Raw genomic sequence first — 72,089 nt, forward strand, 5'->3', positions numbered from 1 at the left:
TAATGCATTCTAACAGAGGTGTCGCTCACTAAACCACTTCCTGAATGTCTGTAATTTATTTGTGGTACTTTCAAGACAAATGGGAACTCTGGAATGGGGTGTTAAAAGAGGTCAAATCATGACGTCGGGGATCTCCAGGTCGGAAAATTGGGGCTCTAGAAAGATGCCCGATATTTGGACTTGGAATTTCGAGTTAGATGACGGTTCAAAACGATTTTTCCCAGTCGGCGCTCGTTTTTTTTTCTCGAGTTCGCAGTTATCTTGAATGCACTGGTCGGAGATTTCCGAGTTCTCTGTTGTTTTGAACGCGGCATTACTGCAGGAGGCCAGGGGTTGGCTGGTCTGTGTAGTTTGTTCGTCGCCCTCAGCAAAACTACGTCTTCCCCTTCTCAGTGAGAGACTCCTCCCCCGCCCTCATCGACCCCTCTCCTCTGCTACCCGTATGTGTATTATGTGCTCCAAGTGGTTCCTCTGAGAGACATCCCCACTCCTCTGCCTGTAACTGCAGAGGGATTAGGCTCCCTCGGTACCAAGGTCCAATGCAGCACAGCCAACAGGCCTCGGCCCCAGCCAGGGAAGGTCTGGAGTTACTGATTCAGTCTGAGCCCAGTTGAACCAATACAAATAGTGTGTTGCTGCTCTGCCTGAGGTAAGTTGGCACCATTTTATGTTACTCTAGAAATGCTGTAGAATCCAGGGTCCCATTTGGCAGAGTCAGACAGTCCAGTGGTTAGTTTAGTGCCAGTGTATAATGTCAATTAGTATATGTCCGGTGAACATTCTACAAGAGAACACAGAAGGGAGGATGTTGCAGTGTAGAGTACATACAGTATCTCAGGCCATGTTGGACTGAAACAGACAGGGAGGGTGCAGCAGGAAATTAGTCATATGATAGTTTAGCACTGACTGGCTAATCTGCAGGAGAACAGCAGAAACATGACTGACACTGTCAATGGACTCCACATAGCGCTGCTTCTGAAAATATAAGAATGCTGTTCTGCCGAACAATGTTCAGTATGGAAGAACAGCAGTTATAATCGTATTGCTTTATAACACAAACAAAATGATAATCTCCATTGGTTCATGAGTTGCTGTGTTATGATCCAGATTCAAAATTAAGGACCATAAAGTGCACATTATTATATATGTTGGTTTATGGCAAACTGACTGTCTGTATTCCCCTCAGTTGGCCCTCATGCACATAAATGATATTTCCCCCCTTTATTTCTGTAAATTTCATATTTCAAATATCCACAAATTCATACCCCTTGTAATGTTGGTTTTGTACGAATGATAATTGCTGTTGGCATTCCTATTGTGTAGCACTTTGACTACTCTCCTTTCTTATCGCAGAACAAATATTGGTGTGTCCAGGATCTCCTTGGGCCGAAGTCATCTTACACTATGTATTCCCCTCAGAGTTTACATCGCTGGGGCATCACTCATAGTGAGAGCATGGAGCGACTTGCATACAGTCAAGGTAAACAAAAGCAGATAACCTATATTTTCTTCTCAATCACATGGTGGTTGGTACAAGACAATTGGCTACAACACAATTATTTTAGAGACACTGGAATCCTACTGAAAGGCTATATTGAATTATTTAAACTATCAATTTCAGATGATTAACTTCACAGGGACATGCATCACGTTTATCTACTGACTTAATTTTTTAATTCATGAGTAAGATTATACATTTCTGTTAACTTGTTGACAAGAAATATACATGGCTGATCATCACTTCCATTTTCTGTAAACACTGTACAGAGCTAGGCTAGTAAAAATATATATTTGACAAACATTTAATTAATCCTATTTAACATTTTACTCAATTTAAAGAATTGATACATGTATATGTATAATCAACTGTAGTTCTTCCAGCCAGCGGTAGAGGGTAGCAGAATCCCAAGTATGACACTCCATTACGTAGTGCTTTTGTTTTGTGAGCGTTTTTGACACCACCCTACGGACTTGAGGGATTCAGCTTCAGTAGGGTGTAAACAAATCTCTACTCTACGCCGAATAAGGGATCATTTGTTATTGATGACTGTGAAAGCGGTCTTCACTCGTAGAATGTAGATGAAATGTGCTCAACATTAAAGGGTTGGCATTGGATCATTTAGCAATGTTATCCCAAACATTTGTGCAACAATGGTCGCCAGGTGAATTGTCCATAACCGTATGATATTTCGACGATGGCGACACCTGCAGAGCAAGACCTTGCATTAGCTGAAGCAGAAAGCAACAAGGAAAAGTCTCAAGTATTTGGAATCCTTAGGTTACAGGAAGAAAAATCGGCCGGTGAAAAAGCTAGCACCACGTCCACGGCCATGATGGCAGGGGATGGGAGATGGCAGGCGCCCATATTTGCCCTAGCCAGGAAAGCATCGGAGACCTTTTCAGGAAGCAGCAGTCATGTTCTGGCAAAGGTAGCAGAACCCACATCTTTTGTAAACGAATGGAGTGTCCCAGGTAATTTGGAGTAATGTGTTCATGTTGTTTTAGATTTTTGCATAAATCAACAAAGCTGTCATGTCATCGGGTGCCTGCTCCCATGTTACATAATCAAATGCATATGTCGGTCATTGTTGATTTAGTGCAACATACAATCAATTTAGCAGCGTGCATATCTTTTTCCGCTTGCGCATCAGAATCAAGTCATATTCATTCATTGACAATTTGGAAAAGGGTGTAATTGCGGCACGCAATCCGGGGCGTTCCTGCATGTGGGCATTCCTGTATCTGCAGGAACCCCTCTTTATACTTCTATTGGCAAATGTTTACGCCAGGACGCTGTACACAGGCGGGAGACTGAGCTGCTCCTGTACAGTACTGTAGATGCCGGTAATGCACCAAAACGCTGCTTTCCTGCAGGTCTGTTAACGACTGCGAAGCTAGCTAGTTAGCACTACGGTACACAATAAGTGAAAGTCCAATGGGATGCTAGTGTGTGTGTGTGTGTGTGTGTGTGTGTGTGTGTGTGTGTGTGTGTGTGTGTGTGTGTGTGTGTGTGTGTGTGTGTGGGGGGGGGGGGGGGTTCTGGTACAATAGTGTGTGATAGCGGACCGCAATATTGTTAAATTGTGATAACACCAGAAGGTTAATGTGGTTTTTCTACTGACCAATAGCTGGTTCGAAACCACACCGCGCCCTATGAACAAAAGACATTGAAATGACTTATTTTCAAGGTCTCGTGCTCGCTGGTCGGGCTCATAGCGTGATCCAGATGTGATGCTTGCTGCGGTTACTATGGGTGATGCAGGCAAGCTGCATCTCTTATGAAGTTGGAATTACTGGGCCTGTAATGCAAGGATAGAACTCTCACACATGAAGTGGTGCGACAGAATGACAGCCTACTGACTACTCTGATCTGAAACAGAATAGCAACATGCTCAATGCCATTTGCCCAATTTACATTTTAGTCATTTAGCAGAGCTCTTATCCAGAGCGACATACATTTTCATACTTTTTTTTGGTACTAGTCCCCGTGAGAATCAACCCACAACACAGGCGTTGCAAGCGCCATGCTCTACCATGTGTCTGAATATTTGCATAAATGTTATCCTATTGTCAGTGGCTCTGTCAACATGGGGAGAGTGCAGATTGATTGGGGACAGGTTATTGTGCAGGGGTCTTTAATCTTATCTTGCCCAGGGACCCCCTCCCAGGCAAACCGGTGACCCAAGGACTCTCATCATACATTAGCAAAACAATTAATTCACATGTCTTATCATGTGAATGATAATGGCAAGGAGAAGGACTCAATATTTGAAAGTAGATAGTTTTTTTATTATTTTGACCACCCCACATTATAATTGGAAGAGGAAGTGTAAATTCTAACAGACCTTTCTAGCTAATAGGCTAACTGCAAACACAGTTTCACTAAGAGCAACTGGTTAAACAAAGGTTAGCCATGTGTTGGCAAAAATGTTATGTCCAATTCCAGAAAGCTTACCAGCAGCCAGCGGCACTTGTCGCAATGGTAGCCTGTTTGCGGGTGCTGTCAGATACTCCAGTGAGTATAATTTGCTCAATATTAGGAGTTGAAAAATAAAGCTGACATCATTAGAAAGATATTCTACTGTTGGTATGTTAATAAAAATACAAGTATTCTATTGTTGCGAGCGATATTCATAAAAACATCGGGGGGGGGGGATACTGCATACCCCTGTTATAGAGCACTAGTCCATCACTGAGGCCTAGACTCTGAAACTGTAGGCCTGCTGCCATATCTTGCTGGCCTTTCAAAAACGTAGAAGATACTGCCCAAAGCATGGGTGGCGCAGCGGTCTAAGGCACTGCATCTCAGTGCAAGAGGCGTCACTACAGTCCCTGGTTCGAATCCAGGCTGTATCACATCCAGCCGTGATTGGTCCCATAGCGCGGTGCAATTGGCCCAGCGTCGTCCAGGTTTGGCCGGGGTAGGCCGTCATTGTAAATAAGGATTTGTTCTTAACTAACTTGCCTAGTTTAATAAAATTGAAAAAATCCATAGAATTACATATTAGAACTCATATTAGAAACATAAGAAGTAATTTAATAGGATCTCTGCATATTTCCAGCTAGAGACCAGTGCAAAACTGTTTCTGATCAATGTTTTGTGACATAGTATAGGTAGTTTGAATTGACCACTCTCTATTGTGGGTCTGTTCCCTTCCCTCTCTAGCTCTGCGGGACCCTATGTCGATGGAGAGAACTAACCTGCTGAACATGGCCAAGCTCAGCATCAAAGGCCTGATCGAGTCGGCCCTCAGTTTTGGACGCACCCTGGACTCCGACTACCCTCCACTCCAGCAGTTCTTTGTTGTCATGGAGCACTGCCTCAAACATGGCCTCAAAGGTATTCAGTCACTCATCGTTACCATGGTGCAGAACTAGTTGAATCCTATTCATAATGGTGACAGTATCAGCTTATGGACATGTTTTCATTGCATAATAATTTATGTTCATTACATAAGGAATACATACAGCTAGCTACACACACACATACATACTCACACACAGCTAGCTACACACACACTCACACACACACACACAAACGACATGCATACATACATACATAATCACACATAGCTAGCTACACACACATAATCACACATAACTAGCTACACACACACAGCTAGCTACACACACACATAATCACACATAACTAGCTACACACACACAGCTAGCTACACACACACACAACGGGCTAGCTACACACAATCACACGCAGCTAGCTACACACAATCACACACAGCTAGCTACACACACAGCTAGCTACACACACAGCTAGCTACATACATACATACATACATACATACATACATACATACATACATACATACATACATACATAATACACACACACACACAATCACACATAGCTAACTACACACAATCACACACACCTAGCTACACACACAGCTAGCTACATACATACATACATACATACATACATACATACATACATACATACATACATACATACATACATACATACATACATACATACATACATACATACATAATAACACACGCACACACAATCACACATAACTAGCTACACACACAAACACACACACACACACGGCTTGCTACACACACACAGCTAGCTACACACACACATAATCACACACACACAATGGGCTAGCTACACACACATAATCACACACACACACTGGGCTAGCTACACACACACACACACACACACACACACACACACACACACACACACACACACACACACACACACACACACACACACACACACACACACACACACACACACACACACACACACACACAGCTAGCTACATACATACATACATACATACACACAAGCACACATAGCTAACTACACACAATCACACACAGCTAGCTACACACACAGCTAGCTACATACATACATACATAACACACGCACACACGCACACACATAACTAGCTACACACAAACAAACACGGCTTGCTACACACACACAGCTAGCTACACACACACATAATCACACACACACACAATGGGCTAGCTACACACACAATCACACACACATAATCACACACACACACTGGGCTAGCTACACACACACACACACAGCTAGCTACACACATACATACATACATACATACATACATACACACACACACACACACACACACACACACACACACACACACAATCACACATTGCTAACTACACACAATCACACACAGCTAGCTACACACACAGCTAGCTACACACACAGCTAGCTACACACACAGCTAGCTACATACATACATGCATAATAACACATGCACACACAATCACACATAACTAGCTACACACAAAAACACACACACACGGCTTGCTACACACACAGCTAGCTACACACACACACAATGGGCTAGCTACACACACATAATCACACACACACACACACACACACACACACACACACACACACACACACACAGCTAGCTACATACATACATACATACATACATACATACATACATACATAATAACACACACACACACACAATCACACATAGCTAACTACACACAATCACACACAGCTAGCTACACACACAGCTAGCTACATACATACATACATACATACATACATACATACATGCATACATAATAACACACGCACACACAATCACACATAACTAGCTACACACACAAACACACACACACACGGCTTGCTACACACACACAGCTAGCTACACACACACATAATCACACACACACAATGGGCTAGCTACACACACACATAATCACACACACACACTGGGCTAGCTACACACACACACACACACACACACACACACACACACACCACACACACACACACACACACACACACACCACACACACACAGCTAGCTACACACACTACATACATACATACATACATACATACATACATACATACATACATACATACATACACACACACAATCACACATAGCTAACTACACACAATCACACACAGCTAGCTACACACACAGCTAGCTACATACATACATGCATAATAACACATGCACACACAATCACACATAACTAGCTACACACACAAACACACACGGCTTGCTACACACACACGGCTAGCTACACACACACATAATCACACACACACAATGGGCTAGCTACACACACACATAATCACACACACACACTGGGCTAGCTACACACACACACACACACACACACACACACACACACACACACACACACACACACACACACACACACACACACACAGCTAGCTACACACATACATACATACATACATACATACATACATACATACATACATACATACACACACACAATCACACATAGCTAACTACACACAATCACACACAGCTAGCTACACACACAGCTAGCTACACACACAGCTAGCTACATACATACATGCATAATAACACATGCACACACAATCACACATAACTAGCTACGCACAAAAACACACACACACAGCTTGCTACACACACACACAGCTAGCTACACACACACATAATCACACACACACAATGGGCTAGCTACACACACATAATCACACACACACACACACACTGGGCTAGCTACACACACACACACACACACACACACACACACACACACACACACACACACACACACACACACACACACACACACACACACACACAGCTAGCTACACACAATCACACACAGCTAGCTACACACACAGCTAGCTACATACATACATGCATAATAACACATGCACACACAATCACACATAACTAGCTACGCACAAAAACACACACACACACAGCTTGCTACACACACACACAGCTAGCTACACACACACATAATCACACACACACAATGGGCTAGCTACACACACATAATCACACACACACACACACACTGGGCTAGCTACCACCACCCACCACCCACCACACACACACACACCACACACACACACACACACACACACACACACACACACACACACAGCTAGCTACACACAATCACACACAGCTAGCTACACACACAGCTAGCTACATACATACATACATACACACACACTCACACACACACACACACACACACACACACACACACACACACACACACACACACACACACACACACACACACACACACAATCACACATAGCTAACTACACACACAGCTAGCTACACACACACACATACATACATATATATATATATATATAAAATCACACACACACACACACACAATCACACATAACTAACTACACACAAACACACACGGCTAGCTACACACACACACATAATCACACGTAATCCCACACAGCTAGCTACACACACACATAATCACACACAACTAGCTACACACACACACACACACACAATCACACACAGCTAGCTACACACACAGCTAGCTGCACACACACATACATACATAATCACACACACACACACACACACACCACACACACACACACACACACACACACACACACACACACACATATACATGCATAATCACACACACACATTATCACACACAGCTAGCTACACACACACACCACCCACCACACACATTCATTCATACATAATCACACACACATACTCACACGCAGCTAACAACTGCATAATCCCCAATGCCAGCCCTTGGCGGGACATGCTGGATATACAAATATGCAATCTCCCCTTTCACATACATTATTTGATAGTTAAAGGTTGCAAAGACACAATTTCTCGACAGTGTTGTGTAACATTACCCATGGCATAAGGATCAATGTTTGTTTTTGCAATCCTAGTGAAGAAGTCCTTTCTTGGATACAACAAGTCACTGTGGGGTCCTCTGGAGATGGTGGAGAAGTTGTGTCCTGAGGCAGGAGAGATTGCAGCCAGCGTCAGGGACCTACCAGGACTAAAGTACACACACACACACACACTTTTTGATTAAGGGCTTGATTCAATCTGCTTCAATGAAGTTCAGCGCTATAGCGCATTTGAAATGTAAAGGTCATTTCCGATTGAACTGACAGATGCAGCATTTACTGTGAATGCAGTTGCCGCTGACGCGGAACTCTGAATTTAAATGTCAATTGTGCTACAATGCTGATCTTCAGCTCTACGGATTGAATTGAGCCCTAAAAAGCCTTTATTCTCTTGCCATTTCGTTGGAAATAGTTAACATGACAAACAAAGGTCAAAGCATTTCGGCATGGTGTCAGCCATCTTTATACCTGATGAAGGCTGACACCATGCCGCAACGCGTTGGCCTTTGTTTGACATGTTTTTGTAAGCCCCACAATACATTTTTAACTACATGTTTTACCTATTTGAGTGCACCAGCACTTTGTCTTTTCTCAGACATTTCTGTTTTATGACCTTTATTCAGATCAAATCAATATGTATTTGTCACATGCGCTGATCACAACAGGTGTAGACCTTACCGTGAAATGCTTACTTAAAAGCCCTTAACCAACAATGCAGTTTTCAGAAAAGAGTTAAGAAAATATTTACTAAATAAACGAAAGGAAAAAATAAAAGTAACACAATGACGAGGCTATATACAGGGGTACCGGTACTGAGTCAGTGTGCGGGGGTACAAGTTAGTCCAGGTCATTTGTACATGTAGGTGGGGGTAAAGTGACTATGCATAGATAATAAACAGATGTTGGTTTTGTTTACATTTGTAGGCCATAAAAGCCACTACTGTTCACTGCAAGCTGAAAGTGTACTAAAAGTGGACTCCTCTGTTTACTGATATAATAAAGAGAACATTTGAGTCAGAACAGGGTGGTGTCAATGTATTGTTGTACTTTCACATTGTTTTCTGTTCAGTTGTGGGGGTTTTTATGACTGAAACTCTGGAGCAGCAGAATTGTACCTCGGATTGCAAAGGGAACACCATAGAAATAAAGGAGAAGACATATATTTTATAACCTTGGAAAGCAAGCAGATACATTTTCCTCTGAGTGTGCTATAAAGTTGATGACACAGCCGTGCTGTTGAACATGGAAACAACTTGCATGTCGATCACAAATCATGCATGCCACATCTAATATCCACACACATAGATGCAGTGTTTGGATATTTTAATGACACAGCCCCATGGGCCTCTTCACTTGGAATGTAAATAGGGATATCATATATGACTATGGATTGTTGGACTAATAGTTGCAGTTTGTGCTCTGTTGTTGTAGGACTCCACTGGGCAGAGCTCGGGCCTGGCTGCGTCTGGCCCTGATGCAGAAGAGGCTGGCTGATTACCTCCGCCTTCTGATCACCAGAAAGGACCTGCTGAGGTACTGGAAGTACCCCCAGTCTCAATTCACTCACACTGTTTTTCTCACACACTGTTTCTCCTCCAATCAAACCCCTTGGGCCGGCAGACAAGGGAGGCTCCTCAGTGGGGGTCCACCATCTGCCTCTCAGCAGGCTAGACGCTAATACCTTCAGATGGGTAAAGGAGGTGTCAAAGATATACTGTTAGAATAAACAGTAATTATATTTGTCTTCACAATTTAATGTGAAATATGTTTCTTTCTGTGTACCCACAGTGATTTCTATGACAACTCTGCTGTGATGGTAGAGGAGGAGGGTGCTGTCATCGTTGGCCTGCTGGTGGGACTCAATGTGATCGATGCCAACCTGTGTGTCAAGGGCGAGGACCTGGATACACAGGTGAGTCAACACCCCTCACTTCAGTCATTGTTAAAAAATTCCCCATTGACAGCCTTTAAATTAGGCAAGTGAGAGGACACTGTTATTCAGGGTCCTACTTGCTGACACAGGATTGGGGTTCCTTTCACCTCATGGAGATTACTCGTCTCATCCCAACAAACTAGTATCTGGAAGAACTGTCACAGTGCAAACATTGTGCAAACTGTTCAGCTGTGCTTCTAATCTGCTCAGATTGTAGTAGTGGACATTTTATAGTCTAATTATCTCAGCCCAACTTGAAAAGGAATATACTGGTCAGTCTATGCAGACATTTCTAATTAATGGTGTATGTGACATTTAACATTTCTTAGGTTGGGGTCATTGACTTCTCAATGTACTTGAAAAATGACATTGATGACTACAGAAGTGGAGAAAGGTAAAGTACATACTCTTGTTACTTTAATGCAGTGGTATTCAAACATTTTCAACGGGGACTTCATTTTTCCCATGCAGAATGTCTGGGGACCCTGCCCCAAATCTAAAGACACAACCTTAAAATGTGTGTGTGTATATCTCTCTCTCTCGATCACTGATTTAATGAGATGGAATATACCCATTAAAAAATTATTTGTCTTGGATAAGCTGAGAAGGATAATAGTATGCTTGAAACGTTTGAACATAAATGTTGACTAATTTACAGATTTTCTCTTCCATGATTTGTTTTCCCAATAGAAATGGTCAAATAGCAGCCATCCTAGACCAGAAGAACTATGTTGAAGAATTAAATAGGCAGCTTAAGTAAGTATTTTTCTCTTTCTTTACCATACTGTATCATTGTTTAAAAAAAATGTTGGTGTGATAATTGCTCAACCATGTGTTTCAGCTGTTATTTAGGCCAAGTCATTGGCACTGGTTATGCAAGTACAGATGTCTCTTCTGTTGTATTGTCTTACGTTCATTGCACAACCTGAACCACTACAGAACTCAAGCTCACTAGTTCAACGGCAGGAAATTGAATTGTAAAAGACAATGAAAGGACTACTCGGGTTCTTTTGTCAGGACTTTTAAGTCTGATTGAACATGCAGTAGACTCATTTGAAGCAGTGTGTTTCTTCAAATGTCTGTTGGGAGAGACTAAATATGAAATGGCACTAAATTAGCACTTGTTTCTGTGACACAGTTCTTCAGTACACGGCTTACAAGGGAGGGTCGATAACTTGGAGAAATCAAACTCTAAACTCATTGAGGAGGTATGGCATTCTCTCTTATTAGTACTGTACTAACATTCTAAAGCATTTACCATTTTATACATCTGATTTGGTGTTCATTTGAACCTCTTTTCATTGTAGCTGGCGATTGCAAAAAATAACATCATCAAACTGCAAGAGGAGAACCATCAGCTTAGGAATGAGAACACTATTATTCTCATAAAAGCTCAGCAGCAACTTGAGGTTTGCCTTTTACAATGTCCTGCTCTCTGTCTTGGTCAGTCAGACTTCAACATGTTCTTCATTTGTTGTGTTTGTGGTCTAAGGACATGTGGGTCTGGTCTAATCCACTAATGTCTCCTCTTGTGTCACTGTCAGGTGACCCAGGTTGACGTGGATGTGGAGCTGGACACCTATAAGCAGTCGAGGCAGGGCCTTGACGAGATGTACAACGAGGCCAGGAGACAGCTCAGAGAGGAGTGTCAACTACGCCAGGTCAGTTGTCATCCAGTTGTTTCCCCTTGATACTTTTTCTAAGGGGGCACCGGCTGAGGGAAGAACTACAGTAGAAAGTGGAGCCTGCCTCACCTATACAATAGAGGCAACACTGCCAACGTAAGCCAACTCAGAATTCTGAAATGGTCATCTTTGCTTGCAAGGTGCAGTCAGTAGCATTGTCTGTGTAAGGAGAGTCAGTGGTTTACAGTTAAGCAGGACTTGGGGTGACTGACAGCTGCTGTCCTTGTGCCCTACTGTAGGATGTGGAAAATGAGTTGGTGGTACAGGTGAGCATGAAGCAGGAGATGGATCTGGCCATGAAACTGTTGGAGAAGGACATTCACGAAAAACAGGACACACTGATCGGCCTGCGCCACCAGCTGGACGAAGTCAAGGCCATCAATGTGGAAATGTACACAAAAATGCAGGTACTGTGGAGCTTTTTGTATGGCACATTTTGCTGGTGCTTTTGTGAATATAGTAGGCTATATTGTTTGTTACAGTGCCTTCAGAAAGTATTCATACCCCTTGACTTATTCCCCATAATGAAAACGTTAACATGTTTTTAGAAATGTTAGCACATTTATTGAAAATTAAATACAGAAATATCTCATTTACATAAGTATTCACACCCCTGAGTCAATACTTTTATAGAAGCACCTTTGGCAGTGATTACGTCTGTGAGTCTATCTGGGTAAGTCTCGGTAAGAGATTTCCACACCTGGATTGTGCAACATTTGCCCATTTATTCTTTTCATAATTCTTCAAGCTCTGTCTAATTAGTTGTTTATCATAGCTAGACAACCATTTTCAGGTCTTGCCATAGATTTTCAAGTAGATTTAAGTCAAAACTGTAACTCGGCCAAAATTCATTGTCTTCATGGTAAGCAACTCCGGGGTAGATTTGGCCTTAGGTTATTGTCCTGCTGAAAGGTGAATTCATCTCCCAGTGTGCTGGAAAGCTGAACCAGGTTTTCCTCTAGAATTCTGCCTGTGCTTAACTCCATTCTGTTTAATTTTTTATCCTGGAAAAACTCCCCAGTCCTTAACGGTTTCAAGCATACCCATAACATGATGCAGCCACCACTATGGTTGAAAATATGGTAAAATCCCTGAGTGGATTCCTTCCTATCCGGCAACTGAGCTAGGAAGGACGCATGTATATTTGTAGTGATTGGGTGTATTGATACACCATACAAAGTGTAATTAACAACTTCACCATGCTCAAAGGGATATTCAATGTCTGCTTTTTGATTTTTACCCATTTACTAATAGGTGACTCAAGCAATATTGACTCGAGACATTTCAGCTTTTCATTTTTAATAATGTTTTTGAAATAGATTACAAATTAAAAACATATTCAACTTTGACATGGGTTATTGTGTGTAAGCCAGTGACAGATCTCAATTTAATACATTTTAAATTCAGGCTGTAACACAAAAAAATTGGGAAAATGTCAAGGGGTGTGAATACTTTCTGAAGGCAGGTTATCTTGCAGTGACTATACTGATCTGAGGGCTTTCTTTTGTTGTCAACCAGACTTCTGATGATGGCATGAAACAGAAGAACGACATGATCACTCGTTTGGAGGAGAAGACCAATCAAATCACAGCAACCATGAAACAACTGGAGCAAAGGTAAGGGTGTTGACTTAAAGATCCTCTTAAATCATTTGCAATTAATATTTAAGGCCCGGTTTCCCGGATTAAGCCTAGCCCTGAACTAAAAAGTGCTTTCAGTGGAGATGAAATGCTTAATCTGTGTGCAGGAAACTGGGCCATAATGTGGCATGCAAAGTATTTCCTCTTTTTGCATGTAGGTGTATTTTTATAAATATATGTTTCACCTTATCAATCATTTGGAGCATTGATTTGGCTGTAGTCTGGTTGTGTTGTGATGCGACCATAGCTTCGTCACGTCTCAGTCAACACGGACCATCCTTCCCTTTGTCTTCCTTTGGTTTTCCATCTTCTTTGTGACATCTTTATGAGAATGCTTTGCTTAACAATTTCTTAAGGTTTTTGGTAAAATGGAGGTTCACTGATATTGACATCCTCTTTCCCTTTTTGCTTTCCTTCTTGCCTTTATTGCTTCCATCTTTTACCCTCATACTTTTCATTTCTTCATCGATACACCTCTTTCTATCATCCTGTACCCCCCACCCCCCCCATCATACCTACTTGATCTCAATAGTGATAAAGATTTGCTGAGCCAGACACGCACACTCGCCATGTCATTTGTAAAATGTGCCAGCACAGACACTGAGAACCAATACAAGCTTGTTAAAGACATCTCTTTCTGAGCTTTTAAACACAACCACTAACTCTCAGCAAACACTAGGCAGGGGATTTGTTCATATGCAGTATCGTAAAGTAACAGTTCATTGGTTTTTGTATCAGTCTAATGTTAAGATACGCTTCTTTCACAAAAGGAAGTTTTGTAGTGCATCCCATTATTGTGGCACTGTAATAACTAATACACTCAAACATATCTGTAAGAGCAAATACTATACTCATTATAGCCAATAAAAAGTATAACAATTGTTTATCACATGAAACAATAAAGTTAAATGTTTTGAAATTGTGGTCGTGGAATGATGAAATCATTGGCAGCACCATTACGTTTGTCTTTGAGTGTAGTGAACACACCATCTTTAGCCCCATGAGTGTGTTCATGGAAATGTTAAACTGGCCTGCCACTGCCTGGCCATCTTCCCTCCAAAGGGGCCTGCCTGCCTGTAGGTGTTCGGTCTTCCCTTTTTCTTCTGCCAGTTTGTCCCATTGCATCCCAACCCCCTGTACCCCCTTTTCTTTGTGATTGGAGCCTCAGTTTTACCCAGTTGGTTTGAATTACACCAGATTACAAGAGGCAGAGCGGGACCGCTGGACTGCAGAAGATGGAGCTCGCAAATTCAAGCACGACTTTGCCAACAAAGCCGACAGCCTCCAAAAGCAGATAGCCCAGAAAGAGAAACAAATGTAAGTGCACATACATACTGTATATTTACAGTAGCTCTTAGCACTTATTCCTATATACAATACATATATTGTTTGTCTCTGCACCAAAATGAAGATTAAAGGATAGTAATCCAGGATTTTGTTCCTGTTGTAGGCAGCAGCTGGAGACAGACCTAAAGATTGAGAAGGAGTGGCGGCAAACCTTACAGAACGACCTGGAGAGGGAACGAGACATCGTCGCCCAGCTCAGTGCTGAAGCCCAGCAAATAAATGGACTTAAAAAGGTTTGAGGGTTCCTCGTGGGGTTTATTGTGGCATTAAGAAGTATTATGTTCAACATAGTTTCTGTTGTGTCACAGGTGTAGAGTATATTTATACACATGGTGGATTGATGTATTTGACATGTTTTTGTCCAGGAGTTCCACAGGCTGCAGGATGAGAACAGCCAGCTGAAGGGGATTTGTGAAGAACAGGAGCAGGCCCTGGAGGAGCTAGGCTGCAAACTTAGCGAGTACTTGTCTATTTTAAACTCATTTGATGTACGTTTTTATCTAACACTGTCTCTTTCAAATAGGAATGCGGCCTCTTACCCACATCAATTACAGCAATCTCAACGTACCTTTTAAGATAAAAGTGGAAAGGCTGTAACATAAGCAACATTATTTTATGTTGTGGAGGGGCTATAATCACATACATGATCCCCTTTCATTCCTCCTGGCCTTTAGTTAGTGCTCTTACTGTTTTAAAGTTCCGTTAAGGATTTTTTTAATGAATAATATGAGACCTGAATTCAGTTAACTGATGCCTGGCTTTTCTTAATCCAGATCAAAACTTAAAATTGAAGACATAAAAGAGGCAAATAAAGCTCTTCAGGTAAGTGTCTTGAGTTCTACATCATTGTTCAAATGAAAGTTCAATCCACTCAGTACATTTTCTGACGAAAACAACTTAATTGAAATGTCTGAATTAATTTTACTTTTAGATTGTGTGTATTGTATTGCTAGATATTGCTGCACTGTTTGAGCGAGAAACATGAGTATTTCACTGCACCTGTGATAACATCTGCAAAACTTTTATTTAATTTGAACTGAACTACCAACAAGCATGTTGAAATTTGCCAGTGCTGTTCCATGAGTGCCATATCTAACAAATATTCCAGGGAGGGCAGGTCTGGCTGAAGGACAAAGATGCTACCCACTGTAAACTTTGTGAGAAGGAGTTCTCCATCTCTAGGAGAAAGGTTAGGATGAACTCATTACATTTTTCATGTGGAATTAATTGGGACAATGCTGATCCAGCAATCAAACCAAAAAATGTGACATTAACAAGAATGGCAACTATGCAAACCATAACCCACCTTCTCCTTGGGGTGTACTTCTTGCCTAGATAAGCTGAGGTGTTTTCCATGTCTCATTTCTCTAGCACCACTGTAGAAACTGTGGTGAGATCTTCTGCAATGCCTGCTCTGACAACGAGCTGCCCCTCCCTGCCTCGCCAAAACCAGTGAGGGTCTGTGATACGTGCCACGCCCTTCTCCTCCAACGCTGCTCCTCCAATGCCACGTGAGATGCCCCCCTTCAGGTCCAGCCGCAGCTTTAACTCAATCCCCCACCTCCCCGCAGCTCAGACTACCAGGAAACCTCTGAGCTCGTGTGACTGTTATCAGGTGTCAAGTGTGTACATTCTACAAGGTATATCGCTTTGTGTAGCATGAGATTTGAGATGTTATATCTGTGACACTAAGGTTCTTGTGATAAATGTCAACATTCCCTTACAATAGATAACCATTTGGGCAGCTGAGCATATCATTCCAAATCTGCAGTAAGAATATCTTGATGAGACAATTTTAAAGTATGTTTCTCTGTGTGATACAGTGGCTGAGCCTGATGTGATAAGGACTGGAGTCATATTTTTGTTTTGAGTCATGTTATTTCACTTGAACAGTCTTAAAGGACGAGTACATCTTTTTTTTTTACCAAATCTCTTTTTTATTTACATTTGTGTGCTTTCTCATTCCCATTATGGTGAGAACCTGGGAATGCTTGAGCACGGAAAGTATCACTCGAGTTTAACAAAATGGAATAACATTGCGGATAAAGTTTGTAATGACACGTGTGTACAACATCTAAAGAAATGCATCACTATACTGAGTGTTGTCGTTTCTAAAAAAAAAAATATGTTTTTGGAGCCGTTTTATCTGTGCCCCTACAACTGTAGAAAGAGCATGAGGAAGTATCTTGCTGGTAGGGTTTCTCAAAACCAAGTGAAATCGCAAAAGAAGTGGCTGGACACTTCTATAGCATGCTATTTACAAAAAAAGAGATTTGGTTAAACAAAGTGAACTTCTCCTTTAACTGATGTAATTCACATGTGCCTCTAATAAGCCAAAATACTAAATGAGTACCTTTCACAGATTTGTTTCTGCATGGTAGAATGCAGGCACATTTCAGAAGTATGTTTACCAAAAGCACTAATGTTTCCGATACTGCTTTGTGATGAAGAAGCAGAAACTACATGAAACAGCGCAGCAAATGTATGTTGTACTTTTTGATTAAGTAGGCCTAATAAATTATTACCTTAAGTATTCAAATACTGTAGCTAGCTAACAATTAAGCTTGTAAACATGCCAATCTTGTATTTCTTTTCAGAGAGAAATTTTTCTGCACATTTTATTCAAATTTGTCAGGCAAGTTAAAAAACTTGGATCACAAAGTGGCAAGGAATTTGAGATGCACTAATTCATGTAACCACTTATACACTTGCTGGATTTTGTTTTGTATTCAATCAGCAAAACAATGTTTACAATATAATTTTCCAAAACTGGAATTAACTTTATTACAAATGGATGTGCTACATCTCACATAGATGATCAAAACATGCTGTGTGCAGTATGTTTTCAATAGAAGCCAGTTACTTTGCAAAGCATTAATTCATGTTGCCAATCATGTCATTTTGACTATGAAAATTAAAGTGATTGAACGGGATTTTAAGCATTTACAAATATGTAACATATTGTACGAATTACAATTCGTAACATATACGAATTGCAGGATTTTTATTTTCATATTTTTGCAGGACATAAAATATGAAATGGATGTAGTATACAATAGCAGACATTAATAAAGATGGCGTCCCCCATCTACTTACAGAACCCTCAAAGTATTCATACCCATTTTAGTCATTTAGCAGACGCTCTTATCCAGAGAGATTTACAGTAGCGAATGCAAACATTTTCATATTTGTTCATACTGGTCCCCTGTGGGAATCGAACCCACAACCCTGGCATTGCAAGTGCCATGCTCTACCAACAGACACACGGGACTTATTCCACATTTTGTTAAAGCCTCAATTAAAAATGGGCTAAATAGATTTAGATTTTGTGAAAGCATGTAAAAAAATATTTGCACATTTATTGAAAATGAAATACAGAAATCTAATTTACATAAGTATTCACAAACCTGAGTTAATACTTTGTAGAAACACCTTTGGTGGCAATTACAGCTTTGAGTAGTCTTGGGTGTCTATCAGCTTTGCACATCTGGATTTGGGGATTTTCTCCCATTCTTCCTTGCAGATTTAAGTTTGACATGTTTTCAATGGGATTCAAGACAGAGCTTTGGCTCGGCCACTCAAGGACTTTCACATTTTTCTGAAGCCATTCCAGTATTGCTTTGAATGTATGCTTGGGGTCATTGTCATGTTGGAATGTAAATCTTCACCCCAGTCTGCTCTCTGAAGCAGGTTGTGCATATTTGCCAACCATTTTCCCCTCTATCCTTACCAGACTCCCAGTCCATGCTGCTGAACAGCATACCAATAGCATGATGCTGCCACTATGCTTCACGGTAGGGAGGGTGTTAAGACGGATGATGAGCTCTCTTTTTTTTTCAGACAGCGCTTTGCATTCAGGCCAAGGAGTTACATTTGTCTCATCAGACCAATCTTTTGCCTTATGCTATCTTTTACGTGCCTTTTTGCAAACTCCAGGTATGCGGACGTGTGCCTTTTTCTCAGGAGTGGCTTCGGTCTGGTCACGCTCCCATAAAGCCCAGATTGGTGAAGTGCTGTAGAGACTGTTGCCCTTCTGGCAGGTTCCCATCTCAGCCAAGGAACTCTGTAGTTCTGTCAGTGGTGATTAAGTTCTTGGTCACCTCCTTGACCAAGGTCCTTCCTTCCCGGTTGCTCAGTTTGGTCGGACGCCCAGCTCTAGGCAGAGTCTGGGTAGTTCCATATTTTTTCCCCCCATTTCCCAATGGAGACCACTGTGCTTTTGGAAACTTTCAACACTCAAATTGTGTTCTACCCCTCCCCAGATATGCCTCATCACAATTCTATTTCAGAGATCTACAGACAGTTCTTTGGAATTCATGGCATAGTCTCTGCTCTGAAATGCACTGTCAACTGTGGGACCTTAGACAGGTGTGTCCAATCAATTGAATTGGCCACAGGTGGACTCCAATCAAGTTGTTGCGACATCCATGATCAGTTCAACTATTTGAAGTGCATCTTGTGAAGGCTTCATAAGCACTGCATAAATGGGTCACAAATCTAACTGTATTTCATGCTTCATAAGATTAATAAATGTGAACATAAATAGATTTAATGTTGCATAACTGTGACAATCTTAATAGAGCATGATATACAGTTATAAATTATTTGAGATGCATGTATGTAGTGCTTATGAAACGAAAAGATGCACTTCAAATAAAGCGGGACTGGATGATCAAAGGAAATTTAACAAACCTGAGCTCAATTTGGAGTGTAATAGCAAAGCTGTGTGAATACTTCACAGTACCAGTCAAAAGTTTGGACACATACCTACTCATTCCATGGCTTTTATTTGTACTATTTTCTACATTGTAGAATAATACTGAAGACCAAACTATGAAAAAACACATATGTAACCAAAAAAGTGTTAAACAAATCAAAAAATATATTTCATGAGATTCTTCAAAGTAGACACCCTTTGCCTTAACGACAGCTTTGCACAATTTTGGCATGCTCTCAACAAGCTTCATGAGGTAGTCACCTGGAATGCATTTCAATTAACAGGCGTGCGAAACTTGCTCTCATGAGGACCGCCGCAGGAAAGGAAGACCCAGTTACCTCTGCTGCAGAGAATAAGTTCATTAGTTACCAGCGTCAGAAATTGCAGCCCAATTTGATGTTACTTGATGTGTCAAGTAACAGACATCTCAACATCAACTGTTCAGAGGAGACTGTGTGAATCAGGCCTTCATGGTCGAATTGCTGAAAAGAAACCACTACTAAAGGACACCAGTAAGAAGAGACTTGCTTGGGCCAAGAAATGAGCAATGGACATGAGACCGGTGGAAATCAGTCCTTTGGTCGGATGAGCCCAAATTGGAGATTTCTGGTTCTAACCGCCGTGTCTTTGTGAGATGCAGAGTAGGTGAACGGATGATTTCTGCATGTGTGATTCCCACTATGAAGCGTGGAGGTGTGATGGTAATTTGTTGGTGACATTGTCAGTGATTTATTTAGAATTCAAGGCACACTTAACCAGCATGGCTACCACAGCATTCTGCAACAATACGCCATCCCATCTGGTTTGCGCTTAGTGTCCCGGGACTATCATTTGTTTTTCAACAGGACAATGACGCAACACACCTCCAGGCTGTGAAAGGGCTATTTGACCAAGGAGAGTGACGGAGCACTGCATCAGATGACCTGGCCTCAAACAATCCCCCGACCTCAACCCAATTGAATGGTTGGGGATCAGTTGGACCGCAGAGTGAAGGAAAAGCAGTCAATAAGTGCTCAGCATGTGGGAATTCCTTCAAGACTGTTGGAAAAGCATTCCAGGTGAAGCTCGTTGAGAGAATGCCAAGAGTGGCTACTTTGAAGAATCTAAAATATATTTTGATTTGTTAAACACTTTTGGTTATTTAATAGTTTTGATGTCTTAACTATTATTCTACAAAGTAGTAAAAAAAAGAAAAACCTTTGAATGAGGTGGTGTGTCCAAACTTCTGACTGGTACTGTATGTAAATTAGATTTCTGCAAAAAAATGTAAATGTGCAAACATTTCTACAAACATATTCACTTTGCCATTATGTGGTAGATGGGTGAGAAATGTAAGTCATTTTGAATTCAGGCTGTACCACAAAGGAAAAGTTTCTGAAGGCACTGTACCACAAATGCCTCATTTGCTAAGTTCGCTGTATTATACAGTGCTCTCCATTACTCTGTCTGTATGATCATTAGCACAGTAAACTTTATCCCAATTCTAGCTCCAAGACAGATGCAATTTGAAAAAACCTAGAGTGCTGATTTATTGGCACACTGAACCATGTTGGGCACCATAGTTTAAAAACTGTGGGTAGTGCTAGAGGTCATCACTAGTTACCACAGCAACTAAATCAAACCCACAATTCATCTTAAAATATGATTCTAAGCCTAACCTTAAATGAAGACCAAAAAGCTAATGTTCATGAATTTTTACAATATAGTCATAATTTGCTATATATGAATACTCCATGCAACATTTTCTGGGGACCCGTTTTGGCTCGTGAGCACTACTTTCAAAACTACTGGCTAGAATTATAAAAAACCTCTGTTGCATTACTAAATTAGTTATAATTCAAATTATTTAGATATTATCGATAGAGGACACAGCTTGTAAATTCTAGGTAGTTTTTCCATGAACATACCACCATTCCAGGTCAGTCACCTGAATAGGGCCTGCCACATACACATCTTGAGCCTGGATCAATGTTTGTAAAAAGACTAAGGCAGGGAGAGCGCTGTCTAAGTCTTCTCTTACACTTTGGACTCTTTCTCTAAACCCCCTCCCTCCCGCTGCACTTTGACCCGTGCTAGCAATGACTTTCAAGTCTGAGGGCTAAATTCAATCAGATGGTGTCAGAGGTGGTACTGTGTTAGAGCTGTCAAATCCACATGCGGCTCCTTGCGTTACCGTACCACAGACAATGCGATTGGATGCAACGAAACCACCCGACTTTATAATCCCGCAGCTGCGCTAGAAGTTCATGCAGCCTTGTTAAATTCAAACACTCGAATTAGACTGAGGCATGTTTTCACATTCATTTGGATGGGGGGGGATTTATAGCCTAACATCAATGGTTTGACATTTTAGTCATTTCTATCATCGATAGAGCCTACACTTCTATCACCGTTTAACTTCTAACATGGTTGGGTTGAGGGAATTGTTTGGCACGAGCAGCTGTTCACCGATTTGTCAGCTCATACCGCAGTTACACATCCAAACCCGCCACAAAATCTGCTATGCAGATGTCGGCAAACACAGGTTAATGCTCGATCTGATTGAATCAAGCCGTAAAGCGTAGAAAAATGCAGACAGAAGTGGGGAAATTAGCTAACAATGGTAGTAATGAACTAAAATATGCATTATTGCTAATGGTCTTGAAATGATCTTAAACTGAGACACAGAATTAAATATAAAATGTATTAAGTAAAATGTACAATAGTTGGTTAGCCTATGCAACTGCTCAAATATATACTTTTTATTCCACTCTTTGAGACTGGAAAATATTTTAAGTAGGTACTTTTTCTGAACATGTGAAAACATTCAAATACAAAACAAATCTTCAAGACTTGAACGTTTGGTTTAGAATGGTGATTACTCCCGTTTAGAACATCCCCCTCAGTCCACTCCGTCTCAAGCCCATGCCTCCTGAGTTACCATAGAAACCGCCGCCGCGGCCTAAAACCAACCAGGAAATAAATCCAGAAATGGCATTAAACATTGATTCAACCATTGTTGTCTGAGTGTTTTCTGAAATACAGGCAGATGAGAGAAGAAACTTACCCATTTCAGATGCTCCACTAGCAGTCGAGTTTAAGAAGAGCTCAATGTATCGATGTTCTGCAGAACAAAAATAAATAAATCCCCTTCAAAAAAAATGTTATATTTTATGGTTCATTTTGAGAGTGGGGTAATCATAACAGGGTAAAACAAAGTAGGGATACACGTACGCATGTGATTCTTGTCCTTCGACATAGCTGAAACAGCATCTTCATGAGACCTAAACTCAACATCGGCCTCGCCTGTGGATTTTCCATTTGGTCCAAAGTCGATATGAACTCGCACAGGAGTCAATGGGGAGAAGAACTAAACCAAAAAGGCACACACATACACACCAAAGAGTAAGGGGCTGCTCTGACCCCCATGATTGTATACATTCAAGTTACATAATTGGACTGTGAATATTTACTTTAAAATGTGTTGGCATCATTGGAAAGAGAAATGGGAGTGATTATGGGTACTAGAGAAATGTGATTCTTACATTGGCTATGTCTCCCTCAGTGGCACGGAAAGGCAGGCCCCTCATGTGTACAAAATGGCCACTGTGGAAGCCGCTGTGGGAGCTGCTGTGGGAGTTATGATCACCTGCACCACCATAGCCATGGCCACCTATAGCTGCAAGCCAAGCACAAAATACATTTTCCTGAGAAGGAAACGCAGGCACACCCTCAGTGTGACATTAAAAAGGAAAGAGCATCTCTTACCTCTTCCTCTATCGCCCCTTATTCGGTCATCAAACATGCCATTGCCAAAACAGTAATTACTGAAGCCATTGTAGTTGTCAAATCCGCCATAGCCTACGTGAACAGACACAGAGAATAGGGAATCAATGATCATCTTTTCAGACCATTGGCCATCCTCAATCCAGTCCATTCTCAAACACTAAATTGACTTCGCTAACCAAAACTATTGCACATACCCCCACTGTAGCCTCCTCCACGCATTTGGTCCAAAAGAGCACCCCCTCGTCCTGGACCAGGGAAGAACCCACCTCGCTCCATTATGGGCCTGTCGTAGGGACTGGGTCTCTGCCCCATCATCCTTCTGGGGAGCTCATAGTAAGCCCGGATCTCATTCCGGCTGCTCTTAAAGATTTCTATGTACCTGAATGGGTTTAAATGCAGGTGGGGTTATGACAAGAACACTACATGGGACAATAGCCATATGGAGAACATCAGCAGACAAGACATTGTGCATGATTTCATATGGGCAACTTTATCTAAGCCAAATAGTTGGGGTCAAACAGATAGCTTTATTGTACATCTAGAGGGGCAAGGAATAATACAATTTATTAATTTTAGCAATAGCAGTAACAATATGGCACAGCTTTCACATACACTGCTAATATTGCAGCAGGTTTTTACTTTGCACTTTCATCATGATGCAGTATTAGAAGGCACTCTGACATAAATAGCCTAGTTCCCACAATTCAGCTATTAACAGCTCTATGGTGGTACTGTCATACAATATCTATTGTACTGTCAAGGCTCTCAATTGTGCAGCACTGATCTTAATTCCCTTTTCCCCCATTGCACTGCTTGACAAATAAATTCAATGGAAGACAATGCCCAGATTAAGCATGGTAACTGTCCAAGTAACAAAACCAAAAAAAGTATTCAAAGTGTGATTTATGAATGATCATACCATCTTTAACTTATAGGAAAGATGCATGACCCCCCGCCCCATATTAGTCATAAAATTAATACCCAGCCCAGACTTTCCGTCCCCACCTGTGCCCTATTCTTTCCTTGTGTTTCCCCAGTGCCTTTTCTGCTATCTCCTTTGAGGCAAACTGCACGAAGGCTTCCCCTGTGCTCCTCCCCTGGTAGTCCATCGGCAATGTTATCCCATTTGGCACGATTTTCAACCCTTTAACCCAAGGACAAATAACCCCACAAGGGGAGACATGTTAAAAGCTGCAACATTCCCATATGTACAAAAGAAAAACCCATTCCGCTTTTATTTGACTATTTCAATGTGATATCTCTTAGTATTAGACACACCAAAAGACCCAAGAACATACTGCTGAACTTTATTCATGAACACATTGACTTCATGTTATTCAAAGAACAGTAACATCAGAGCAGCATCATGCCATCCAGAAGATGTGGTGACTTTGAATGTGGTTTTATAAACAGATATTTGTACATTTGTGTGCATGTATGTTATTGAACAATAAGAGATTGAATATCATGCTATACTAAGTCACCACATTCTTATAAAGCCAAATACGGATTTAATTATGTTTAATTGTATTTGCTTGTCATGCACTTACTTGAAAACTGAACTCTAATCCAGCAATAGGCCTGTTTTTGCATTCATAGTTTAAGTAAAGTAATCCTATGTATGTACCTGCAAAGAACTGCACTATCTCCTCCTTACTGCAGCCAAAAGGAAGTCCCCGGAGACGTATCATACACCCGCTGCAGCTGTCGTAGTCAGTAGGGCCGCTGCGTTTCAACACCCAGTCCATCTCGCTACGGTTTGACTTGAAAACTACAAGACCGGACAGGAACGGCAAGGATTGACATTAAGGTCTGAAAGGTACTCGGTCACTGGGCAAGTTTTGGGGCTTTTTTGGTTGCCCGTCATGGGTATTTTTTGGTTGCCGAAGACTATGATCACTTGCCCGAAAGTATAAAATTATCCATTTTCACAAACACACTGGGGAGGAATCAGAAAGACCAGACTACTGAAATACTTTGTATTTTGGTTATCATCAGTAAAAAATATTAATAAATCACCTGCCCAATGGGGCAAACTCTGAGCAGGCTCAACTTGTGCAACTGCTCAGGTCACTTGTCCCGGACAACCCTTAATGTCAATCCTTGAGCGGGCAACGTCAGTCATAATATACTGAATCACAACTAGCTGACTGATTGATAAGTCTAAATGTGACGACAGACAGATTAGAGATCTGTCAGACAAAATACCTTCAATATAGCGATGACCCATGTGTTTCCTATCCTTTGCTATGGCTTTTTTAAAATCCTCTGCTGATTTCAGCTCCACGAAAGCTTCTCCACTGGGCCTTCCTTCTTTGGAAAACGTGAAGCACACTCCATTCACTTTCCCGACGATGTTACAATCTGCAAGCGATACACAAGATTAACTTCATTGGTGCCTTCTTCATTGACCAGCCAGGTGCAAACAAACGATAAAGTGACTATTGAATGCCACCACTTTCAGTTTTATGAACGTGGCCTACTCACCAGAGAAGAACCCTGCCACCTCTTCCTGGGTGCAGGACCAAGGCAAGCCCCGAATTCTCACCACATACCCATCATCATTCACAGACATAGTCTCTTCCTCTGGACCATGGTTAAAAAGGGCAATACAAGTCCTCATTAACGTTAGCAATACTGTGCATAAAACTTACAACCTCACTAAAGTACTAGCTAGGCCTACATGTGGAATTACATTTCCTAGTAATTAACATGAGCTAGCTAACGTTAATTGTTAACTAGTTAAACCAGCTAATGTTAGTTGTTTGCCTCAAGGTCGATTGCATCTTCTTCGGACTTTGGCGAACCTCGCAATTATTGACTAGTTTATCTTAACTAGTTACAAGGTTACCGGTCTTTTTTTGACTATACAAGTCTTGATATTTAACGTTAGCTAGAATGAAATCAGAGAGATTACTTTCTCACTCAAGCACTGCTAATTGGGTTCTGTCATTATAGATGTCCTCGATAGTTGACTGACTGTGGCTAAAACACCAATTTCCATAAACTATCCAGATGGATAATGGTATGTTTTCGAGAATACATTATTAGCTATCTAGCTAGCCAGTCTTGTTCCGGAGTAGACGCTAAATAACGTTAGCTAGCTAGCCAACTCTTGCTAAGCTAGCTAGCTAGGACATCGCAACGGTCAAATGGTCTAGGTCAGAAAACAAAACTGTCCATCCAGTTCCGAAAATATATCCATTCCAACGCGAATAAAAAAAACATTATATATTTCAATAGGAAGCCACAAAAATGTTGGGAATAAAATGATAAAACGCGTCTTACAATTTATTTTCCCCGGTCTCAGTTCTTCTCAGGTGACAGGGAGTTCCGCAGCAGGTATTGTCGCGAGAACATAAAATCTCTTCTGCCAACAGCCGCCCTCTACTAGTTTCTAAACGCAGTGGCGCAACATCGCGAGACTTCTAGGAACGCTTACCAAATTTACAAAACGTTCTTAATTGTAATTTTTAACTATACACGTAAGAAGAAAGTTAAGCAAAGCTACTATTACTCAAAAAGGTTATTGGACATTTTCTTGCGCTATTTCGTATGTTTCTCCTTAAACTAAAAATTAAGAAGAAATTAGATTATTGAAAATACAATTCTTAATTCCAAGAAAGCTAAACCCTTGTCTTAAACAGGGTAGTGAGAGAAAAAGCTCCTGAAAGCCATTGAACATGTTTAATTCAAACAAACTTTATCTGAAAGTTTAACTATTGATTATTTTACACGCAAGAACATGTTTTAGAACAATAATCTCAGTAAGAAGTACGCTAACATGATTGCCATTTCTAGATTTGTAAGTCGCTCTGGATAAGAGCGTCTGCTAAATAACTGAAATGTTAAATGTAGATAAATAGCTAGCCAAAACGGTTGCCCAGCAACAACCACATAAGATTTGTAAGAAGATATTTGAGAAGTTTCTAAGAAAATCATTCAATATTAAGATACTGTTGAGGAATTGCACTTACGACCTATTTTATGAACTTGTTTTTTTTCTTAAACTTCTTAAGTTTTTGCGTAAGAAGTGTTTTGTGAATCTAGGCCGGGTTTTGGGGTTTGAGAAGTCAATAAGAGAAGTGAAAAATAATTAATTAGTTGTCAATTTTCTCTAAATCTAAAGGCACAACCTAGATTCGAGCCAATGTCTTAAGTAGTTGAACATGTTAAAGTGACAAACTGCCAAGTTTTCATTTTCGTCAAAAACAACTCTGTATGGAAGGAGTGACTTTGATTTGATGATTTGTTCATGCACGTGACGACCGTTGGACCCGATGACGTTTTTCAACGAATGTTATTTATTTTATTTTTTTATAAACAAAATCAATACAAAAAGTACATGAGGGAACACAAGTATATAGAAAGAATATAGAAAGGACAATTGGCCTGGGGGGTACAATATCACATTACACAAGGACCTTAAGGGACATACACACACTTAGAATTCTAACAGCTTTTTTGTTGGTAGAATGTTTGTCTTAACATTTAGTTCACTTTATTTTGTAAGGTAAGAAAATGTTTTTTTTTTGTAAATTTACATTTGTGAATATGACATTTGGCCAAAAGAATAATGAAATGAATTACCTAAAATTGTTTCATATTGGCACTCCCCAGTAGGCACAGTTCTCCATAGGAATTAATGGGATTCTACAGTATTTCAATAAAAATGTTTGAAAGACAAATTTACATGTATTTAGGTATATGTTTGTTGTAATGGGGACAGTACTTTTCATGTTTTATTTTTAGGTTTATCTCACAATATGTAAAATTATGCATTAAGGTATCTGTAATAGAATACATGTGGCAAAAATTAATGTAGACATTAATAAATGCATTTCTATAGCCTCCAAAATATATATTTTTTACAGCGGTGAAGGAGTGCCAAGATGGAGGCATGGTGGCTTTAACACAGTGCCACCTATCTGTCATCTAGTGTATATATAAATAATTGACTGCAAAGGCTGTTGAAGAATGGTGCACACATGGTTTTGGGGAAATGTGTCTTTCAGTACAAACCGTCACATAACCTAGCAAATGTGGAATCAAACTGAACGCACCCCTGTTTTAGGTGGGTTCCTCTCCTTGTGATTTTGAAAAAAAGAAGAAAAATGAACCAAGGGCAGATGCGTACCGAGAGATAGCTACACCTGTCCATTTCTATGAAATCAATGAAAGACCGTATTCGTCTGCACTGCCTGAAAAGACAGACAAGAGCAATATTTCAAGGTGGGCATATTCTATGGGGAGATTGTCTAGCCAAGCCAGCACTAGCAAGTCAGTGCAGATGAAGGAAAGGAGAAAAGGAGAGGAAGCAATGGACTTTAGACTTTTGGGATGACACACCCACTGGTTAAAGTCCATTTGGAGGCATGCACCTGTTAAACTTCTGCACTTCTCACTGGGAAATCAGCATAGGCCACTCTAATAAGTAATGGAGATTCCAGTATTCATTGTTGATGCATTTACCAATGTACCTTTCAAAGGAAATCCTGCAGCAGTTTGTCCCCTTTTACATGCAAGTATACTTTTTTTTATACATAATTACATCTTATTACATATTATCATGTATTGCTGAATAATCAACATTAGTATTTGCTTTAAGTTATCTAACCAGTAATCATGCAAAAAAAATACTGTTGACTGTTCTCAACCAAGCAGGAATTGCAGGATGATATGTACCAGAAAATTGCTGCTGAGATGAACCTGTCAGAGACTGCCTTCATCATAAGGCTAAATTCAAAAGATGACTTCAGCTCAGGTATCTTTTTCAAGACATTCTAAAATAGAGTTGAAACTGTATTCTATTTCTGTGCAGAAGTTTTCCAAATCTGCCATCTGGTGGTACTCTATTTTATTGCAATGATCCAAGAGGGGGTGATTGATGCCAATGAGAATGAGAGTAATGGAATATATGGGGCTCAGGAAAGAAAAGGTAAATCAACTCATCACAACATCCTAAGATTACTGACATGGGAACTTGTATGTATTTTGGTATGTGTTGTATTGAAGGAGCACGCTTCCGCTTGCGTTGGTTCAGCCCCACCACTGAGGTTCCTCTGTGTGGACATGCCACCCTCGCTTCAGCTGCTGTACTGTTTTACAAAAAAAGTAAGAATGACAGTCACATAATACAGTATCTCACATGTAAGCAAGTGAATGGCAACTAGTACAAACATATAGTGCAATTCAATTGTTTCTATCCCACAATCCCCTTCCTAAAGAAAATGTCAACGCAACAGTGGTATTTGAGACTTTGAGTGGAGAGCTGTATGTGCAACAACAGGGGGAATCTATAGTGATGGATTTCCCTCTGAACAAACCTACTCCGCTGGTAGGTGATGAAATCAATGTGGTACATTCATGTTCAACATATTATATATACACTGTACACATAAGTATTGCATAAAAGCCTTTGCAAATGAATGTAACTTCAGAATTGAAACTTCATATCCACAGGATCTCAATGAATTTAAAGACATAGTTAATGTAAGTGCATCATCCTTCTTACCACGGTTTCTATAATTTATGGTGAAGAATTAAGCTCATGTCCATCAGTCTGAATATGTATGTGCAGGCTGCTGTGGGAGACCAGCCAGTTCAAGAAGTGTGCCTCTGTGGCACCACCAAAAAGCTAATGGTGCGCCTTGCTGACACTTGTGACAGGTAATTATTATTTATTTAAACACTTTACTTTATACATTATCACTAGTGCTGGGAAACAGGATAGAATGGCAAACTTCACTTGAAAGGGATTGAAAAAGTGACTGTTTGGTTTTAGGTCAGTGCTCACATCCCTGCAGCCAGACCCAGCAGTTCTTCTCCATGTAAACACTGGCGGAAGGGTTAGGGGTCTGATTGTCACCATGATTGGAGCCCCTGGCTGTCAGCCTGGCTATGACTTCTACTCCAGAAACTTCTCCCCCTGGTTTGGGATTCCTGAGGACCCTGTGACTGGTAAGTACAGCAGACATTGGCAAGTCTTATTCTGTAGTCTTTTAGAAAGTTTAATTTTGTTTGTTTTTACATCATTGCAGGCTCTGCACATACTGTCCTTGCAGGCTACTGGTCTGAGAAACTGGGCAAGAAAAAGATGCTGGGTGGGTAACAGTGGAGGCTGCTAAGGGGAGGACGGCTCATGAACCGCACAAATGGTCTGGAACCGCACAAATGGAATGGCATCAAACACATGGAAACCATGTGATTGATGTATTCGATACCATTCCACTTACTCTGCTCCAGCCATTACCACAAGCCCGTTCTCCCCAATTAAGGTGCCACCAACCTTCTGTGGTGGGTAATGTAAACAGCATTGCAACATGGAGTTCAAATTCCATTGCACAGAACCCAATCAATTTACAGATATTGATGGACAGGCACATCTTGAGTAAAATAAAATCCAATAAATAAATGTAAACATCATTCAAAGAACTACCACTAACACACTGCATTCTCCTCCTGTGTGACAGCCTATCAGTGCTCCAGTCGTGGTGGGGAGTTGGAGCTGGAGCTACGGGATGATGGCAGACTGAATATCGCTGGCCAGGCTGTAACCGTCCTGCAAGGAATTCTAACTGTGTAGAGGCTATACTGTTCACTTCGACCTAGCCAAATAATCTGTAGACCTAGCTGTGGCTACAGATTATTTGAGTTTGAGATTATTCCATTGTATCAAGTTGTTAGTCATTTACAGTTGTCATTTAACAGATGCTCTTATCCAGAGCGATTTACAGGTTTGGGTTAAGTGCCTTGCCAAGGGCACAGGCAGATTTTTCACCAAGTTGGCTCGGGATTCAAACTAGCGACTTTTCGGTTACTGGCCCAACGGTCTTTAACCGCTAGTCTACCTACCGCTCTAGTGAACATTCAGCATACAATCCTCACAATTTGTATTTGGACAGTAAAGCTTAACTTAAAATTTAGGCTCTATAGTCCAGCATTTTGGATTTGAGATCAAGTTTTGAATAGGTGGTGAGAATACAGAATGTCACTTAATGTGAGGGTATTTTCATACATATTGGTTGCAACACTATATACACTGAGAGCATTGCCATTCTTAAAATTACTTATTTTGGTGTTTAGGCTTTTGTTCATGTTTCATCTAAACTCTGGCACTGCAACATAAGCATGATGAAGTGTATTGCTGGTTAGGGTAAGTTTCTGAAAACCCTGTGAAATCGTAAAAAAAGAACGTGTCTGGACTCCAAAATGCAGATTTGGTTCCAATAAAGAAAACGTCTCCTTTAACAAGACAAAAGCCCTTCATGAATCGTGTCCCCCCCATTTTAAGAAGTCAGAATTAGAATTTTTGCTTCATTTTCCAAATACATATGGTGAGGACTATTTCAACAGTCTGGAATTTTACTGACAGGGACACAAGGGAAGCAAAAATGTACAACACTTAAAATGATTTATTCACATAGAAATTTTCTAAATTAACGTCAATATAACAAGTAAAAGCTTGACAATCAGCACTGGCTCACAAACATGACTAATTATCAATCTTAATCTAACGGAGGTCTGTGAGGCAATGTCTGAGTAATTGCTACATAGCAGATTTACAGTGTAAATGGTGCCTGTACTTCAACTTTCGAATGATCACCTTCTGTTGTAATAAAAAGCATTAAAACAATAACACCGCAAACATAGCTGCCATGGATTCTTGTTAAAACAATTTAAAAAAAAATATAGCATACTATCAACTATTTCAAGTAATTTTTCAAGCAATCAATATTGAGGAATCGATACATTGCTTGATAAGTCTAAAGGCTGATTTCCAGATGGTGAGTGGAGGAAAGGCACTGTTCTACCTCAGATGTCCTGTCACAGGTGCATGGTGGGTAATACCTCATGGGCTGCTGGAGGGAGCTGGAAGACGTGGGCCAGTTAAGACAAACACCCTGAGTGGATTCAACAGTAATCATTATAAACAACTTAACACACATTGTTTAAACCTGTAAAACACTGATGTCTATACAACATATTATAGCACCTCCACAGCATCCATTCACCACTGTATTTCTCTCAACCATGGTTAAGAACATACTGGGCAGTGTAAAGGATATCATGCTCTCCTGTGTGAGGTGGTTGAGGAGTTTTTCCAGGGGGGCGTAGCGGCGCAGGGTGGGGGCCGAGCCCACCATGAGGAGCTTGTGTTTAGCTCTCGTGATGGCCACGTTCAGCCTCCTCCAGTCCTTCAGCAGCTCACCCAGCTGGCAACAGACCAGGTCTCACACAGATCAAAAATGTCATGACGCATACAATATGTCCAATTTATATACAAATAACTAATGTTGAAATTTGCAGAAAATCTGTTTTAACTATCCATCCAAAATGGAAGTACTTTGACCAAGGTCAAGATCTCAAGAGATATGGTCGGTTTAAGGTCCACTCACATTGCCTTCTGGGTGACTCCTGACAAAGGAAACGATGATGACGCTCTTGTCGCGGCCTTGGTACTTGTCCACAGTGTTGACCTCCACACTGCTGAAGGCTGGCCCGGCTAGTAGGCCTGAGATGGCCTTCAGTTGTTGTCTGTAGGGAGCAATGACCCCGATGTCACTGGCCCTGCACCCAGCCTAGTATAACACGAGGGTATAATTAAGCAATAAGCCCAGAGAGGGTGTGGTATATGGCCAATGTACCACGGCTAAGGGCTGTTCTTATCCACCACGTAACACAGAGTGCTAGGACACAGCCCTTACCGTGGTATATTGGCCATATATATCACAAATCCGAGGTGCCTTACTGCTATTATAAATTGGATACCAAAGTAATTAGAGCGGTAAAAATAAATGTTTGGTCATACCCATGGTATACGGTCTAATATAACATGGCTTTCAGCCAATCAGCATTCAGGGCTCGAACCACCCAGTTTATAACAGGTCAGTTAGTGTAGTACTACTTCTACATGTATCAATGCAGAGCAATCACAAAACAGAGCACTGAGTGACATTTTGAACCAAAGGGGTGGGGGGAACAAAGACAGTTCTGCTGTTCTAACACAGTACATACAATCTCTGTCATTGCTGTGAGTCCAAATAAATCAGATGAATTAATTGAAATTTGTGCGTTTCATTTGACTTTTATTGAAGCTCCCACCTTCAATAGCAGACTGACTATGCCGTGCACCAGAGCAGCTTCTGTCTGGTTGCTGATTCCCCCCTGGTCAACCGTCTCCAGGGCTGGAACCTGTCAGTCAGAGCAGCAGTGAGGTACTCATAAAGAAGAGGCATGCATATACAGGTCGAATAACATACAAAGGTCCAACAACACAGTTGCACACATATACACACGTCAAACAAGCCACACTTAAATGCTTATTTAGGTTTGTGGCATCATGTAAAATATAGTAATCACAATAAAGAGTATTGTAAGAATAATATTGGCGCAAGAGACTGACCTGGGTGGTGTCCAGGAAGCAGACAGGGTTGAGAGGCTCCAGAGCTGCCTGGACCCAAGCCAGGTCCTCCGGCCGGCCCAGACTCAGCTCCAGCTCCCTCTGGACAGAGCCCTGGGAGGGCAGGGTCAGCATGGCACTGGCCGTCCTCTCTGAGCCACACTCCAGCCTCCCTCCGTACATCAGAGTGTTACTTAGGGACATGATTTTACTGTGGAAGCCACCACGAAATGAGTGTATAAACGTTGGGTGTGACGAAAGGAAACAGTAACCATTGAGAAAAATAGATAAACAATAGAAAACAAATTGATGTTGAAATAAATGTTTGAAACAGTTGACATGATTTTGTTAGGAAGAATAACCCACCTATTCATCCTGTACTGGACGTTCAGCTGGACTACAGCCTCACTTTTACGCTCGAGACGCTTGAATAGACTCTCGTCCATACCCAACAACCTGATGACGACTTGAAACATTAGAAACGGAGAGGAAACTCTCCTCCAAGAGTCCACACTCTTATGGTACGTTTGGTTTCATCGACCCTGAGAGGTGGGGTAGGTGGTGGTGGTAGGGATGTGTCTACTAGGGCTGGGAATTGCCAGGGACCTCACGATACGATATTATAACGATATGTTGCCGTTACAATATGTATTGCAATTCTATTTGCATTGCGATTCGATACTGTGATTGTGTGTCATGGAAATAAAATTGCTGAAAACAAATTGTCTCCCTATTTAAAAAGATGGAGAACAAGCTATGAAGGACAAATATTAGCATTTTGGTGAAGGTACAGCAAGCTAGAGCAAAAATAATATTGCAATCTTGTCAAAACGACAACATCCCGGTGTAACTTTATCGATTTTTTACCCCATCACTAGAATCTACTCACCTAGCCTCTGTGTTCTGGACAATGGGGGGCAGCTGTTGGTGGTCCCCCACCAGGACAAAGCGTTGGGCATAGAACAGGGGCCCAAGGCACACTGGCTGACTGATCTGGGACGCCTCGTCCACAATGCAAAAGTCAAAACGACGACGGGAGAAAATGGGGTGCTTTACACCCATGCATGTGGTTGCCACCACCAGCTATGGAGAGATGGGAGGGGTTGTATGAGAACTGTAGTCTCTCAATGGTTGTGTTCTACCATCTTCTGAGAGTCCATTTGAACAATTGTAGATCATGGGATAGGGCTGTGGCAGTAATAAAATTGTCAGCAGGTGATTGTCAAGCAAATAACTGCCTGTCTCACAGTAATTGACAGTTAATTAACACACATTCAGGATCTCCTGGCTTCCACCCATAGCCTACAAGCCACTGATGCAGACGTTTGGAAAATCTACATTTAAAAAGTCAAACAAATCCATGTAATATACCATCACAATAAATCCATTATTTCTTTTAGATAGGCCTAAAGAAACATGAAGAAAATGTAGTCGATTTCAGAACAGAATAGCATACCCAGTTGTCCTTAATTTAGGCCCTGATCTGGCTGTGCCATTTAGCGGTGGGCTACACTAGATCATTTAGCAGACAAGATTTTCTTACAATTCCGTGTCATTATTTTATAGTATGAAGAATACTAAAGGAAAAGGACAAAAGGCAAACCTACATGAGAATGCTATTCATTTACTACAGCTCAGCATTCAACACCATAGTGTCCTCAAAGCTCATCACTAAGTTAAGGACCCTGGGACTAAACACCTCCCTCTGCAACTGGATCCTGACTTCCTGACGGGCCGCCCCCAGGTGATAAGGGTAGGTAACAACACATTTGCCACGCTGATCCTCAACACGGGGGCCCATCAGGGGTGCGTGCTCAGTCGCCTCAAGTACTCCCTGTTCACCCGTGACTGCATGGCCAGGCACGACACCAACACCATCATTAAGTTTGCCGATGACAACAGTGGTAGGCCTGATCACTGACAACGATGAGACAGCCTATAGGGAGGAGGTCCAAGACCTGGCCATGTGGTGCCAGGACAACAACCTCTCCCTCAACGTGATCAAGACAAAGGAGATTATTGCGGAGGACTGAAGGAGGACCGAGCACACCCCCATTCTCATCGACGGGGTGTAGTGGAGCAGGTTGAGAGCTTCAAGTTCCTTGGTGTCCACATCAACAACAAACTATCATGGTCCAAACACAACAAAACAGTTGTGAAGAGGGCACGACAAAGCCTATTTCCCCTCAGGAGAATGAAAATATTTGGCATGGGTCCTCAGATCCTAAAAAAGGTTCTACAGCTGCACCATCGAGAGCATCCTGACTGGATGCATCACTGCCTGGTATGGCAACTGCTCGGCCTCCTACTGCAAGGCACTACAGAGGGTAGTGCGTACCTCCCAGTACATCACTGGGGCCAAGCTTCCTGCCATCCAGGACCTTTATTCCAGGCGGTGTCAGAGGAAGGCCCTAAAAATTGCCAAAGACTCCAGCCACCCTAGTCATAGACTGTTCTCTCTGCTACCTCACGGCAAGCGGTACCGGAGCGCCAAGTCTATGTCCGAAAGGCTTCTTAACACCTTCTACCCCCAAGCCATAAGACTCCTGAACAGCTAATCAAATGGCAATCCAGACTATTTGCATTGCCTCCCCCTTTTACACTGCTGCTACTCTCTGTTATTATCTATGCATAGTTACTAACTCTACCTACATGTACATATTACCTCAATTACCTCGACTAACTTGTGCCCCCGCACATTGACTCTGTACCGGTACCCCCCTGTATATAGCCCACTAATGTTATTTTACTGCTGCTCTTGAATTATTTGTTATTTTTATTTCTTATCTATTTTTTACCTGACACATATTTTTCTTAAGAAGTGATGGATAGGTAAAATCCTACAGCTGGCATTCCATAGATAAAATGTGGTGGGTGTCACCAAGATATAAATAGCCTGGAGGAACAGAACAAAGGCCTCACTATTCCTAATTATCCTGGCATCTGGGAGACAGCACCAGAGGCAGATGACCACAGGATGAACCCAAAGTGACTTATGGTGCCCCCCTGAGCTATATGGAGGGGTGGAACCAAGCATTCTGGGTATCAGCTATATAAACTGTGCATTGTCTGTAAAGGGTAGGCTCTCGGCCCAACAGTCTTCGGTTTCATTATTGCAATAATTAATCGATATTAAATAAAGATGATTGTTCAAAGAAATGACCAAGTCTCTCTCAGTACTGAATTTCCACAACAATAGCCTACAGAAATGTTGCGCAACATAAGCTCATGGGCTCTCATGAAGTGTTTGATTAGATTTTATATTACATTTGTTTGATGTCAGAGTGATTAGAGGGACAATAGAGTAATGAGTACTAGGCAGTTAGCAAGTTTGGTAGGCTACAAACGACCGAGTGGCGCAGCGTTCTAAAGCACTAGATCTCAGTGCAAGAGGCGTCACTACAGACCCTGGTTCGATCCTGGGCTCCATCACAACCGGCCATGATTGGGAGTCCCATAGGGTGGCGCACAATTGGCCCAGCGTCATCCGGTTTAGCCGTCATTGTAAATAAGAATTTGTTCTTAACTGACTTGCCTAGTTAAACAAAGGTTAAATAAAATAGATAAAATGCAGCAGAGCTTGGAGAAGCCTAATTACCATGACTAAACGGGTCAAGCGGAATTTGACTGCCGTCATGACTACGGCAGTCAAATTCGGTCATCATAACAGCCCTAATCATGGAACTGCTCTTCCTTAGCCTGGGTTAAGTGCAACATAGTTGGGTGGCAGAGCATCGCTCTAAGTTGGCTCTATCCCTCAGTTTAGCCCACTCACCTCCTTGTTGTAAAGATTCTCCAGCTCAGGGAGTGTGTGGATGCCGTTGGCCCGACACCTCTCCTCTGTGTAGGCCAGGATGTCTGGGTGGACCTTCTGGGCCCGGCCCAGACGCAGGAAGCCCACCTTGAACCTCCGGAGCTTTAGCAGGATGTTGTCCACAGCAGAGTGGGTGTAGCTGGTCAGCAGCACACTGAAGCCACATGCATGGAGAATACGCACCTGAGTAAGGACAGAGAGGAGGGAGACTGAACAACCACTCCAATGTTGATCATCACATTCACACATACATTGCACGAACAACGGTCAGAGGGTGTGTTCGTAAATTCACTCTGGCCATCTACTCCGATTTCAGAGCACTCGTCTGAGTGTGCCAGAGCGCAGAATAACTGATGAATTTACGAACGCTCAACACCCCTTGAATATGGCCGGTGTCAGTAAACGTCAGCAAAAGAAGCGTAATTAATTTGTTGCCAGCAGCACAGTTAATGCCACCAATGCTCTGGATAACATGAACAGCCTAAACAGCTCATCTAGGGTGAGTAAAATGGTCAGTGAGGTGTTCTCTCATTTGTGTATGGAATTAGCTAGCAAACTATCCAACGTTAGCCAGTTAGCTTGGGAGCTTGACTGCCGTTGTGAGGTCAGAAAGCTCGGGTCAACCATACTCCTCGGGCAGAGTGCACTCTGAACGCTCCGAGCTTAACGCTCTGAATTTACGAACGGACAATGTGACAACACTGAGCACACTCTGGCACTCAAGATTGAATTTACAAAATACACCCAGAGTATCTAAGTAGAACAGGGAAATGACAAACATTGCTCTTACCAGTGTGCATATAGTGGTGGTTTTCCCAGTGCCAGGCATCCCAACTATGAGCGTATAATCTTTGGAGAGCAAAACCTTCTTCATGGCCTGTTTCTGAGGTTTGTTGAGCCCTGAGACAGAGATGAAACACCAAGTAAGTGTTATAGTTCACTGGAGAGCTTTGAAATTAAGTTAGCAAATAAATAAAATGTTTATATAAAAAGGTAACAACTAAAGTGAGACAAAGGAGAGCGGGGAACAGAGGTAACCAATCAGGGGACACACCTTTCAGGATGTTGGCGACTGTGTCCTTAGCTTCCCTGGGCAACACACTGCTGAGGTTGTCAATGAACTGAGGAGGGTGGAAATCCACTATCAGCTCCCTTAGTCTTTCACTGCAAAGGGGGATGTGGAGCCATGAGTTAATACCTACTATTAAAGAGTTATGAAGAAAAAATGTAAGTTATTTCCATTTCAGGCAGTAGTACTGAACAGACCTTGGAGGAGACCTTTCCATCATCTTGGAGAGGTTGACCAGATGGGTGCTCAATCCCATTACCCCTTCGTCCTGGTCCAGTCGGAACACAACATCAGAGGAACACTTCGAAAGGTCCCTATGGAGATGAGGAGAGCAGCTTCAACTTCAGAAGAATACACATACAAATAGCAAAGAAACCAACAAGCTAAAACAGATCTATATATACACAGTACCAGTCAAAAGTTGACACCTACCCATTCAAGGGTTTTTCTTTTATTTTTACATCGTAGGATAAAAGTGAAGACATCGAAACTATGAACATATATGGAATCATGTAGCAACGGGAAAAAAAGTGTTAAACATTTGAGATTATTTGAGGTTCTTCAGAGTAGCCACCCTTTGCCTTGTCATTCTCTCAACCAGCTTCACCTGGAATGCTTTTACAACAGTCTTGAAGAAGTTCCCACACACGCTGAGCACTTGTTGGCTTCTTTTCCTTAACTCTACGGTCCAACTCATCCCAATTGGGTTGAAGTCGGGTGATTGTGGAGGCCAGGTCATCTGATGCAGCACTCATCACTCTCCTTCTTGGTCAAATAGCCCTTACACAGCCTGGAGGTGTGTTTTGGGTCATTGTCCTGTTGAAAAACAAATGATAGTCCCACTTAGCGCAAACCAGATGGGATGGCGTAACGCTGCAGAATGCTGTGGTAGCCATGCTGGTTAAGTGTGCCTTGAATTCTAAATAAAATCACGGACAATGACACTAGCAAAGCGCCATCACACCTCCAGTTTCACGTTGGGAACCACCCATGGGGAGAACATCCGTTCACCTACTCTGCGTCTCACAAAGACACGGCGGTTGGAACCAAAAATCTCAAATTTGGACTCATCAGACCAAAGGACAGACTTCCACCAGTCTAATGTTCATTGCTCGTGTTTCTTGGCCCAAGCAAGTCTCTTCTTATTGGTGTCCTTTAGTAGTGGTTTCTTTGGAGTAATTCGATCATCAAGGCCTGATTCACACAAGGTCTTAAAATGTTCTGGTTTGACTGACCTTCATGTCTTAAAGTAAGGATGGACTGTAATTTCTCTTTGCTTATTTGAGCTGTTCTTGCCATAATATGGACTTGGTCTTTCACCAAATAGTGCCATCTTCTGTATACCACCCCTACGAAGACGCGGATGTCGATTAAGGCAGTCCCCCGCACCTTTCCAATTCAGAGGGGTTGGGTAAAATGCATATGACATTTCAGTTGAATACATTGTTGGACAACTGACTAGGTATCCCCCTTTCCCTTACCTTGTCACAACACAACTGATTGGCTCAAACGCATTAAGTAAAGAAATTCCACAAATTAAGGCACACCTGTTAATTGAAATGCATTCCAGGTGACTGGTTGAGAATGCCAGTGTGCAAAGCTGTCATCAAGGCAAAGCATGGCTACTTTGAAGAACCTAAAATAGAAATATATTTGACTTGCTTAACACTTTTGGTTACTACATAATTCCATACGTGTTATTTTATAGTTTTGATGTCTTCACTATTATTCTACAATGTAGAAAATAGTAAAAATAAAGAAAAACCCAGGAATGAGTAGGTGTCCAAACTTTTGACTGGTTCTGTATATAGAAACGCACTAAACCTCCCATTCCCAGATTCCCATAGTGTTTAGAAAGACATTGATACTGCCATCTTACCGATCCAGGGAGCAGCTTACTGCAGTGCTGCTCACGTCTGTGACGTATCCAGCTGCCACACCAATTAGCTGCAAATCATGGTCGCTCACCACAACTCTGTCGCCAACAATCAAGCCCGTCACACCCTGTTCCCCGCCACGACGGCGCTCAAAACGGTGGATATACACACCGTCTGACTGGTTCTTCACCGGGCCAATCAGCTGCATGTTTCCCATACACCCCCCACTCTTCTCCCTGGACACCAAAAACAAATTAGACAGCGGTTCCCAATAAAAACTAATTCAGGACCACCCAAATCACCGGCAAAAGCTCGAGGACCACCATTAGGGGAGTTGCGGAATCTTTTAGCATAAAATGTCTGCATTCAAATTTAGAGTACATTTTGTCAGTGAATGTAACAGACCTATTATTACAGATATAAATTGTTCAACAAACATCCATAGTGAAAACTCATGTAATTTTGTCAAACAATTATAGCCCACCCCCCAACACTATATCAGCTCACATATGTCACTGTCAATGTTCACAGTTCTATAAGTCACATTGGATAAACATCTGCTAAATGACCACATTATCTGATACATAGACACGTGATTTCCTCCGGACCTCTCTTGGGCAGACTGCAGCCAGATGTTGTGCCGTCCTCCCTTCCTCTCCATGGTGTGGGTCTCCAGGGCACAGAGTAGCAGCCAGTGGCTGAAGTAGAGCAGGTGGGCCTCTGTCAGGTGCTCACTCTCCTGTTGCACCAACAACTGCTGTGACTCACTGGAGTAGTAGTCTGGAGCCCTGCTCTCAATGGCCCTGCGTGCGCGCGCACACACACACACACACACACACACACACACACACACACACACAGAGATTTTTAAGGGCATGAAGTTGCTGTCGTCCTGAATCTCCTATCAGCATATAAGTAGTTCACTCTGGAAGGAAGGCAGTTGTACCTGTCATAGAGAGCACAGTTCCTGATCTGGGGACACCACTTGCAGGCCTGTCTGTCTGTGATGATCCCTGGCAGAGGTGCCATCCGTGTCTTGCCTTCCTTCTCCATGCTATTGCCAACGTGATGCGCCAGGGTGTTCCTTAATTTCAACAGCTCTGAGAGAGAGATAGAACATTAGTCAACTATGAGGTCCTGTCTCAAAATAAATTAATAAAAACTGTTCCCCATGGAAAATAAAGTTCCAAACACATTTTTGTGATCAGGGCTTACCTCTTCTGTCCATGTGGTTTCCAACTATAGGATGCAGGTTGCCAGTCTTCAGGTAGAGCAGGAATCCTGCTTCTGCATCACTGCGTCTCTCTAAGCTCATCAGAGTGTAAAGGATGACCTGGACAATAACAAGAGTTTGTATTGGTTTGAGCACTGTTGCAGTCATAATGCATGGGTGGTTCATAGAGCTCAGTATTTGCAATCTGACTGCGTGTGTTCGTTCCACTGGTGCAGTACCTGGCTGCGGTGTTCAATGGAGTTGGACTCTTTCCCAGTCTTCAGCTCCAAAGGCATTACCCTGTTGAGTGGAGGCCTGCCCTTGCGATGAATACGCACCCCTGCTGTCACGTCAATTTTACCCTTCAGGCCGAAACGTGGCGACCAAATGTTTTCCTCGATGTCCACAAATTCTGTGACAGCGATGCTGCATGCGGAGTCCTGCCAGCTCAGTGCCCCATCACTTGGCCTGTGGGTGGGGAGGACCAACATTTTTTTAACTGCCAGTCTGTCAAAGATTTAAGATATAGAATGGAGAATGAAATTAGTTAGGGGTGGGGTGAGTTGGTACTACTCACAATTTGAGAGTTAACAGTTTCTTGCCTGCCTGTGGAGAGGTGTGAAGGTAATCTCTGGCCCAATCTGTCAGTGCAGGCAGGTACTCCCAAATCTCCTGCTTCATGTCCTCCTGAGTCAGTTTCAGGGTGTACCTATGAAGAGGGTTGAGAAGAATTACAATAAAACCCACACTTAAAGCTGCAAAATGTAACTTTTTGGGTCACCCACAATTCAATGTGAATTTGGCTGGATTAAAGATCTGTCATCCTCATTGAAAGCAAGACTAACGTGGTAAATCTGTTCAATGTGTGCTACATCTATGCATCCCATGCTTAAGTTTGGTTTTTGTGTATTTTACTTTCGGTTTTTGGTCACCAGCTTCAAAACAGGTGAAAATACTTTATTTTTCACAGCGGTTTAGATGGTACAATGATTCTCTACACTGAACTTGCTTGTTTAGAATTTTAACAACCAAAGCGATTCCTGCATATTGCACCTTTAAAAAGGATACTTAGAATTTTGAAGCCCTTTATCTACTTCCCCAGAGTCAGATGAACTCATGGAGACCATTTTTCTGACTTTGCATGCAGTTTGAAGAAAGTTGCTAACTAGCGTTAGCGCAATGACTACAAGTCTATGGTATCTACTAGCATGCTAACGCTAGTTAGCAACATCCTTCAAACTGCACGCAAAGTCAGAAAAATGGTCTCCATGAGTTCATCTGACTCGGGGGAAGTAGATAAAGGGCTTCATTGGCAAAATCCTGAAGTATTCTTTAACATTTCCTAAGAAACTCCCAATGTCAATGTATAATGGCATTGTATGGTATAGTACAATGACTCTTACATGTCTCCCAGGTAGTTGGGGCTGAGCAGGGCTTGGTTGGCCAGCAGTTGCAGCCTTTCCATAGAGAAGTCTCCAGACATTGCAGCTTTCTGGAAGATTTCATGAACTATCGTACCGTTCAGCATCTGTTTGGAGCCTCCGTCGAACCCCTAAGGCAAAGGTGAGGATTACATATCATTACAATAAGGTCGGTCAATCAATTCATAAACAGATAGGATAACTGAGCCTGGTATTTCATGATCATACCTTGAACATTTCCCCCAGCACGGCCCGTCTCATGCAGCGGATCCCGCTGGCGATGCTAGTGCCAGATATGAGCACGTCAGGGAGAAGCACCAAGAATCCTGACTCCCTGTCTATCAGCCAGGTACCTGAGATACATTGGCCCTCCAAGTGAACCACATCACCCGTGGACACTGGTGTCGACTCCCTAGAGAAGGCAAGACGTACTATTATTTTCACATTAACTATATTGTTTGTCTGAAAGTAAACTTGAGCAATATTAGCCAGAATCACGTTCTAAAATGTGCAACAAAAAAATATTGAGTTCGATACACTGTGTAGAAAACATTAAGGTCACCTTCCTAATATTGAGTTCTGCCATCAGAACAGCCTCAATTAGTCAGGGCATGGACTCTACAAGGTGTCGAACATGTTCCACAGGGATGCTGGACCATGTTGACTCCAACGCTTCCCACAGTTGTCAATTTGGTTGGATGCTTGCAGGGCAAGCAACACTGAAGCATGCATGAGAGCACCAGCTGTTCCGGACGACTGTGTGATCACGATCTCCGCAGCCCATGTGAGCCCTTTAAACAGGTCAACATTTTTTTTAAATTTTACCTTTATTTAACTAGGCAAGTCAGTTAAGAACAAATTCTTATTTTCAATGATGGCCTAGGAACAGTGGGTTAACTGCCTTGTTCAGGGGCAGAACGACAGATTTGTACCTTGTCAGCTCGGGGATTCAAACTTGCAACCTTTCGGTTACTAGTCCAATGCTCTAACCACTAGTCTACGCTGCCGCCCCAGAAGGGCCAAAAGGATTACAAGGACGTGTACTCCGAGCATGCGCTGACCAACTGGCAAGTGTCTTTACTGACATTTTCAAGCTGTCCTTGACCGAGTCTAACAAAAACATGTTTCAAGCAGCCCACCATAGTCTCTGTGCCCAAGAACACCAAGGTAACCTGCCTAAATAACTACCGACCCGTAGCACTCACGTCTGTAGCCATGAAGTGCTTTGAAAGGTTGGTCATGGCTCACAAACACCATCCCAGAAACCCTAGACCCACTCCATTTGCATACCGCCCCAACAGCCCTTACCAACAATTACGGGACAGTCTACAGGGAGGTGGTGAGGGCCCTGGCGGAGTGATGCCAGGAAGATAACCTCTCCCTCAACAAAACGAAGGAGCTGATCGTGGACTTCAGGAAACAGCAGAAGGAGCACGCTCCTATCCACAGACAGGACCGTAGTAGAGAAGGTGGAAAGCTTCAAGTTCCTCAGCGTACACATCAATGACAATCAGAAATGGTCCACACACAGACAGTGTGGTGAAGAAGGTGCCTCTTCAACAGCGCATCTTCAACCTCAGGAGGCTGAAGAAATTCGGCTTGGCACCAAAGAACCGCACAAACTTTAACAGATTGAGAGGATCCTCTTGGGTTGTATGACCACCTGGTATGGCAACTGCACCACCCACAACCACAGGGCTCTCCAGGGGTGGTACGGTCTGCCCAACACATCACCAGGGGTACACTGCCTGCCCTCCAGGACACCTACAGCACCCAATGTCATAGGAAGGCCAAAAAGATCAAGTACATCAACCACACGAGCCACAGCCTGTTCACCCCGCTACCATCCAGAAGGTGAGGTCAGTTCGGGTGCATCCAAGCTGGGACCGAGAGACTGAAAAACAGCTTCTACAGTATCTCAAGGCCATCAGACTGAAATAGCCACTAGCCGGCTACCACCTGACTACTCAACCACGCACCTTAGAGGCTGATGCCCTATATACATAGAGTTGGAATCACTGGCCACTTTTATAATGGAACACTAGTCACTTTAATACTGTTTACATACGGCTTTATTCATCTCATATGTATATACACTATTCTAGTCAGACAATGCCACTCCCTGACATGGCTCGTCCTAATATTTATATATTTTACTTAAAAATGTGTGTATTGTTAAATACTGTTGGAACACAAGCATTTCACTACACCCGCAATAACATTTTTAATGGAAGCCTCTCCAACACAATCCAGGTAGAATCAGGAATTCCCCAGGGCTGCTGTCTAGGCCCCTTTTTATCATCTTTACTAATGACATGCCACTGGCTTTGAGTAAAGCCAGTGTGTCTATGTATGCGGATGACTCAACACTATACATGTCAGCTACTATAGCGACTGAAATGACTGCAACACTCAACAAAGAGCTGCAGTTAGTTTCAGAGTGGGTGGCAAGGAATAAGTTAGGCCTAAATATTTCTAAAACCATTGTAATTTGGACACATCATTCATTAAACCCTAACACTCAACTAAATCTTGTAATAAATAATGTGGAAACTGAGCAAGTCTGCTTGGAGTAACCCTGGATTGTAAACGGTCAAAACATATTAGCTAAAACAGGGAGAAGTCTGTCCATAATAACGTGCTACTCTGCCTTCTTAACACTATCAACAAGGCAGGTCCTACAGGCCCTAGTTTTGTCGCACCTGGGGACTACTGTTCAGTCATGTGGTCAGGTACCACAAAAAGGGACTTGGGAAAATTGCAATTGGCTCAGAACAGGGCGGCACGGCTGGTCCTTGGACGTAAACAGAGCTAATAATAAGCATGTCAATCTCTCCTGGCTCAAAGTGGAGGAGAGATCGACTTCATCACTACTTGTATTTATGAGAGGTATTGACATGTTGAATGCACTGAGCTGTCTGAACTACTGGTGCACAGCTCGGACACCCATGCATACCTAGGGCCCTATGATTTCCGCGATGCGGAAAACTAGGACGGAAGAGGGGAATTTTCTATAATTTGGCTGAAATTGATTAAAAAAATAAATAAAAAGTAGGCCTAATTATTGTAGTAACCTAAATGACAATTGTAAAATTACTGACAAGTAGGCCTAGAGAAATACTTCCGTTTTCGATTGGCGTGTTTTGTGAGGGGGTCGGTCAGGCGTAGAACCCTTACGTCACCTCACAATTTGGCTGTCACTTTGAGAAACATGTCGAAGAGGCAGTCTATGACGGCCAAGAAGTAAACTATTATGAGTCAGGCGATAAGCTGTTTTGAAAATTCTGTCAGCATACTATTGATTGGACCCGTAAAAATGTGTGATGACCACTTAAAATCTAAAGCCCATGTGAAGAACAGGGAAAAGCACCGTGTTAGCCAGAGCATGCCTCTTCAAACTACCATTACTAGTGCAAGCACATCAGCAGATTTAAGACAATTTATATCAGGACTTTGTGGAGTCTGACATCCCCTTAGAAAAGCGAAGAAAGCTACGGCTGTTTCTAGTGAAGCATTGCAAACAGGGAGGAGCGTTGCCCAAAAATGAGAGCAACCTCGGTCAAACTCACCTGCCCTGTGTATTCAACCAACATATGACTGCCGTTCTACAGAAGATCCGTGGGAAGAAGTTTGGGGTTGTTGTTGACGAGACAACAGATGCAAGGGATTGCAGCGTTCTAATCATTGTCATTGGTGAGTTCATTTAACAGCCTATTGATATACCGTTGCATTAGCCTACATTTACATTCTGCAATGTGAATTTTCCGCATGCAAATTGTGATATTCCAAACAACGAGCTATCGTGGTGAAATATAGCGATGTATGTCAGCAGCTGTCTGCCTCTCCATCTAGCTAACTATCGCTGTATCTATATTGTGTTTACACTTGAAATAACTTACTTTGTCACTTATTTTAGGTTAAAACAGTTTTCCTTATCTTTCATTGCAGGTGTTGAAAACCAGTACTTTCTGGTGGATGTCATTTTCATGGACAGAAGCACCTACTCAACGTTTTCACAAGCTATACTAGCCTCCCTCCACAGCAACGATCTGAACCTGAAAGATGCCTGGGCAGTGGTCACAGATAATGCCTCCTACTGTCTGAAGACATACAAGGAGGTTCTGAAAGGAGGGATGACCAACAGTGTCCATGTAACCTGTCTCTGCCACGTCATCAATCTGGTGGGTGAGACCTGGCAGCACTACAAACACTTCTGAAGTTGCATCACTTGTGACATGGATGAGATGTCTTCTTCAACAGCCTACACACAACTGAAACCCATGGCAAGCCAATCAACAGAGCTCAGTGAAGAATGGATTGCCTATCACCACTGTGTGTCCAGGGAGCCCTCATCTGCTTTGGAGCTTGCTGATTACTGGAGGGGCCTGAGTGCGAGATTCCCAAGAGTTGCAGAAGTGGCAGTGCCCTACATCTACTTCCCAGTCAGTTTAGTCAACAGAGGAGTTCAGCAAATACAAGACTCTACTCACAGACAAGCGAGAGGCACTCACCGAGCTCAACAGAGGCTGACAATCATGTACTTCAATGGAGATATCTGTGATAGATGGAAAACTTACAATGGACAGACATAGGAGCTCAGAAGGTAGCTCCATAGGTTTTGCCTATTGCTGCATTATTGCCTAGATTCTTGCATTAATCTTTTTTTTTTCCATTTACAAGTTAAAATAAAGTGCTTCACAAGTGTTACAAAAAATAAACGCATTTTCTTTAAATAAGTATAACTCTAGGTTTTGCCTATTGCTTGCTGCATTGTTGCCTAGATTCTTGCATTACTTTTTTCATTTATAATGAAAAACTTAGAACTCTATGGAAGCACTTGCCTTGATAAAAAAAAATGTGCAATGATGTGTTGCATCATTACAAATTTACTGTTATAGATCTTATTAAAATTGACATTTTATTCATTCACATTATTAGAAACTCTTTCTGATTATAAAATTAGCATAAAACACAGAATACAGATATTTTTTTTACAGAAAAAACAGAATTTTGGGATTTTTTTTTTTAACGTATTAGATAAGCCCTACATACCCCACAAGACATGCCACAAAAGGTCTCTTCACAGTCCCCAAGTCCAGAACAGACTATCGGAGGCGCACAGTACTACATAGAGCCATGACTACATGGAACTATATTCCACATCAAGTAACTGATGCAAGCAGAATTTTTTTATATATATATATATATAAAAAAAGATAAAAATACACCTTATGGAACAGCAGGGACTGTGAAGCAACACAAACATAGGCACAGACATGCATTCACACACGATAACATACGCACTACAAACACATGTGCATATTGATTTTGAACTGTAGATATGTGGTAGTGGTAGAGTAGGGGCCTGAGGGCACATAGTGTGTTGTGAAATCTGTGAATGTATTGTAATGTTTTTAAAATTGTATAAACTGCCTTAATTTTGCTCAACCCCAGGAAGAGTTGCTTCTGCCTTGGCAGCAGCTAATGGGGATCCATAATAAACACATCTGCTAAATGTGTATGTGACAAATAACATTTGACACATAAGCCATGTCTCAAGGCTTAAAATTAACTTGTTAACCTGTCTCCTCCCCTTCATCTACACTGATTGAAGTGGATTTAACAAGTGACATTAATAAGGGAACATAGCTTTCACCTTGATTCACCTGGTCAGTATGTGTCATGGAAAGAGCAGGTGTTAATGTTTTGTCTATTCATTTGGGTATATAAAATAATGTATTGTGCAGAAAATTACCATCCATCCTTCAGAATACAGATCTCAGTAGGATGGGAGGTCTTGAAGGCAGTGATGGTCAGATGTTTCTCCACAGAGCCACGAGCACCGTGGACCTCCTGCACATCTAGTATCCAGTAGCGGTTGTGCAGCCCAGTGGTCAGAATAACATGGTCTGGGATGCCTTTCTTTTTACTGGTTAGTGAAAAACAACAAAAGGGTAATTTCATATGCACAAATATCACTCCATACCAGAAAAAGGCATTTCAGGCATATGAAAAAAAAATCATTCCATTTGTTTTTTTTAGTTGATGACTAGTAAGTTAGATGTGCTCATCATACCCAGCATTGGATTTCTCCTCCATAGTGTTACTGAAGCTCTCCTCCATTTTGTCATCAAACCAGTTGTCCTCCAGCCCCTCCAGGTGGTCTTCTGATGTTACTCCTTTCCCGTCAGTGCCACGGTCTCTGAAAGCACTGCTTTCAACTTCCAGTAAGCTCTTATTGGGATTGGGAAGGCTAGTTTTTACACTACTAGGCTTCTCAAAGCTAGTAGAGATCACACACCCACCGCTTGTATTCAAGTCTGTGGGGCAGCTATTATATTCTGTGACATCTTTATGTTCCGTAATGACAGTAAAAGCACACTCCTCTTCACATTCACTCAAGCTGCTGGGGAGAGAGCTCTCATTAGAGGACAAGGACGAAGCTCTTTTGACAGACAGTGGCTTTAATGATGGCATGACGTTTCTAATCTTCTCCTTGGCTCCTGATGTCAATACACTGTAACCTAAGTGTATCTGACCAGCCTTGGATGGCTTTCTGCCATTCACAGCTAGGCCTGTGTCCTGCTGGAATTTAGTACCTTTGGAGTTTTGAGTGTCACCAATGACCTGCAAGCATTCGCTCAGGAAGTCCTCTCCATGAAGGAGAGGCTTCTGCAGAGGGCTAATGGAGGGCCTCTTTACTGACATGGTTTTCGGACGCTTGGCAACCTGCACGTCATCGGGACTGAACAGTCTTTTCACAGAGCAACGTTGTATGTTACTGTTCTTGGTGCTTGTCTGTACCTGAGGTGGGGGACTGATCTTACTCCTCAGGGAGAACATAGCTGCCTTGGGAGAATTTTCCCTTATTAAGCTGACCCCTCTGGAGCACGGTCTGCGGCAGATAGGAGAGAGATGCCCATCTTCAGGCTTTCTGGCAGGGTGAGAGGTTCTGATCTGGCTGTCGGGGGTCTCTGGGACAGATAAGAGGTCAAAAGACAGGGGAGAATTTTCAATGCCCCCCAGGACACTGCGCTGGTTAGAGGTGACATTTGAGGAATCCGTCTCAGTTATGCTGCATATAGTTCTCTTTGAGGGAGGCGTTGACTCCTGAAACCAACACAAGGTCAGACTTAAGTTTGTCAACAATTGAACAGAGTGAAGATAATTCAATAAGAAATGGTAAAGGCGTCAGCATGCTTCAGTTCAGTTGGTGCCTAGACAACTCTGCTAGCCGAACGAGTGTGCTCACATGCTCCCTTAAAAAGCAGCAATAGTAACGTCCATTGAGACGCCATAGCCAGTATACACTTCTTCTAAATAGTCAGAACTAATCTACCTCAATAAATCTGTCATTAATTTTGACGTTTTTGCAGAAGATCTTAGTTGAATCTAAAATTGCACGACTAAGATGCTTGGTGCAGTTATGAAAAAATTTGCATAAAACAAGTCGTCTCTCATTGAATGACAAAGACTACTGAAGAATCCCTACTGTTGACCAATCACCGAGGAAGGGGAGTAGGCTTTCTCTGAAATTCTGCTTGCCTCCAGAAAAAATGTGCGCCCCAAAAAGCCTAATAAAAACTCACCTTAGTACAAAAGGAAAAGGAAAATATCATAGTATATGCAGCACAAACTCTACCGAACTGTTCCGGAAGCATGCGGACGTCTTAACACAAAGGACAAGGCAATTGGGGGGGGGGGGGGGGGGGGGGGGGGTCACCTTGGGCTTGTTTGAGTAGAAAAATGAAGAGAGTGTCTTCTGATGGCCTCCAATTACCTATCGTTGGGACAAAGTACAGCAAATTAGCATAGAGCCTTTGTGGTGTTAGGGTAAAGGGGGATACCTAGTCAGTTGTATAACAATGTATGTCTTTCGCATTTAACCCAACCCCTCTGAATCAGTTATCATATCGTAACGAGAAAATACCCACAGGAAAGTATTAAAAAGATTCGGTAAAAAAGCTGGTACTAGTGCGCTCAGACGTCTATCACCTAAAGTATGTGCAAAATCATGTAAACACATGCACGAGCTGCTAGTATGTATGAATTCCATGCATGTATTTACATTGTGTGCGCATGCTTCAGGTGAAATCTGAATGCACTACCAGCATTTTGAAAAGTATTTTTGGTAATACTTTTCTTGTGGATATTTTGTCTCAAATTTCCAGCAGCATTTTTGATTTCACATTTATTTAACCAGGCAGGCTAGTTGAGAGCAAGTTCTCATTTACAACTGCGACCTGGCCAAGATAAAGCAAAGCAGTGCGACACAAACACAGTTACACATGGAATAAACAAACATACAGACAATAACACAATAGAGAAAATCTATATACAGTGTGTGCAAATGTGGTAGGATAAGGGGGGTGAGGCAATAAATAGACCATAGTGGTGAAATTATTACAGTATGGCAAATTAAACACTGAGGTGATAAAGGTGCAGAAGATGAGTGTGCAAGTAGCGGTACTGGGGTGCAAAGGAGCAAAATAAATAACAATATGGTGATGATGAGGTAGTTGGATGGGGTATTTAAAGGCGCAGTGATCTGTGAGCTGCTCTGACAGCTTGTGCTTAAAGCTAGTGAGAGAGATATGAGTCTCTAGCTTCAGAGATTTTTGCAGTTCGTTCCAGTCATTGGCAGCAGAGAACTGGAAGGAAAGACGACCAAAGGAGGAGTTGGCTTTGGGGGTGACCAGTGAAATATACCTGCTGGAGCACGTGCTGCGTGTGGGTGCTGCTATGGTGACCAGTGAGCTGAGATAAGGTGGGGCTTTACCTAGCAAAGACTTATAGATGACCTGGAGCCAGTTGGTTTGGCAACAGATACGAAGTGAGGGCCAGCCAACGAGAGCGTACAGGTCGCAGTGGTGGGTAGTATATGGGGCTTTGGTGACAAAATGGATGGCACTGTGATAGACTACATCCAGTTTGTTGAATAGTTTTGATGTCTTCACTATTATTCTACAATGTAGAAAATAGTAAAAATTAAGTTAAACCCTTGAATGAGTAGGTGTCCAAACTTGACTGGTACTGTAAATATAAAGGAAGAGAAGCTTAGGCCTAACCCCAGAGAGAGCTATGCTGGTGGCATGCTACGACACAGACATGCATTTCTTTATCTCAGATGGCTACTGTGTCTGCTCTACAGATAAACGTACAGGAGGAAGCTAATTTGAAAATGTTCTATCAGAATATTTTTTTATAAAGATAAGCATTTTATTGTTAGATTATAGGAGTAACTCTGGTAGGCCTGATACAGAATTCCTCACCTCAAGTTCAACTGTCAGAGTTAGCTGGAGTGCCAGAGCACATTGCCTTCATTTCATAGGCCCGCAGTAGCTAAAGTTTAATAATAGCCATACCATACCAAACCTTGACAAACATTTATAAACTTTATTAGGGTAATATCAAAAGTCAAGCAATTGTTTATAAGTAAATTATAAACTGGGTGATTTGAGGCCTGAAAGCTGAAAGCCGTGGTATATCAGACCGTATACCACGGGTATGACCCAAAAAATATTTATGTTGGTAACCAGTTTATAAAAGCAAAAAGGCACCTTGGTGGTTTGTGATATTTGGCCAATATACCATGGCTAAGGGCTGTGTCCAGGCACTCCGCATAAGAACAGCCCTTAGCAGTGGTATATTAGCCATATGCCACACCCCCCTCGGGCCTTATTGCTTAAATAATGCTCAGTTTACATTGTGACGTATTTCATTAAGCCATACAGCATCTACACCTCCTCGGGCCTTTTTGCTTAAATACAAATCAGAAGAGAAACTGTAAACAAGGTAAACACACACATTACCCTGCGCCCAATAGAAGAAAAAAAACAACCCTCCCCAAAGCAAAAACAAACAAGTTTGACTACCCTTGGATCACCCCTCCCCCAGTAAATTTTGATATTTTGCTTACTGTTGCAGTTTTGCACAGATCCATACATTTATGAGTTCCTATATCGACAAAACAACACTTTCAGAGTTAGGCTTATACACAGGTGTTCGGAGAATGCAAGCCCTTTAGCACAGGTGGTCACCTCATCTTCAGTCTGTTTTCCATTAACATGTGCTGTAAAATCGATATATGGCCATGTGGGTACACTCACCCTAACAAGGTAAGTATCAATTATTTTGATTGACGCACACAATTAAGTGATAATGCCTGAGAGTGTTGCAAACTGTGCCAAGATATCTTCCAAACGCTGGCTTTGAAAGCATTATCACTTATACAACTGGTTACCAACATATTCAAATAATGATAGACACATTTTCATAAAAAACGTTATTTTGATATATGTATTCATACTACTTCATCCTTCCACAAGATATAGTCCCAAACCAAATATAGGGTTGCTACCCTGGTCGTTCGTTCTATTGGTTCGGTTGCCAGACACAACCCAGTCGTTCAGTCTTTTTGTTCTGTATTTATGTATGCGACCCAGTCGTTCGTTTTAAATGTTTTATTGCCATACTGGCTGGCAACGTTCTTATCCCTTGCATGCTAGCCAAATACGGCTAATTTACAATTACGTCAAAACAGTGCAGACTGAATAACAACAGTATCTGCATTTGTTTAAACTGTTTTCTAGTGACATTTATTTGGATCCATCCACAAAAATGATGGCAGCTGATTCATGATTTCGACTGGCTGAGAAACGCTGCCTGCCTCGCTCTCGTCCCCAACCATGTTCATTACTATGGGACAGCTAGAGATCGAATTTGAATATTGAAACAATGTTGCAAATGTCGGAGATCGACAGCAAGGTCTAGGAAAAACGAACGGTTAAATTGAGACACCTTGTGCATATTCTAAAACATGGGGGTGTAGTGGGATATTCAATGGGCTGGACGATTCTCTTCTCATCTTTGGTCTACATCCTAGAGCTTGCTGTCTAACTCCGACATTTGCAACATTGTTTCAATATTCAAATTCGATCTCTAGCTGTCCCATAGTAATGAACATGTTTGGGACGAGAGCGAAAATGCCTGTGGTAACTTGTGGAATAGACACCCGCTGGAATGCACTTTTAACCAATCAGCATTCAGGATTATACTCCCCCGTTGTATAACTCAATTACAAATCATTAGATTTTTCCATCGTGTTAATGATAGCGGATTAATTTACTTTAATATACATTTTTTCAAGATGAGAAGAGAATCGTCAAGCCCATTGGATATCCCACTACACCCCCATGTTTTAGAATATGCACAAGGTGTCTCAATTTAACCGTTCGTTTTTTGAAAATAATTTCTTGCTGATATGAAAAGGTCCTTATGCTTACAAAACCATACCAAGTGACGCGTGTTAATGTTCAGACTGAACTTCTGGGCTTTTAACAAATCTCCCCCATACAGAAACGATTTAGCTATGCGATTTAGCTATGTGATTTAGCTATGTGTAATGGAACTGAGAGTCATGAAGAGCTAAGGGAAACCCTGCCAGCTAGCGAGCTAACGTTACGTATTAATGTGACAAGTTATTACTTTTACATGCATCATGAAAAGGTGCAAATACTCAAGAATTCTTCCTCAACTTGGTCCTCTTCATTGTAACGTTAGAGATCTGACGACGTGCAGGGGTGTTTGGAGGATAGCTAATTTAGATGACTATCATAAAAAAAGGTGCAAATACTCACAGAGTTCTTCAACTTGGTCCTCTGCATTGTAACGTTAGAGATCTGACGACGTGGAGGATAGCTAACTTAGATGACTAGCTTTAGATAGCTGCAGCTAACCTGAGTGGCTAAATTACTTTAGTTAACGTTATTGGTTTTAGTCAACGCAAGCTTACATATTTCGTTAGCTAGCTCCTAGCTGGAAATGTATTACTTCACTAATCACACATACATCTCAAATGCCTACCGGTCACATATATAAAGGTAGCCAACATCGTCAAAACACTTGGCTAGCTAGCTATTTCAGGTTATTTCATTCATTGTCAGCTATGTATTCCTTCTTATTTTTCGCGCTAAAAGCATTAACGGTAGTTAGAATCAAGACACTCCCACTCCATAATATTTTCTTCTTCTTCTATGAGTTTTATGGCAGACTACAAACCAAAACGGTGTATTACCGCCACTAACTGGACGGGGTTGAAAAAAACAAGGTAAAAACAAAACCAATACGTGATATGGAAAACGTACTTAACCAACCCAAAATAAACCAATAAAACAAATACACTGACAAAACCAAAACCCCCAAAGCTCCCACTTCTTCCTTACCTCAAATCTTCATATCTCCCTTCTCAGACTCTATGACCTGCGAGGTTGGTACAGCTTGTGAAAATACTCTATGGAACTCCACCACCGAGAAGTCTTTCAGTCCCAGGAACCGTTCTCCCACATCCACAATGATACTGTATCTATTTTCCTGGACCTCCTCTCCACCTTGGCAGTGCCATTAATCACCATAGCTATAAAGGCCACAGTGTCCACATTCTTAACTGTACTCCTAACATATATTGCAGTGGTTCCCAAACCGTGACACAACTTGATGGGATAAAAGATTATGTGGCACACCAGAACTTTTCCGAATAATTTATTTAGTGGTAATAACCTCCATCTCATCTGATCCATACAGCAAACCATCAATTTCCAGTGAATTTTCTTTCAGAGATTAAATAGGGGTTATTTTCAAGTATTTTCATATTTCCTTAGGCCTACTCATGATGGTTCATTTGTGTGTACAGTGCCTTCAGAAAGTATTCACACCCCTTGACTTTTTCCACATTTTGTCGTGTTACAGCCTGAATTTAATTAACTGTAAGGTCCCTCAATCGAGCAGTGAATTTGAAGCACAGATTCAACTACAAAGACAAGGGAGGTTTTCCAATGCCTTTTAAAGAAGAGCGTCTATTGGTAGATGGGTAAAAAAAAAAAAAAAAAAAGCTTACATTTAATATCCCTTTGAGCATGGTGAAGTTATTATTACACATTGGATGTGTATCAATACATCCAGTTGCTACAAAGATACAGACGTCCTTTCTAACTCAGTTGATGGAGAGGAAGGAAACGTCTCAGGGATTTCACCATGAGGCCAATGGTGATTTTAAACCAGGTACAGAGTTAAATGGCTGTGACAGGAGAAAACTGAGGATGGATCAACAACATTATAGTTTCTCCACAATACTACCGTAAATTACAAAATGAAAGGAAGGAAGGCTGTAGAGAATAAAACAATTTCTCTAATATGCATCCAAAACAAAGCACTAAAGTAATACTGCAAAAACTTTGGCAAAGAAATTCACTTTTGGTCCAGAATACAAAGCATTATGTTTGGGGCAAATCCAACACAACACATCACTGAGTACCACTTTTCATATTTTCAAGCATGTTGGTAGTTGCATCATGTTATGGGTGAGCTTGTCATAGGCAAGGACTAGGACGTGTTTTAGGATAAAAAGAAAAGGAATAGAGCACAGGCAAAATCCTAGAGGAAAACCTGGTTCAGTCTGCTTTCCAACAGACACTAACCACATTTCCACAGTTTTTATGCGAATAAAGTCATACCATATTAAAAAAAAATCACGATACCTGTGATACAAACAGGAAGTTCGGTATAATTTTATAAAGGCTGACAGATCATTTGTTCATTCGACATGGTGGGACCTTTTTGTGTCGGTAAAATGAATTATGCGAGAAATGGAGGTGGAAGCGCCTTTATGCACAAATATTGACATAACAACCATCATATCGAAGTAAACTTGGAGTCAAGCAATGACATGGTGTGTGGTACTCCCACTACGACTCTGGAAATCATGCAGTTTATTAGGCTACAGATAAAACTAATTATGATGAACTTCACAGGGTGGTGAAAGTGCGTGGTGATCTTGACGCTCCTTAATAAATATATTGAGTCTTATTCTGGTGACATGATGATCAATACTTGACTGCCGTTTGACAAATACAAATACTCTTGCTCTTATCCATAATAATTTCATCATGTAGACTAGCCTACCCGCACAGCCTACCTGCAGTGTATCTGCGGGCTGATGGCTAGAGTGCACGTCCCAAGACGTGCTATTTAATGCAATCGTTTTTGTTGAAAATGCAATGGAAACACATTGAACTTAAAAAAAATATTTGGTACATAAAAACTTAAGTGAAAAAGTAAATTGTGTGCAGTATGTCATCACACACAGATTGTTTTATCTGCAACAAGTTTGATGGAAACACACCACTGGTTGGAAAATGTGCATATTCTCTTTATTTGAGAATATTCACACGGAAATCTGTCGCCAAATTAATGGAAACCTAGCTACTAGGAGACAAATCCACCTTTCAGCAGGACAATGACCTAAAACGCAAGCCTGTTATACACTGGAGTTACTTACGAAGATGACAGTGAATGTTTCTCAGTGACCTAGTTACAGTTTTGACTTAAATCAGCTTGAAAATCTATGGTAAGACTTGAAAATGGCTGTCTAGCAATGATCAACAACCAACCTGACACAGCTTGAAGAATTTTAAAAAGAGCAATGGGCAAATATTGTACAATCCAGGTTTGCAAAGCTCTTAGAGACTTACCCAGAAAGACTTACAGCTGTAATCACTGCCAAATGTGATTCTAACATGTATTAACTCAGGGGGTTGAATGCTTATCTAATCAAAATATATTAGTGTTTATTTTCTATAAAATAACAAAAAAAGGTCAGATATTTTTTCTCCACTTTGACATTACAGAGCATTTTGTGTAGATCGTTGACAAAACATTTAAATTAAATCCATTTTAATCCCACTATGTAAAAAAGTCAAGGGGTCTGAATCCTTTCTGAAAGCACTGTATTTACAGTGCCGTGAAAAAGTATTTGCCCCCTTTCAAATTTTCTCTACATTGCATATTTTCGATACTGAATGTTACCAGATCTTCAACCAAAACCTAATATTAGATAGAGGGAACCTGAGTGAACAAATAACACAACAATTATATACTTATTTCATAAACAAAGTTAGGCAACACCCAATGCCGCTGTGTGAAAAAGTAATTGACCCTTACACTCAATAACTGGTTTTGTCATCTGTAGCTGCAATGACTCCAACCAAACACTTCCTGTAGTTGTTGATCAGTCTCTCTCGTCACTGTAAAGGAATTTTGGCCCTCTCTTCCATGCAGAACTGCTGTAACTCATCAACATTTGTGGGCTTTCAAACATGAACTGCACGTTTCAAATCCTGCCATAGCATTTCCATTGGGATTAGGTCTGACTAGCTCATTCCAAAACCCATCTACCAGGGGCGTTGCTAGTATTTGAGGACATTGGTGAATTAGCCCAGAGCCAGAAAGTGAATCCTAGCAGTGGGGGTCTCCCCCCACCCCCCAACAAAAATAATTTAAACAGATAAATGCATCAATCATGTGGACTTTGAGATGAACTTTGAGCGATTAAATCTACAAAAAATTTTGTAAAGAAATATATACAAAAATAATCCACTCATGTCACCTCGATTCAAAAGCCAATACAAAATAAATACAATTACAAGACATTCAGGTAATTTGCACCTTCCCACCTGCCACAGCAGACACTGCCAGTTTTCAATTACAGTAGCTACTGTGGGTCTCTCTACTCTGGAACACATGCATCTAGTGTATGCCAAACAACCTCCATACCACTCAACAACTTCAAACATAGACTCTGACCTGTCCAATAAGCCAAACTATAAAGAACCCAACAGTTAACCTCTCTCTCTCTCTCACACACACACACACACACATATACATTTCAGAAAAGGAAAATAATAAAATGCTTACAATTGTTGTCAGACTCACAGGACAAGACGATGGGTCTTGGTGTTGAAATTATTATTGAAAATTATATGATAATCCAATGACTCAGTTAGTTCTCTATAAAATGAGAGATGTGGCTGACCTTTAATGTGGCTGACCTTTAATTAACACATTTGTTTTAAAATAGTGATGACATTTGTTTTCTTTTTTGGGCATATCTGAAATACATCTGTAAAAATTATTTAATTAAGCTTTTGAATCTGGCCTTATAAAAAACACAAAGTAATGTAAAATCAGGTGATGCCAAATTTAAGTGTGAATTAAGTACACTCGTGCTATCTGGAACCTTAAAGGGGTTTTCAGCTGTCCCCAGAAGATAACCTTTTTTGGTTCCAGGTAGAACCCTTTTGGGTTCCATGTAGAACCCTCTGTACTAAGTGTACAAAACATTAGGAACACCTTCCTAATATTAAGTTGCACCCCCTTTTGCCCTCAGATCAGCCTCAGATTGCCGGGGCATGGACTAGAAGGTGTCGAAAGCGTTCCACAGGGATGCTGGCCCATGTTGACTCCAATGCTTCCCACAGTTGTGTCAAGTTGGCTGGATGTCCTTTGGATGGTGAACCATTCTTGACACATTCTAACTGGTTGTGCCTGGCACCTACTACCATATCCCATTCAAAGGGACTTAAATATTGTGTCTTGCCCATTCACCCTCTGAATGGCACACATACACAATCCATGTCTCAATTGTCTCAAGGATTAAAAATCCTTCTTTAACTTGTCTCCTCCTCTTCATCTACACTGATTGAAGTGGATTGAACAGGTGACATCAATGAGGGATCATAGCTTTCACCTGGATTCACCTGGTCAGTCTGTCATGAAAAGAGCTGTTTTGTACACTTGTTTAGTTTCTTTGACATTCAGAGGCTAAGCTACAACTTTCTATAGCCGAGGAGACAAAAAAATTGACTTTACTTGGGAAGTAATCTAATTTTGTTACTATCAATTGATTAAGCTATTCACTTTCTGTACAATAGAATATTAATAAACCTGGACAGCTTTTGGGGAAACACTTGTGACCTCTCTCTCTCGTTGTGCTAAGCAACGGAAGAAGAGTAGCCAGCAGTTAAAGTTTGCCCTTTTCTGCGTCGGTAGGCCTAATCGTCGGTAGGCCTACTCTTCTGGAGAAGAGTCCCCTTAGCAAGCTGGTCCTGGGCCTCTGTTCACAAACACACCACACAGAGCCCCAGGACAGCAACACAATTAGACCCAACCAAATCATGAGTAAACAAAATGATAATTACTTGACACATTGGAAAGAATTAACAAAAAAAAACAGAGCAAACTAGAATGCTATTTGGCCCTAAACAGAGACTACACAGTGGCAGAATATCTGACCACTGTGACTGACCCAAACTTAAGGAAAGCTTTGACTATGTATGGACTCAGTGAGCATAGCCTTGCTATTGAGAAAGGCAGACCTGGCTGTCAAGAGAAGACAGGCTATGTGCACACTGCCACAAAATGAGGTGGAAACTGAGCTGTACTTCCTAACCTCCTGCCCAATGTATGACCACATTAGAGACACATATTTCCCTCAGATTACACAGATCCACAAAGAATTCGAAAACAAACCCAATTTTGATAAGCTCCCATATCTACTGGGTGAAATACCAGTGTGCCATCACTGCAGCAAGATTTGTGACCTGATGCAACAAGAAAAGGTCAACCAGTGAAGAACAAACACCATTGTAAATACAACCCATATTTATGCCTATTTATTTTCCCTTTTATACTTTAACCATTTATACATCGTTACAACACTGTATATATACATAATATGACATTTGTAATGTCTTTATTCTTTTGAAACTTTTGTGAGTGTAATGTTTACTGATTTATTGCTTATTTCACTTTTGTATATTATCTACCTCACTTGCTTTGGCAATGTTAACATATGTTTCCCATGCCAATAAAGCCCCTTGAATTGAATTGAATGCCCTGACTTCTGCAGAGGCCATATCAGGGCAGCTGGGTAGCCTAGTGGTTAGAGTGTTGGACTAGTAACCGGAAGGTTGCAAGATTGAATCCCTGAGCTGACAAGGTAAAATTCTGTCGTTCTCCCCCTGAACAAGGCGGTTACCCCACTGTTCCTAGGCCGTCATTGAAAATAAGAACTTGTTCTTAACTGATTTGCATAGTAAGATAAATAAATCCAATTTATGCACCACGTTAGATTGGCCTGAACAAGAGGCAAATCTATCACATGGCCTTACCCCCAAGCAGAGAAGCATTGGGCCCCATTTTTCTTTGGTATGACTGGGCCAGGGATCAAACGCCCAAACCTCCAATCCCAGGGCGCACACTCTAACCACAAGGCCACTGAGTAGGCCTACACAGCACAGACATTGGTTAGGGAGCACATACAAATTTGATCAGCAAGAGCAGAGCAAGCCAGGGCTCAGGGTTGGAATATCCATTGCAGTATGTAATGCAGCCTAGTTGTATTTACACCATCCCAGCAGCTATCTTAGAAATATAACTTTGCTCTGTGCTTCTCCTAGCATGCACTTCGTAGTTTATAGACTTTTGGCTATAGATCATTTGATTGAGACCACACTAAATAGCCTATAGGTGCACTTGATATTGCGCGCCGCGGAGAATCAGAGATGAGGGGCGGTATCGGGCACATATTGATATACAGTGTAACCCAATAAGGAAGAAATTCTAAAACACTGAGAAATATAGACATATCACCAAATACAAATTACATGACCCTCTCCTGTACTGGATTTAAAAATACTAAACCCTCCCCTTGACTGAAATTGAAAAAGCATGACACTCCCCCATTTTCCTAACCATTCTGTAAATTTCAATCCCTCCCTAAGCACAAACTATTTAACAATCCAAGCAACTTTTCTTCTAAAACATAATACACTATTCAATAATTCTACCAAACTATATTACACTCTTGAATAATGCAACAATTCACAAGCATTTGCAGACAATTAAAGGGTTTATTTTCTCATCCGTACACAATAAATTAGTTGACAATCCACAGCTAACTCCTGCTAGCTAGCTAGCAAGCTAACTGACAACATGCTTCTTGATCAAGTAACTACCCACTGGGTACACACGTCAGTTCAACGTCTAGTTTTAATTTACATATTGGTTGAGATGTCAACTAATGTGAAATCAACCAAAAAAATCACTGTTTCATTGACTTTAGACTAAACGTTTTTGGGTTGAAATTATGCAGAAACAACATTGATTCAACCAGTTTTTGTCCAGTGGGTAGGTGGCAGGCCGAAGCCGATTAAGGGAGGAGCAGATTTATTTGAATAAGAGAGTAAAACATTCTTATGATGACTATGACATTTGTTGGCACCTTCAATTCTTGCACATTTTCTCATTAAAAGTATATTTCAACACTGTCTGCTAAACTTGGAACCAATCAGAACCCTCATGTTTCCATCTAAATACCTGTTTCGAGTGCACTTGAAATATGCAGCATACAATGCTAATTGTATTTATTGTATGAAGAGGTAATTCCATTGACCACTTACCCAATGTATTGAAAGCTAGCCAATGTTAGAGTTTGACTAGCCTAGCCAGCTACTGTAAATGTCAATTTGCCTGCTCAGGAAGCTAGTGTTTCATTAGGTCTCTCTCTGTCGGTGAATTACATTTTTGAATCATGTTTCGTCATGGTCAAGTAACTAACTTCAGGCTTAAAGAGACATTCAATCATATAATTGACATAGAAACCCAAATAAAATCATGTAGATAGAAAGGTGTGTGTGTGTGTGTGTGTGTGTGTGTGTGTGTGTGTGTGTGTGTGTGTGTGTGTGTGTGTGTGTGTGTGTGTGTGTGTGTCATGTATGCTAGAATGGAGGTTTAAAAACTACAGCTGCATATGCATATTAGAAGACATGACATATCCTACACATAAAGCATACCTTGCAATATAATCTTCACTAAAAACAGCTGGGCAAAATGAATACAAGGTGTTGGTTTATACAAGGTGACCAGAGTTTGATTTCTAAACCAGATGAGTTCTTAAATGTCAGCAGCTGCCCAATACCACGGTAGGCATGCAAATGTTGAAGACATTGGAATAAGGTATGGAGAATGACAAATAGTCTGTAAGAATCTAGAAAAAGCAGTTTGGAAATACTAAATGTTCTGTGAATGTGAATACAGTGCATTCGGAAAGTATTCAGTATACTTTTTCCACAGTTTGTTACGTTACAGCCTTATTGTAAAATTGATTAAATCTTTTTTTTCCCCTTCATCAATCTACACACAATACCCCATAATGACAAAGCAAAAACAGGTTTATAGAAAGTTTGCAAGTGTATAAAAAAACAACAGAAATATCACATTTATATAAGTATTCAGACCCTTTACTCAGTACTTTGTTGAAGCATCTTTGGCAGCAATTACAGCCTCGAGTCTTCTTGCGTATGACGCTACAAGCTTGGCACACCTGTATTTGGGGAGTTTCTCCCATTCTTCTCTGCAGATCCTCTCAAGCTCTGTCAGATTGGATGGGGAGCGTAGCTGCACAGCTTTTTCAGGTCTCTCCAGAGATGTTTGATCGGGTTCAAGTCCGGGCTTTGGCTGGCCCACTCAATGACATTGAAACACTTGTGCTTAGGGTTGTTGTCCTGTTGGAAGGTGAAACTTTGCCCCAGTCTGAGGTCCTGAACGCTCTGGAGCACAGTTTCATCAAGGATCTCTCTGTGTTTTGCTCCGTTCATATTTCCCTTGATCCTGACTAGTCTCCCAGTCCCTGCCGCTGAAAAACATCCCCACAGCATGATGCTGCCACCACCATGCTTCACCGTAAGGATGGTGTTTTCTCCAAACGTGACGCTTGGCATTCATGCCAAAGAGTTCAATCTTGGTTTCATCAGACCAGAGAATCTTGTTTCTCATGGTCTGAGAGTCCTTTAGGTGCCTTTTGGCAAACTCCAAGCGGGCTTTCATGTGCCTTTTACTGAGGAGTGGCTTCCATCTGGCCACTCTACCATAAAGGCCTGATTGGTGGAGTGCTGAAGAGATGGTTGTCCTTCTGGAAGGTTGATCAATGGAAACAGGATGTACCTGAACTCAATTTCGAGTCTAATAGCAAAGGGTCTGAATACTTATGTAAACCTCTTTTCCCTTTGTCATTATGGGGCATTTTGTGTTGATTGATGAGGGTAAAAAATGATTTAATCATTTTTAGAATAAGGCTGTAACGTAACAAAATGTGGAAAAAGTCAAGGGGTCTGAATACTTTCCGAATGCAGTGTATATTTAAGTGGTTTAAATGATCAGGCTAACTTTCCTCTGAACCTTCATTCTTGCCAATTCATTATTCTACTGCTAACTTTGACTGAGTGTGAGGCTTGTTTTCCATAATGTACGTTTCATGCATATATATTAGAACAAAAAAGAACATCACTATCCATGTTTCCATCCACAGTTCTTATGCCAGTAAAGTCATACCGTAAAAAAATAAAAAATCAACATCTGTTAAGAAAACAGGAAGTCTCGGTACAGTGTTGTAAATGCAGACAGATCATTTGTTCAATCGACATGGTGGGATTTTTTTGTGTTGGTAAAATTAATTATGCGAGAAATGGCAGTGGAAACGCCTTTATGCGCAAAGATTGATATAATCATGATCATATTGAAGTTAACGTGGAGTCATGTGATGATATGGTGTGAGGTCCTCCCACTACGACTCGGGAAACCATGCAATTTATTAAACTACAGATTAAATAAACTATGATGACTTCACTGGGTGGTGAAAGCGCACATTGATCTTGGTGCTTTCCAATAATTATCGAGGGTGTAACGCCCTAATCTGTTTCACCTGTCCTTGTGCTTGTCTACACCCCCTCCAGGTGTCGCCCATCTTCCCCACTTATCCTCTGGGTATTTATACCTGTGTTTTCTGTCTGTCTGTGCCAGTTCGGCTTGTTTGTCAAGTTTACCAGCGTTTGTCCTGTCACCTCCTGTCTTTTCCCAGCCTCTCTTTTTCTCGTCCTCCTGGTTTTTGACCCTTGCCTGTCCTGACCCTGTACCCACCCGTCTCACCACTCTGCCTGTCCCTGAGCCTGCCTGCTGTCCTGTACCTTTGCTCAACCTCTGGATTACTGAACTCTGCCTGACCCTGAGCCTGCCTGCCGTCCTGTACCTTTGCTCCTACTCTGGATTATCGACCCCTGCCTGCCTTGACCTGTCGTTTGCCTGCCCCTGTTGTTACAATAAACATTGTTACTTCACACAGTCTGCACTCTGGTGACATGATCAATGCTTGTGTGCCGTTTGACAAATACAGATGTTCTTACTCTAATCCATAATAATCTCACTGTATCTGTGAGCTGTTGCACGTGCCAATACCAGAGGAGGCACATTTGCTGTTTACCACAACATTTTTTGTGATAAAATGATCAGTACAGTTGGAAATGTGATGGAAACACATTGAACTTTTGATTTTTTATTCAGTACTGTTGTGTCTTTGGGCATCATTAACTTGAAGACATGTTTATCAAATAACTCTCTGTAATTATTATTACGCGATTAACTGATTAATTGTGTAACTGTAATTAACTAGGAGGTCAGGGCACCAAGGAAAATATTCAGATTACAGTTATAATTTTCCTAATATAACTGTCAGATATTATAACATTATATATTATATTATAAGATCTGATCTATAATCTTCTTGTTTTAATGATGTGTTATTACCTCGCGTCCAGTCTCATTCCAAACGTCGTAAATTGTTGTTATCTGCACGAACCCAGTCTTCACTAAGTCATCCATACATCAATTGTCTTAAAATAATTTATTTACTAAACTAAGTAATTCACAGAAAGCATACAAAACAGTAGGTATCGTTACAAAGCAATGGTAGAGGAATGTGCCCTAGTGGGCTAAACCGGCATGGCGGCTTGTTAACCTCTCTGGGCTAGGTGGCACCAAATCGTCCCACCTACGTAACAGCCAGTTGAATCCTGTGGCGCGATTTTCAAATACCTTAGAAATGCTATTACTTCAATTTCTCAAACATATGACTATTTTACAGCATTTTAAAGACAAGACTCACGTTAATCTAACCACACTGTCCGTTTTCAAAAAGGCTTTACAACGAAAGCAAAACATTAGATTATGTCAGCAGAGTACCCAGCCAGAAATAATCAGACACCCATTTTTCAAGCTAGCATATAATGTCACAAAAACCCAGAAGACAGCTAAATGCAGCACTAACCTTTGATGATCTTCATCAGATGACACACCTAGGACATTATGTTATACAATACATGCATGTTTTGTTCAATCAAGTTCATATTTATATCAAAAAACAGCTTTTTACATTAGCATGTGACGTTCAGAACTAGCATACTAGCAAACTTCCGGGGAATTTACTAACAATTTACTAAATTACTCACGATAAACGTTCACAAAAAGCATAACAATTATTTTAAGAATTATAGATACAGAACTCCTCTATGCACTCGATATGTCCGATTTTAAAATAGCTTTTTGGTGAAAGCACATTTTGCAATATTCTAAGTACATAGCCCAGCCATCACGGGCTAGCTATTTAGACACCCAGCACGTTTAGCCTTCACCAAAATCAGATTTACTATAACAAAAATGTTATTACCTTTCCTGTTCTTCGTCAGAATGCACTCCCAGGACTTCTACTTCAATAACAAATGTTGGTTTGGTCCCAAATAATCCATCGTTATATCCAAACAGCGGCGTTTTGTTCGTGCGTTCTAGACACTATCCGAAATGGTAAATAAGGGTCGCACGCATGGCGCATTTCGTGACAAAAAAATTCTAAATATTCCATTACCGTACTTCGAAGCATGTCAACCGCTGTTTAAAATAAATTTTTATGCAATTTATCTCGTAAAAAAGCGATAATATTCCGACCGGGAATCTGCGTTTAGGTAAATAGAGGGAAAAACAGAAAGACGGGGGCGGCCAGTGCACGAGCCTAAGCAATGGTCAAACCTTGGCTCTCTCTCTTCTCGAGGTAAGCTGGTCTGCAGAAAGAAACCCTGGGTGGGCTTATATCCTGAACGTAGAAAAGGCTGTCACATGACGCCCTGCCCTGTCTGTGTCCCTGGGGGCGTGCCGATGACTTAGTTAAGCTTTGAACAGACATACAATTCTCTCACATTAACATAAGTACATAGCATCTCAACATATTCCAAATAGCTTTATCCTTATTCATACATTTTATACAACCATTAGATGTAAGTCTCATCGCTGAGGCTAGTATATAAACCTTAGTATGGTAATATGGCCATATTGTCTCTAATGAGTTTCACAAAATTGTACCAAGCGGACCAGTTCATAGCTGGATTCTTCACCGATCTTTTATACCTTCTCCAGAACATAAATGTTGTTCGGTTCCCCCATCCGGTGAGGTGGAAGAATTCCTTTGTCTCTCTATGAAACCATTCTGTCTCAAAACTGTGGCCTGCGAGGCAGGACATTCCCTTTGGAATTTACGACCGCCTTCTGACCACAGCAGCCTGGGTAGGGGAAGATAGGTAGGGGGATGGTGCATAGAAAAGGCCTGGTGCAGAGGGAAGGGGTTCAACTGTGCTCGCTGTACCCAGAGAGAGGGCAACGTCATGACAGTACTATGTCATCACTTACTGATTTTCATCTGCACAAGTCAGTTTGGTGAAAACACCACTGTTGGGAAAATACGCATATTTTCTTTATTGTGGATTTTCGAATATTTGCATTAAAACCTGTTGCCAATTGGATGGAAACCTAGCTACATTTAGTGTTTTCCCATTTGAGTATGGAGACAAATGACAAAGGTGTTTCAGGCAGTATTTGAAGTATCAAAATTTAGTGTCGTGGGGAGGCTCACAATCTTACAATGTTGCAGTCTAGAAATGAGCGCATTACCAAATGCCAAAAGCCTGAGCCTCTGATGGAAACAGTAGAACTGTCATCAATGCATACTTCAGTATTCCTCCCTCTCTCTAGGAGCATTTGTGTGCCCAGATTCCATAGGTGTGTGTATCTAAAGGATCTCACCCTAGTCACCAATGTAGCCAACCGATGTAGAGAGAGAGAATTCCCTTAGCAAGGAAAAAGCCTGGGCTCCTGACAGGGACAATATCATTCTCATCACTGCATGTTACAATAGTAAAACAATCAGTTTTTCACCTCGTCAAACTGATTCTATATTGAATTAAGTCTTCGAGATGCTCCAACAAGCATGTGTATCTGTAGTTGGTGCTCTTAAACGCTAAAACTCTCTTGACTGGTTATACTGTGTATAACAAAACCTACAAAGAGAAGACAACAGGCAAATGCATATGGGGTCTCAATGTGTAATAGTAACGGCAGGGCTAGTTCAAACTGCAGTAGGATGGCTCTCCTCACAGGTGAGTGAATCAGCTGAGTCCATGCTTGGTGAATAGCAGTCTGTTGATCTCTGGGAGCAGGACACAGGAGAGAGTTGAATAGATTATGGGAGACAAAAGGTAAAACAAGAATGAATCAAATAAATCATCACAGCAAAGGATTGTAGTTTATGAGCTAGAAATGAACATCCTGACAGTCTAAAAAAGTACAGCAACTAGGATAAGGAGAGAGGTAGGGTTCTATGCATCCTACTCTAATTTAGCTCTCAAAGTTTTCTTAATTCATAAAAATCCAAATAACTTCACAGATCTTCATTGTAAGGGGTTTAAACACTGTTTTCCATGCTTGTTCAATGAACCATAAACAATTAATGAACATGCACCTGTGTAATGGTCATTATGACACTAACGGCTTACAGACAGTAGGCAATTAAGGTCACAGGTATGAAAACTAAGGACACTAAAGAGGCATTTCTACTGACTCTGAAAAACACCAAAAGAAAGATGCCCAGGGTCCCTGCTCATCTGTGTGAACGTGCCTTAGGCATGCTGCAAGGAGGCATGAGGACTGCAGATGTGGCCAGGGCAATAAATTGCAATGTCTGTACTGTGAGACGCCTAAGACAGCGCTACAGGGAGACAGGATGGACAGCTGATCATCCTCGTAGTGGCAGACCACGTGTAAAAACACCTGCACAGGATCAGTACATCCGAACATCACAACTGCGGGACAGGTACAGGATGGCAACAACAACTGCCCGAGTTACACCAGGAACGCACAATCCTTCCATCAGTGCTCAGACTGTCCACAATAGGCTGAGAGAGGCTGGACTGAGGGCTTGTAGGCCTGTTGTAAGGCAGGTCCTCACCAGACATCACCGGCAACAACGTCCCCTATGGGCACAAACACACCGTCGCTGGACCAGACAGGACTGGCAAAAAGTGCTCTTCACTGATGAGTCGCGGTTTTGTCTCACCAGGGGTGATGGTCGGGTTCGCGTTTATCGTCGAAGGAATGAGCGTTACACCGAGGCCTGTACTCTGGAGCGGGATCGATTTGGAGGTGGAGGGTCCATCATGGTCTGGGGCGGTGTGTCACAGCATCATTGGACTGAGCTTGTTGTCATTGCAGGCAATCTCAACGCTGTAGGGGAAGACATCCTCCTCCCTCCTTTGGTACCCTTCCTGCAGGCTCATCCTGACATGACCCTCTAGCATGACAATGCCACCAGCCATACTGCTCGTTCTGTGCGTGATTTCCTGCAAGACAGGAATGTCAGTGTTCTGCCATGGCCAGAGAAGAGCCCGGATCTCAATCCCATTGAGCACGTCTGGGCTAGGGCCAATCCCCCCAGAAATGTCCGGGATCTTGCAGGTGCCTTGGTGGAAGAGTGGGGTAACATCTCACAGCAAGAACTGGCAAATCTGGTGCAGTCAATGAGGAGGAGACTTAATGCAGCTGGTGGCCACACCAGATACTGACTTGCTTTTGATTTTGACCCCCCCTTTGTTCAGGGACACATTATTCAATTTCTGTTAGTCACATGTCTGTGGAACTTGTTCAGTTTATGTCTCAGTTGTTGAATCTTGTTATGTTCATACAAATATTTACACATGTTAAGTTTGCTGAAAATAAAAGGACGTTTCTTTTTTTGCTGAGTATATATGTGTATGTGTGTATATACAGTTGAAGTCGGAAGTTTACATACACTTAGGTTGAGTCATTAAAACTTCTTTTTTTAACCACTCCACAAATTTCTTGTTAACAAACTATGGTTTTGGCAAGTCGGTTAGGACATCTACTTTGTGTACGATACAAGTAATTTTTCAAACAATTGTTCACAGACAGATTATTTTACAATTCCAGTGGGTCAGAAGTTTACACTAAGTTGACTGTGCCTTTAAACAGCTTGGAAAATTCCAGAAAATGATGTCATGGCTTTAGAAGCTTCTGATAAGCTAATTGACATAATTTGAGTCAATTCGAGGTGTACCTGTGGATGTATTTCAAGGCCTACCTTCAAACTCCCTGCCTCTTTGCTTGACATCATGGGAAAATAAAAAAAAATCAGCCAAGACCTCAGAAAAAAAGTTTTAGACCTCCACAAGTCTGGTTCATCCTTGGGAGCAATTTCCAAATGCCTGAACATGTTCATCTGTACAAACAATAGTACGCAAGTATAAACACCATGGACCACGCAGCCGTCATACCACTCAGGAAGGAGACGCATTCTGTCTCCTAGAGATGAATGTACCTTGGTGCGAAAAGTGCAAATCAATCCCAGAACATCAGCAAAGGACCTTGTGAAGATGTTGGAGGAAACAGGTACAAAAGTATATATATCCACAGTAAAAAGAGTCCTATATCGACATAACCTGAAAGGCCGCTCAGCAAGGAAGAAGCCACTGCTCCAAAACCGCCATAAAAAAAGCCAGACTAAGGTTTGCAACTGTACATGGGGACAAAGATCTTACTTTTTGGAGAAATATCCTATGGTGTGATGAAAGAAAAATAGAACTGTTTGGCCATAATGACCATCTGGAGGAAAAAGGGGGAGGCTTGCAAGCCGAAGAACACCATCCCAACCGTGAAGCACAGGGGTGGCAGCATCATGTTGTGGGGGTGCTTTACTGCAGGAGGGACTGGTGCACTTCACAAAATAGATTGCATCATGAGGAAAGAAAATGATGTGGATATATTGAAGCAACATCTCAAGACATCAGTCAGGAAGTTAAAGCTTGGTCGCAAATGGGTCTTCCAAATGGACAATGACCCCAAGCATACTTCCAAAGTTGTGGCAAAATGGCTTAAGGACAACAAAGTCAAGGTATTGGAGTGGCCATCACAAAGCCCTGACCTCAATCCTATAGAACATTTGTGGGCAGAACTGAAAAAGTGTGTGCGAGCAAGGAGGCCTACAAACCTGACTCAGTTACATCAGCTCTGTCAGGAGGAATGGGCCAAAATTCACCCAACTTATTGTGGAAAGCTTGTGGAAGGCTTACCGAAATGTTTGAACTAAGTTAAACAATTTAAAGGCAATGCTACCAAATACTAATTGAGTGTAATTGACCCACTGGGAATGTGATGAATGAAATAAAAGCAGAAATAAATCATTCTCTCTACTATTATTCAGACATTTCACATTCTTAAAATTAAAGTGGTGATCCTAACTGACCTAAGACATGGAATTTCTACTTGGACTAAATGTCAGAAATTGTGAAAAACTGATTTTAAATGTATTTGGCTAAGGTGTATGTAAACTTCCGACTTCAACTGTGTGTAAGAATGCTGTTCATTGACTATAGCTCAGCTTTCAACACCATAGTACCCTCCAAGCTCATCATTAAGCTCGTGGGCCCAGGGTCTGAATCC

At 41.6% G+C, this 72,089-nt stretch overlaps 4 protein-coding genes across 10 annotated transcripts; 2 read left to right on the forward strand and 2 right to left on the reverse strand.

The window, feature by feature from the left end:
- Positions 1–398: 398 nt before the first annotated feature.
- Positions 399–18,238, forward strand: rufy2 (RUN and FYVE domain containing 2). 4 transcript variants are annotated; one of them, XM_014213522.3, is made up of 19 exons: positions 399–649; positions 1,354–1,480; positions 4,667–4,840; positions 8,737–8,854; positions 10,132–10,233; positions 10,489–10,612; positions 10,963–11,027; positions 11,324–11,389; positions 11,772–11,841; positions 11,941–12,042; positions 12,178–12,294; positions 12,558–12,725; positions 13,837–13,934; positions 15,156–15,275; positions 15,409–15,538; positions 15,671–15,765; positions 16,079–16,127; positions 16,414–16,494; positions 16,677–18,238. In XM_014213522.3, exons 2-19 carry the CDS (start codon positions 1,405–1,407, stop codon positions 16,818–16,820), a joined length of 1,899 nt encoding a protein of 632 aa, XP_014068997.1. In that variant the 5' UTR covers positions 399–649; positions 1,354–1,404; the 3' UTR covers positions 16,821–18,238. The 4 variants fall into 4 exon arrangements, 3 of the variants coding, with proteins under 3 accessions (XP_014068997.1, XP_014069005.1, XP_014068989.1); XR_006770905.2 differs by lacking the exons at positions 399–649; positions 1,354–1,480 and adding an exon at positions 1,931–2,472 and having other exon boundaries at positions 15,671–15,793; XM_014213514.3 differs by lacking the exons at positions 399–649; positions 1,354–1,480 and adding an exon at positions 1,932–2,472.
- A 4,453-nt stretch (positions 18,239–22,691) lies between these two features.
- hnrnph3 (heterogeneous nuclear ribonucleoprotein H3 (2H9)) lies at positions 22,692–27,204 on the reverse strand. 2 transcript variants are annotated; one of them, XM_014211634.2, is made up of 11 exons: positions 27,079–27,204; positions 26,278–26,376; positions 25,999–26,154; positions 25,418–25,561; positions 24,796–24,934; positions 23,985–24,169; positions 23,770–23,862; positions 23,547–23,680; positions 23,236–23,371; positions 23,069–23,125; positions 22,692–22,963 (listed from the first exon to the last, which is right to left on the reverse strand). In XM_014211634.2, the coding sequence occupies exons 2-11, from the start codon at positions 26,363–26,365 to the stop codon at positions 22,890–22,892; spliced, it is 1,206 nt and encodes a 401-aa protein (XP_014067109.1). In that variant the 5' UTR covers positions 26,366–26,376; positions 27,079–27,204; the 3' UTR covers positions 22,692–22,889.
- A 1,921-nt stretch (positions 27,205–29,125) lies between these two features.
- On the forward strand, positions 29,126–32,437 carry pbld (phenazine biosynthesis like protein domain containing). Of its 2 annotated transcripts, none has more exons than XR_014392851.1 (9): positions 29,126–29,311; positions 29,455–29,554; positions 29,806–29,904; positions 30,018–30,127; positions 30,253–30,282; positions 30,371–30,459; positions 30,575–30,750; positions 30,831–31,086; positions 31,263–32,437. XR_014392851.1 is itself a non-coding variant. In XM_014213502.3 (9 exons), the coding sequence occupies exons 1-9, from the start codon at positions 29,228–29,230 to the stop codon at positions 31,373–31,375; spliced, it is 864 nt and encodes a 287-aa protein (XP_014068977.1). In that variant the 5' UTR covers positions 29,126–29,227; the 3' UTR covers positions 31,376–32,437. The 2 variants fall into 2 exon arrangements, 1 of the variants encoding a protein (XP_014068977.1); XM_014213502.3 differs by having other exon boundaries at positions 30,831–30,893.
- Positions 32,187–55,606, reverse strand: dna2 (DNA replication helicase/nuclease 2). Of its 2 annotated transcripts, none has more exons than XR_001330292.2 (23): positions 55,226–55,606; positions 51,310–51,366; positions 49,663–50,696; positions 49,342–49,515; positions 43,815–43,998; positions 43,569–43,717; positions 42,743–42,874; positions 42,405–42,633; positions 42,168–42,285; positions 41,899–42,052; positions 41,561–41,755; positions 40,955–41,188; positions 39,273–39,389; positions 39,061–39,170; positions 38,797–38,906; positions 37,968–38,189; positions 35,082–35,275; positions 34,559–34,648; positions 34,196–34,403; positions 33,895–33,984; positions 33,189–33,327; positions 32,859–33,005; positions 32,187–32,670 (listed from the first exon to the last, which is right to left on the reverse strand). XR_001330292.2 is itself a non-coding variant. In XM_014213490.2 (23 exons), the coding sequence occupies exons 1-23, from the start codon at positions 55,250–55,252 to the stop codon at positions 32,617–32,619; spliced, it is 4,212 nt and encodes a 1,403-aa protein (XP_014068965.2). In that variant the 5' UTR covers positions 55,253–55,606; the 3' UTR covers positions 32,187–32,616. The 2 variants fall into 2 exon arrangements, 1 of the variants encoding a protein (XP_014068965.2); XM_014213490.2 differs by having other exon boundaries at positions 33,189–33,371.
- Positions 55,607–72,089: the final 16,483 nt, after the last annotated feature.

This window comes from Salmo salar, chromosome 01 (genome assembly GCF_965601325.2).
Source record: "Salmo salar chromosome 01, fSalSal1, whole genome shotgun sequence".
Classification (NCBI taxonomy): Eukaryota; Metazoa; Chordata; class Actinopteri; order Salmoniformes; family Salmonidae; genus Salmo; species Salmo salar.

What these genes read in the sequence shown, in the direction of transcription:
- rufy2 (XM_014213514.3), top strand. Translation starts at nt 2,196, where the DNA reads ATGGCGACACCTGCAGAGCAAGACCTTGCATTAGCTGAAGCAGAAAGC. An exon ending in AAATAAATGGACTTAAAAAG is followed by an intron (nt 15,539 to 15,670) that starts GTTTGAGGGTTC and finishes GTTTTTGTCCAG; the next exon opens with GAGTTCCACAGGCTGCAGGA. An exon ending in CTAGGCTGCAAACTTAGCGA is followed by an intron (nt 15,766 to 16,078) that starts GTACTTGTCTAT and finishes TTCTTAATCCAG; the next exon opens with ATCAAAACTTAAAATTGAAG.
- hnrnph3 (XM_014211634.2), bottom strand. Translation starts at nt 26,365, where the DNA reads ATGTCTGTGAATGATGATGGGTATGTGGTGAGAATTCGGGGCTTGCCT. An exon ending in GGTGGCAGGGTTCTTCTCTG is followed by an intron (nt 26,155 to 26,277) that starts GTGAGTAGGCCA and finishes TATCGCTTGCAG; the next exon opens with ATTGTAACATCGTCGGGAAA. An exon ending in AAGGAAAGAATAGGGCACAG is followed by an intron (nt 24,170 to 24,795) that starts GTGGGGACGGAA and finishes AAACCCATTCAG; the next exon opens with GTACATAGAAATCTTTAAGA.
- pbld (XM_014213502.3), top strand. Translation starts at nt 29,228, where the DNA reads ATGGAGATTCCAGTATTCATTGTTGATGCATTTACCAATGTACCTTTC. An exon ending in AAAAGATGACTTCAGCTCAG is followed by an intron (nt 29,555 to 29,805) that starts GTATCTTTTTCA and finishes GTTGTATTGAAG; the next exon opens with GAGCACGCTTCCGCTTGCGT. An exon ending in TGAACAAACCTACTCCGCTG is followed by an intron (nt 30,128 to 30,252) that starts GTAGGTGATGAA and finishes TCATATCCACAG; the next exon opens with GATCTCAATGAATTTAAAGA.
- dna2 (XM_014213490.2), bottom strand. Translation starts at nt 55,252, where the DNA reads ATGCAGAGGACCAAGTTGAAGAACTCT. An exon ending in GAGGAGAAATCCAATGCTGG is followed by an intron (nt 49,516 to 49,662) that starts GTATGATGAGCA and finishes TTCACTAACCAG; the next exon opens with TAAAAAGAAAGGCATCCCAG. An exon ending in TGCTGGGGGAAATGTTCAAG is followed by an intron (nt 43,718 to 43,814) that starts GTATGATCATGA and finishes CCTTTGCCTTAG; the next exon opens with GGGTTCGACGGAGGCTCCAA.